The 72,089-nt window shown below is 35.1% G+C and overlaps 2 long non-coding RNA genes across 4 annotated transcripts; one reads left to right on the top strand and one right to left on the bottom strand.

Moving 5' to 3' along the window:
• Nucleotides 1-42,525: 42,525 nt before the first annotated feature.
• Nucleotides 42,526-65,197, bottom strand: LOC140501579 (uncharacterized). Of its 3 annotated transcripts, none has more exons than XR_011966248.1 (3): nucleotides 64,592-65,197; nucleotides 47,546-48,473; nucleotides 42,526-45,206 (listed from the first exon to the last, which is right to left on the bottom strand). It is a non-coding gene; the product is annotated as an uncharacterized lncRNA (long non-coding RNA). The 3 variants fall into 3 exon arrangements; XR_011966249.1 differs by lacking the exon at nucleotides 64,592-65,197 and having other exon boundaries at nucleotides 47,546-47,662; nucleotides 48,346-52,896; XR_011966250.1 differs by lacking the exon at nucleotides 64,592-65,197 and having other exon boundaries at nucleotides 42,526-43,966; nucleotides 45,128-45,206; nucleotides 47,546-52,895.
• Nucleotides 65,198-65,235: 38 nt separating this feature from the next.
• Nucleotides 65,236-68,074, top strand: LOC140501580 (uncharacterized). The gene is made up of 2 exons (XR_011966251.1): nucleotides 65,236-65,326; nucleotides 65,913-68,074. It is a non-coding gene; the product is annotated as an uncharacterized lncRNA (long non-coding RNA).
• Nucleotides 68,075-72,089: the final 4,015 nt, after the last annotated feature.

Here is a 72,089-nt window from a genome sequence, read left to right as displayed (position 1 = left end):
TGTTAGTTACTTTCTCTTGAACATATACATGTGCTAAGAAGCTAAGAACTGAGTCTTCCAATTCCTACAGAAGGTGTCTTATTTTTCAGATATCATTAATATTGGGCCATAGTTAATAGTGCGAAAGGTTATGTCTGTGAGCAAAGATGCCAAACTGTCCAAAACTACTCTGTGCTGTGGAAGAGAGAGAGAGAGAGAGAGAGAGAGAGAGAGAGAGAGAGAGAGAGAGAGAGAGAGAGAGAGAGAGAGAGAGAGAGAGAAAGAATGTGCTTGAAAGGTGACAAGTACCACAGATAACTTCCCTAGCTGTCTGATTTATTAGTGAGCTGCAGCACTGAAAAAGAAAGCTTAATTTTTGACACACTGTCACAACGTCATACAAGACAGTGTCATTTGGTGTGTTGTATCACCTTAAGCATGAGTTAACATGATGTGATGCATCAAATTACACAAGCTGTTACAGAGCATCAGGATGCAACTCCCAAAGATGCCATACGCCATGGTCCCCTTGCAGTTTGGACAGGTAGACTTCTCTGTCAAATTTATTCTGGATAGATTGGGCCCTATTTGCAGGAAGCAAGATTTATGTTCTATATGCGAAGTAGGATGAAAACACAAATAATAGCCTGCCGCATCCAGGCTATATAGCCTTTTAGACAAGCTAACCAAAGTTGGTTATGTGATAGGTAACTCTACAATAGCTAATAATTAGGATTGTGTAAGGAGAACTAAGAGGGTGCTGCACACACTCCTCAATCTCAAACTTTCCTAAACAGAAAATAGAGATTACTGAAATGCAATCTTTCTGCAAGAATTCTTTCACTAACTCCACAACCTGCCAATTAGCTTCTCATTTCTTATACCTTTCTTATCACTATCCCCTTGACCTATGTAATTGGGGAAAATCTACTTTTCTAAATAGACAGGCTCATAATTGATGTGAGGTCCATGTGATAGGCTATTGACCCTTGTTGACACTTGATGCTTGACAATATCTAACAATGGCAGAGGGAAGAGGGGAAAGATGTCTGGAGGCTTAAGGATAAGAAAAAAAAAAACTAGAGATTAAGTTCTCAACATATTTCAAATAAAAATATTTAGTTTATTATAATAAAAGTAGCTCATGTTTAAAAACATTTCCTCATAATGACTGAGGTAAGTGGTATAAGTATTAATATCTCTGTTTTATAGGTGAAGGAACAAGCGATCTGAGGGCCAAAGCAACTGGCCCACTATCACACAACTAGTAATTATTATGGTTGAAACTTTAGCCCTGATCTCCTGAACTGTATGTCATATTGTCATGTCCTACCCTTCTGCCCTTGGCTTCCTATCCTCGCCGTCCAATTCCTCATACATAAGAAAGGGCATTCCCTTAATCTTTTGGAGAGGAAGTTATCAATTAGACAACCTGAAGTGGCAGAATTTATTCTCTAGGTCACCTCAGTAAGCAAGTTGAAGTTAGATAATAAGGTTTACTATAAATGAGCCATTATTATGTTAGGTTTATTATTAATCTCAGTTCTATGTCTCTAGCATCTTTTTAAATCAGATCTCTAGATCTCTTCTACATTAGACACTCTTCCTAGGATAGATATGCTAGTGAAGAAAATCAAAGCAGGTTATGTCCTGTTTGCTGAAGGATTTCCTCAGGATCATTATCTATCCAGACCGTAATGATTTTCTTTATTTGACCTCTTTCTAAGTTCTCTGCCTTTTACAATATGAACTTAAAAGCAATACTTACATCTATTCATTAAATCTGAACAGCTAGAGATCCTATTTCTTTTCTTCCCATAGCTCTGTCCACCTCATGGTCTCTTTTATAGAAACTAAGCAATAAAAACAAATTTAAATAGACTATTGAATGGTTTTCCAGGGGTGGGGGAGGGCAGGAGAAAGGAAAGTAAGAAAATTTAATCATTAGTATCAAACGACATAGACCAAATGCCATGTTGTCATGGGCTGCCACTCCCTCTCTGCCCCAAAGGGAACGAGGACTGAGAAAAGATTTTTGGATTTGGTAAGAAGGAAGGCCACTGATAAACTTCAAAATTTCACTTCCAATTAGGAAAGTCTTTTTTTTATTTAATCTTAACAGATAATCTTAAGTAGAAAAGAGGCAGGATAGTGAACTAGAGTTTGTATTTGGAGTCGGGGAACTTTGCTTTGATATTTATTTTGTATATGACCTTGGACAACACCTTTAACCTCTCTGCAAACTCTGATATCAATCTTTCCTTGATCACTTTATCTGGAGGTTTGCTTCTCTTTAATATTTCTTAACCAATTTTTTTTTAGTATTTTTATAGTATTTTAAGACTAATAATATATTAGTATTATTTAGTATTTTTAGTAATTTTTTAGTAATTTTTTTGTTTTTTTAGTATTTTTTATACTTTTGTCTTCCCCCTATGACCTGTGATAACATTAGAGTTCTGAAGTGACACTTACATCATTTCTCCCCTACCATTAGAATGTAAATACTTCATCCTGATAAAGCGCCTTCCTGTTGCTCATTTATGTTTTCCTTTTTTCTATATTTCTTGATTCTTATGCTTGTATCTCCTAGTTTCTATCCAGTCTTTTCATCAAAAATATTTGGAAATGGTCCATTTCATTGAAGTTCCATTTGTCCTCTCTAGGACTCTCTCCAGTTTTGCTGGGAATTTTGCTTTTAGGTCTACATCTTCTGTCTCTTGGAATATCACACCCTAAGCTCAGGAATCTTTTATTATTTTAGCGGATAATTGAGTGTGGACCCTAAATGTGGTTCCTCAGTACTTGCATCTTTATGCATGCTTAAAATATTTTTTTCTTTGATCTGGCAGCTTTGGATATTGACTATAATATTCCTGACAGGTTTTATTCTGGGGTTTCTTTCAGAACGTAATCAGTGAGTTGTTTCTTATTGCCCTCTTGTTATGTTTTCTAGGCAATTTGCTTTTGTGATTTATTTTCAAGGGAGATGGACTGCATTGCTTCCTTGAATTCCATCTTCTTGGGTGATCCTATCTTTCAACATCATGCTTCCCGTAAACATGATGTTTCATATACGGTTGTATTACACACTATCTTTTGTGTAATTGGCTTCTCTCTCTTCAAATACCATAAAAAATCTTTCTGGATACTTTCTCTCCTATGGGTTATTGTGACACGAATATTTCCTTGTTTCTCTTCTAATTATCTGGTCTTCTCAGTCTCCTTTGTCAAGTTTTCACTCATGCTGTGTCCCCTTACTGTGGGTGAAAGATTCTATTTTAGGCTCATTTCTCTTCTTTTGCTACACACTTGCATTTGGTAACTTCTGAACTCCCATGAATCTAATCATTGTCTCTATACAAATACTTCTGAGTTATAATATATATATATATATATATATACATATATATATTCATATATATGCACTCACATTATCTATTTATTTGTCTATGTATGTATTTATTTATATATGTTCCTTTCATTCATTTATTTATTATGTTTTAATTTATACATCATATTCCAGACTCTGTCCTGAGTTCCCATGTCACATCAGTAAATAGATAATGGGAACTTCAGACTGGATCTCTCCCTCCTTCCCTCACCATCCATATCTCTCTCCAGATTTCTGATTTCTATGTCCATTCTATCATTCTCAAGAACCACATTTTTTTCCCAAATGTATTTGTTTCTTTTCAGTTTTTAACAATCACTTCCATAAGTTCCAAATTTACTCCCCCTCCCTCCTGAAGACAGCATGCAATGTTAAAAGGCTTCTACAATACATCCTTATTAAACACAATTTCACATTACTCATGTTGCATAGAAGAATTAAAATTAATGGGAGAAACCCTGAGAAAAACCTAAACAAAACAAAACATAACACAAGAGAAAATAGTCTGCCTCATTTTGCATTCCTATTCTATAGTTCTTTCCCTGAATGTGGATAGCATTCTGAATCATGAGTCCTTTGGAAATGTTTTAGGTCCTTGCATTACTGTGAAGAACTAAGTCTATCAAAAACAGTCTTTGTGCCCTATTTTTGTTGTTGTGTAAAATATATTCCTGGCTGTGCTCAATTCACTCAACATCAGTTTGTGTAAGTCTTTCCAGGTTTTTCTGAAGTTCACCTGTTCATCATTTCTATAGCACAATAGCATTCTGTTACATTCATGTACCACAGCTTGTTCAGCTATTCCCCAATTGATGGGTATCCCTTCTATTTCCAGTTCTTGGCCACCACAAAAAGAGCTGCTATAAATAGTTTTGTACATATGGGTCATTTCCCCATTTTTATGATCTCTTTGGGATATAGCACTAGAAGTGATATTGCTGGGTCAAATGGTATGCACATTTTTATAGCCCTTTGTGCATAGTTCCAAATTGTTCTCCAGAATGATTGGATCAGCTCACAGCTATGCCAATATTGAATTAGTGTTCCAACTCTCCCACATCTTCTCCAACATTTATCATTTTTCTGTTTTGTCATGTTAGCCAACCTGATTGGTGTGATGTGGTACATCAGAGTTGTTTTGATTTGTATCTCTCTTGTCAATAGTGATTTAGAGCATTTTTTTCATTTGACTATAGATAGCCTTAATTTCTTCCTCTGAAAACTGTGTTCATATCCTTTGACCTTTTATTAATTGGGGAATGACTTGTATTCCTTTAAATTTGGTTCAGTTCTCTATATATTTTAGAAATGAGTTCTTTATCATAGACACTAGCTGTAAAAATTATTTCCCAGTTTTTTGCTTCCCTCCTAATCTTGTTTACATTGGTTTTGTACAATAATTTTCCAATTTGATGTAATCAAAATTATCCATTTTGCATTTCATAATGTTCTCTATCTCTTGTTTGGTCATATATTCCTCCATTCTCCATAAATATGACAAATAAATGTTCCTTGCTCCCCTAGCTTGTTTATGGTACCAGTCTTTATACCTAGATTGTGCACCCATTTGGACTTTATTCTGGTGTACAGTGTCAGGCATTGGTCTAGGCCCAGTTTCTATCACACTATTTTCTGGTTTTCTCAGCAGTTTTTGTCCAACAGTGAGTGCTTATCCCAGAAACTGGGACCTTGGGTTTATCAAAAAGTAAACTGCTATAGTATTGACTATTCTGTCTTGCACTCCTAATCTATTCCACTGATCTACCCCTCTATTTCTTAGTCAGTATCAAGTGGTTTAGATGATTGCTGCTTTATAATACAATTTAAGATCTGATAAGGCTTGGCCACCTTCTTTAGCATTTCTTTTCATGAATTCCCTTGATATTCTGGACCATTTGTTCTTCCAGATGAATTTTGATATTATTTTTTCTAGTTTTATAAAATAACTTTTTTGGTAGTTTGCTTGGTACGGCACTGGATCAGTAAATTAATTTAGGTGGAATTATTATACTAGGTTGCAATAAGAGAAGTAACTTGATACTCTAGGATTCTCTTAGTATATCATCATATCATCTATAAAGAATGAAAACTTAGTTTTTTCTTTGCCTATTCTAATTCCTTCATTTTTTTCTTCTCTCCTTGCTAAAGCTAACATTTCTAGTACCATGTTGAATAACAGTGGTGATAATGGCCATCCTTGTTGCTCCCCTGATCTTATTGAAATGCATCTAGCTTATCTCCAATATAGATAATGGTTGCTGATGGTTTTAGGTAGATAATACTTATTATTTTAAGGAAGGCTCTATTTATTGCTATGCTCTTCAGTGTTTTCAATAGGAATGGGTGTTGTATTTTGTCAAAAGCTTTTTCTGCATCTATTGTTATAATCACATTGTTTATGTTAGTTTTGCTGTTGATATGATCAATTATGATGATAGTTTTCCTGATATTGAACTGGCTCTGCATTCCTGTTATAAATCCTACCTGATCAAAGTATATTATTCTTGTGATAAGTGTAATCTTTTTGCTAATATCTCATTTAAGATTTTTTGTATCTATATTCATTAGGGAAGTTAGTCTACAATTGTCTTTCTTTGTGAGAAGTAGAAACATTGGATATAGATAATTTTGTTAACTCTTTTGGCAAAGGAGTATCATAGGATCATGGATTTATACCAGTGTAGAAAGACTTTGAGATTCACCATTCTAATTCTCTCATTTTAAAAATGGGAAAAAATTTAGTCTCAGACAGATAAAGTTATTTGCCCAAGGCCACAAAGATACTAAAAAGAAGACCTAGAATTTGAACCTTCTGATTGCAAATCCAGTGCCTTATATACTCTATCATGCTGTTGAAAGAAATTGTTTAGTTCTGCATGTGATATAGAGTTGTCAGGGATAGTCTTTGTGCTTTAATTTGGGAACACCTGAGTATGTTTGCTAACAAATACACCAATTGCCTGGGATTCATATGACTATTAATGAGTTTTTAAGGAGCCAAAATGATTAAATTATCTCCAAAAGGAATGATAGTAGCCTGCCCTAAGACAGACACAATACTCAATCATAAATGATGTTACTGTGAAGAATATATGAGATTTAGAAGTAGATTCTTTCTGAGTTCCTGTTAAGACCTTAAAACAAGTTGAAAAGGTGAAACTCAAACATAGAAGTATAACACAAATTATATTTTACTAAGTTTAGAAATTTAATACAAAATGTAGTGCTATAGGAGTATTGAAGAGGGTTTTTAATAAAGGTAACTCACAAGGTCCATCAACTAGAGAACAGGGGGTAAGATCTCTATTGACAGGAAGATGAACCACAAAGATTAAATCATAGATCCCTAAAGTACTAAAGAAACCACCTGTTTTTTACTACTCATATCTATGGTTGTTGTGAAATATTATCAAATAAGTGATATGTGCTCACTCTGGTGCTTGCCTGTGTGACCCTTAGGCAAGTTGCTTCACTTCCTTGGGCCTCATTTCTTTATCTGTACAAGGAGAAGGTTCTATTACATGGGCTCAAGGACATTTGCTCTAGATCTAAGACTCTATTGAAGAAAAAAGCAGAAATGACAGGGTAGTACTTCCCTGTAGAAATCACCAGATAACCAAAATCTGTTTCTTCATCTGTAAAATGAGAAGATTGAACTAAATGACTGCTAAGATATCCTTCCATAGTTAGAGCTTTATATTTTTAACTGCTTACTTTTCACTGGGTATAGGGAGAGAGAGGACAAGTTCTATGGGGGAAGCAACATTTGTACTGACCCTTGAAGGAGAGGTCAGTTTCAGTAGTTGGAAGAGAGTAGCAAATGGCTTGTGATGGTGACAATGTTCTAGAACAGTGTGGGAAAAAGAAGAGAGGAAAGAAAACATAAGACATGTCCAAATAAATGGCGACTGATATTGTCTGCATGACATATGCATTATTTGAAGAAGAATAGTCTGAGATGTTATGTTATGCTAACCCTACTCCTTGGGAAATAATTTTACTCAGGAGCCAAAATTTCAAAGCAGACTTATGCTCTATCAAATATCTAATAAGGTATAGGAAACTAGTCATTCACTGTGGAGAGTTAAGTACTAAGCAGTAAACATTACTAGAGGGAATAGTTAGGTAACAGCAAGCCCAGTTCTCAATCTCTCTTGGACCTCATTTTATTTATAACTTACTGTTGAAGAGACAATATTGATTGGAATATATGATGGGAATAATCTATCATTTCATTCAGCCTCTTCCTTTTGGTGAACTTTTATTTTGTGCTTAGCATTCTAAACATTTCAGCATAAAATTAGTGGCAAAATTCTCCCTGGTAAACCTAGATGTTTATATCCATCCATCTATTTTTCTATTCATCTATCCCTCACTCCACCCCCTGTTTCTCTACATATAGATGCATAAATATACATATACACACATATATACATATATGTACATAAATATACATGTGCACACATGTATCTATACCTATACATATATATTTATTTATATATTTATATGTATATATACACACATGTTTATTAAGTGTCTACTATGTGCTAGACACTTTACTACAACTGGGGATATAAAGACAAACACACCCACAAAGAGGAATGAAATAGCTACCGCCCTAAAGGTGTTTATATTCTTCATATGACTCAAAGCTCAGAAATTAGTTTAGAAGAATATTGGGGTTAAAGCCTATACTATTCAGGCAAATAATCAAAGGGTCAAGTTCCACCGATAGTCCTTTGAGATTTTATCAATTATTTACATGCATACACACGTACATAAATGTATACATACTTGTCATTCATGTATATGTACTCATTGGATGGGCATACATGCACTGTATGTGTGTATTGTATGCATACATACACATCGGTTTCTTAGAACAATAATTTACAGTATCATTGTTGAAAAGAAAGTGACCTAGAAGTTGACAGACAACAGCCAGCAGAATCTAAGGTTGGATGTTAAATATGGACTTTGTGAACCTCAAAAGAAGAGAATTTTGAATGATGGAGGCAGATGGAGAGTCTGGAAGTAGAAACAGAGATTCAGAAATATCTAGCCCTCTCATCTTGACTAATGACTTGGGGGGAAAGATTGAAAGATAGCATGACTAGGTCATTTTATATTTTTATTGGCTAAGAATTGTCAGTGTTGTTGTTCAGTTGTTTTCAGTTATGTCTGATTTTACATGATGGGGGTATATTGAAGTGGAAGAGGAAGAATGTTCCTGGCATTGAGGACAACCAGAGACAATGTCCAGGTTAAGAGATGAATGTCTTACTTATGGAACAGCCAGGATGTCAGTGTAACTGAATCAGAATGCAAGTCAGAGAGTAGTGTGTAAGAAGATCAGAAAAGGAGGAGGACAGTAGGTGATGACTGGAGTTTATTCAGTAGAAGGTACATGATTGTACCTGAATTTTAGGAAAATCTTTTTAGTGGCTAAATGGAGGATGGATTGGAATGGGGAGAGATGAGTTAGGAAGACCTATCAGCAAGCTATTATAATAAACAAGGTGTGAGGTGATGATGGCTGCACTAGAGTGGTAACAATGTCAAAGAAGAGAAGGAAACGTACTTGAGAGATGTCACAGAAGTAAAATTAACAGGCCTTGGCAGTAGCTTGGATGGAGTGTGGACAGGAATGGTAGGAAATAATAAGGAATCCAGGTTGACCCATAGGTTGTGAACCTGAGGGCCTGGGAGGATGGTATTGCCCTGTACAGTAACAGGAAAGGTAGGATTGGAAGGGAGAACGTTTAAGAGGAAAGATAATGAGTTCCATTTTGAACATAATGGAGATTAAAATGGACATCCAATTCAGTACAGGGAATAAGGTTTTGAATGATGAATTCTGGATATTCAGAATCACTGGGATGAGCAGAGATATGATTAGGGGTAAGTCTCTTAATCATTGAGGAATGAGTTTAGGTCAATTTTCCCTTGTTATTAGAGGTTTGACATCTGAGTGGAGTCATCTTAAGGCCTTAGGTAGTTTAGTTAGATGGACTGGAGCTTGAATCTGAAAGGATGATGTTAACCTCCTCCTTTAAGGTAGACAACCAGACTAGCGACTTGATAAAATGGTTTTTCTTTCCTTCCAGAGGAAAGCTGGGGACCAATTAGGAAACTCAATCTAATAAATTTTTTTCTTCTTTTTTTCTCCTTATAAAGGTATTTCTCCTATTTCCTTTGAACTACAGAGAAAGGTAAGGGAAGATTTTTTGACATCAGAATTAAATGCCTCATCTATGAGTGAGGATGATTCAAAAATAGCTTCATCTGTAAGGTATAAGTTAATTTTCCTAAGGTGTCCCTCACACCATTTGTGTATCAGGTGAGGACTAGATCTAGGTTACACACAAGAGCCTTTGCCTAGGGAGTAGTCCCAAGTATACCTCTTTGCAAAACAGTCATAGTAGACCTTTCTCAGGAAAGGACCCTTGCCAGCCTGGGAAGAATCAGTAGAAATATGGGTAAAGCATACAGGAGAACTACTATAGGGATTGTAGGCATCTGATAGGTACAAGATGAATTATTTGATTTAAAGTATCAAAGTATCAACATTTGAATACTCTAAGTATTCAAAGACTCTAAGGTAAATAAACCTACGGAATAATATATTAGGAAAGTTTACAAAAGCTCAAATGATTTTGTTATGCTCACTTAAGAACTAAAATGCTATTTTCTGTGTTTGGTAGTACAATCCATACAAAAGAGGGGTATAATCAACAAAATTTGTGTCATGGGTGGATGACCAATGGTAATAAGAAGAAGTGATACCTTCTGCAAAAATGTACATGAACATATTGACTCAAGCAGCCAAAAGACTATGAAGTTGACAATCTGCTGTAACAACAAAATTAGTGTTGAACTACGAGGAATCGATAGTTTGAGCAAATGGAAAGGAGTCTACAAGATAGTTACTATTGCAAAAACTCAACATCAGCAACCTCTGAGTTTTTTTTTTACGTATGGGTCAGAGATACTAAGCAGGGGAGCTGCCTTGACAATGTAGGGCCTACTGTGGAAAGTCAGTGAAAAGCTGTAAAGAGGCATACCCATGAACAAAGGAATGGGATTTTATGATAGACTGACATGCAAACACCAGAATTTGGGAAACTTCTGACACCAACCCCCCTCCACTTCCCTCAATTCCATGCATTTTTCTCTCAATGTACTTTTGTCATACCATTCCTTATACCTCAAGTGTTCTCCTCTTTTTCTCTTTAAATCCCTATCAAACACAGAAAGCACAACTTAAAATCTGTTTTTTGAAGCTTTCTTTCAATTATGGCCTCCCTTATAACCCTCTCCCACAGACTTCACAAAAAACTTAGCTTTTCACCTTTTTTATCTACTTACATGTGTTATAATTATCTATGTGTTTCGTCCTGCTATTAGTCTATAATCTCCATGAGGCCAAGGACTAATCCACATTTTTTATTCGCTACTCAGTACCTCACATATTCGTCTAAACACTGTAACAATTTAAGATTTTCTCAGTGGTTGAATTAATATTTTTAAAATCTTTTATTATTGCAATGATATATTATTTGTAAGCATTTTCTTTACCTACTTTATAATAATTTATTTTTCCAGAAATTTGTAACTAAGAGTTTTAGTGTCAAATAAGGCCAGAAATTGTCTATCCTGACATACAGTCTCATAAATATGGAAATATATTAGGACCCTTTTCTCCTTCATTGTACACATCCATTTAGATGTCAGGTCCTCTGTGATTCCTATCATGTCCATACTTTTTTTTTTTTTATAATTACATAACAATTACTCAAAGTCACAGGATCATAGAGCTGGTAATCTGGTATAGAGCCTTCATTTCTTAGATGAGGAAGGTTCACCCAAGTTCTCTCAATCCCATTCTAGTTCTCTTTTCACTATTCCCCATTATCTTATTCTAGGCATTCACATATTTTTGTCTGGCTCTAGACTCTTGCCACAGGATCTAAGTGTTACCATCCTCCTAACCACCATGCATCCTTTCTCTAATCTATCCTTTATACTACTCTCCTGATCACCTTTCTAATTAAGTACCTATTACAATTTTCTGCAAACAAGAGATATAGAATCATAATTTTTAAAAATTTGAACCCATAACCAACTGCTACTAAGGCTTAATGTAGAACATCACCTCCTTTTATATGTGATACTATAAGAGCTAGCAGAGATTATGGTAATTGTATGTATGCTCATTAATGAAAAGGTATAAGTTTTATATAAAATCATATGGACAGAAAAGTTCCAGATCACTTTTTATGTATCTTAATGATTCCTTCCTGAGACAATGTATGAAGAATATAAACTTCATATCAACTTTACATGTGGGTAGGTGAACTAAAAAAAAAAAAAAAAACTTTAGAAGAGTTCATGAAGATACAAAAGAAATAAAGAATCTGAAGCTAAAATTTACTGTTATTTTAGTTATATATGACATGTTAAATAATTTTTAATACTTCTATCTTACGAGCTCTTTATTGTCTGTGAATTTTCCAGATCTCTTGTTCCTTTTCCTCTCTGCTACTGTGTTTTGATTGTTCATTAGCATCTCTTCAACTCAGGATGATGAAGAAAAAGAAAAATAGTACTTTAACCAGCAATTTGCTTTATGTTATTGCTCTAATAAAGGCTAGTGTGGGAGTAGATTGAAACTAATTAAAATGAAGTTTGTGGTTTATATTTATATATGCCATTCCTCATTAGTGCTGACTCTAGTCTTTCCTTTATTTACTGAAATTTGTATTATTAAGCATTTTCATTTGCAGCACAAGCCCATAATATAGGATAGAGTATTGGTGTACATTTCATGTCTGTATTATCAGCATCATAAACACTGAAAGCATTCCATTTTCATTGTTACATCTTCCTTTTAGATGTTTTCAATCTGCAGTTTTTTGGTGTACTGTCAAGTATAACAGATTTGGGTATATAAATATTTGGCCTGATTTTTTCGTCCAGAATTTCAGAGTAGTCTTTGGACATGCATTTTAATGATATTACCTTGAATAATTTTGAACTTTCTTGGGAAAAAAATCAGTTCTTAAATATTTTGCTTTGCAATCAAATTTTGTGAATGTAAGACTTATCAAACAGTGATGTTTATGAAAGCATACAATTATTCAAAATTTAATTAGTTCTTCATATTAAGAAGCATTTTGGGAGTATCTAACTTATACCTCCTTTTCTACACAAAGCCTTCTCTGATAAAGAGTGCTCTGCTCATTATTACACTGCTTTATTTACTTCTGTTGTTCAGTTTGTGCTTCGTCATTCTATATCTACTCAAATGCAACTCTGTAACTGTACTGTATCATTTGTTTCCACATTTGGATAACATATTCCTGGAATATAGTTATTCCTTTATAGAATCATAAAATATTAAGATTTAGATGAGATTTGAGGCTTCTCTATTTTACTTTTAGCGATAAGAAAATTTTGGTCTTCTGAGCGTAGACAGTTTGTTGCAGGTCTCTTGTTGGTCTCAAGTCTGTAGTCACAAAGCCAGGAACATAACTGTCCTAACTCTTAGTAGAGTGTTCTTTGTAGACCATGCGGTTATTTTTCTCATAAAAAGACAATTCTAATATTTTATGCATGGTAGGCACAAAATCACAGAATAATAGATTTGCCATAAGGTTCAATTCATAACCAAAAGAATCCCTTAGATGATATCTGACAAGTTGTCATTCATCTATTGAAGATTTCCAAAGAGAAGAAACCACTACCTCTTGAAGAAGCTCAATTAATTTTTAGACAAATGTAACTATTAGGAATAACATCAAGCTGAAGTTTGCTTCTTTGCAGATGCCATGCATTGCCACTGTTTCTGCTTTCTACAGACAAACCAAACAAATCTAGTCCTATTTCCCTATGACAACTCTTCAGGTTTTGACTTCAACTAGCTTGGCCTGTTTTGAGCCTTTTTTTCTACAGGACAAACCTCACTGGGTCCTCTAGTCTATCATTTTATAACATGCGACCAAGTATCTTCACTATTTTGATTGCCTTCTTCTGGATAATCTTTAGGTTATTAATGTCCTTTCTTAAATTATGGTGGTCAAAACTAAACTTAATACTCCAAATGTAGTCTGGGCAAAGAAGAATATGGAGACATTGTTTGTTATTTCTTTATTCCTTGAAATACGTATCTCTCAATGCAGGCCAGTTTTGACACCTCATCACTTTTCTGAGTCCTATGGAAATTATCATCTTTAAAAACTCCCGGGTCTTTGTTAGACAAATTGTCTAACCATGTCCCTAATCTTTCTCTTTGTGAAAATGTTTTGAAACCAAGTATAAGATTTTTGTATTTATTTCTATTAAATTCATTTTTTTCATTCATCCCTATGCTCTCTAATCTGTCAAATCGTTTTTGATCCTGGCTGTGCTATTCAATATTTAGCTGCCATTCTGCAAACTCAATAAAGTCAATTCTGCAAACTCAATAAACTCAATAAAAGCCTTTAAAGTTTTAAGAAACACAGGATCAGACAGATCTCTGAGGCACAGTACTACAGACCTAAGTTTATGCTGAAATATTATCGTCTATTTTTTGTCTTATTATTAAGTAATTAAGTAGTTATTAAGTAATTAAGTAATTATTAAGTAATTTAATTATGTTGTCACCAACTTGAAATCTAGGTAAAATATATATATACAGCATTCTTGATCCACTTGTTTAATAACCATTTTTAAAAAAGGAAATACTTTTAGCTTGGTATATCCTATTCTTTATGAAGCCATTATGGTTTTTGAGAATTGCTGCTTGCTTTTCTTGATAAACACTAACCACCTCTTTAATGATCTCTTTTATAATTTCCCCCGAAATGAAAGTCCTGGTTTACAAATACTTCTTCCTTTTAGTTTTTGTTTTTTTTTGAAATTAGACCTTTTGCTATTCTCCATTCTGATGGCACCTCTCTTCCCCAAATTTTCCAATATCACAACATACATAATATAATGTTACTTCAATCTTTCAGCAGTCATAGCCACCAATTATTTTAGGATGTTATGGTCCAAGTGACTGGAATTCATAAAGGGCTACTAGATGTTCTTTTACAATCTCCTTATTTATCATGAATATTGAATACCTGCTATCCATTTTGATTTTCTCATTTCCATATTAAAGATATTTTTTTCTTGGCTGAGAAAGCAGAGGTAAAGTATGGCTGTCAGTCATTGTTTAGTTAACCATTCTGTTACCATTATTGCATGTATTAGTATTTAAGAATTTTGAACTGGCTATTGAAAACTATTCAGAAAATAGTAATAACCTATCTCTAGTCTTCATTGCTAGACTTATTACACCTAATTATTCTTATCATACAATTCTGTCCACTCTATGTTCCCATAAAATTGACTGACTTGTTAATAGTCACATACAGTATGCCATTTTCTCAGGAAATCTCCATCTTCCCCCTGTGTCTGGGTGGCCCTCCCTCCTTACTTCAGCTTTTGAAAATCCTTAACTCCTTTCAAAGTTCATGTCAAATTCTATCACCTACACAAGGTCTTTCTGATGATCCTAGACACTAGTGCCCCCCCAAAATTACTTACTATTTCCATTTGTGCACATATACATATGTGTTTGCTTGTATATACATGTATATATACACATAAACATACACATGTGTGCATGTTTGTGTGTGTTTTGACATGTGTTTATGTTGTTTACCCCACACACACAAAGATTATACATCTCAGGAGGGTAGGGACATTTTAGTTTTTGTATCAACAGTATTTGACATATGTGTCCAATAAATGTTTTTGTAATAGATGTCTCACAATTGACTAGTATTTGGGGTTTTGTAGTTCAGAGCGTCAAGCATTCCTTTAAACCCTGCAATCAGTTAGAACTATTTTGATCTTTGATGCAGAATGCAAAATTGAGTCCCTCTTGGGAGCTTTTAAAAATAGGCAAATGATACCTGAGAGGATAGGGTGAAGCTAGGACTGTATTAACTGAACAGTGGGGACAGTGTCCTCATCTTGTCCTAGGTAATAATGAGCTGAACTAAAGAGAAATGGAGCACAGGGGACAAGAGGTGAAAAAGAATCAGTGAGTTAATAAACATTTATTAAGTACCCACTATGCCAGACACGAGAGATACAAAGAAATGGAAAAGACCATCCATGTTTTTTAAGGAACTGGCAGTTGAATGACGGAGACAGGATTTCAGTAACTATGAACAAAAAAGCTATATGCAGAATAAATTTAGAGGGAGGGCACTAGAATTAAGAGGGATCAGGAAAGCCTTCTTGTAGAAATTGGGATTTTAGATGGGACTTGAGGGAAGTCAAGAGGCAGAGGTGAAGAGGGAGAAAATTTCAATCACAGGGACAGCCAGTGAAAATTACCAAGGTCAGTCATTCAGTGAATCAATAAACATTTGCTAAGTAGCTACTATATGCCAGGCACCATGTTCAAAAGAAGGCAAAAGACAATTCATGCCAAGGGCAGCTAAGTGGCACAGTGAATGAATCATCAGCCCTGGAGTCAGAGGACCTGAGTTTGTATCTGACCTCAGATACTTGACACTGACTAGCTATGTGATCTTGGGCAAGTCGCTAACCCCCAATTGACTTGTCTTTCCTCCTACAAAAAAAAAAAAAAAAAAAGACAGTCCATGCCCTCAAGGAGATCACAATCTAAGGGGACTAAGAATGACCAAACAGATAACATAGAGATTCTTTCCCACACTACCATACAATCCCTCTTATTACAATTTCCCTCACAAAATTTTTTGCCAAAATATTCTGTCTGAACTCTTTGAGATTTTTCCTTTCACAATCAATTCTATGCCTAACTTTTCCTCCTTTAGGGTCACAATATCTAAGGCTCCAATTATTTGGAAGTCATGATTAAAGCTATGAGATTAGATGAAACCATCAAGAGGTAGAATGAAGTGAGAAGGCTCAAGATAGAGCTCTGTAGTATTGCTTACATTTTGGAGATGACAGATCACAAAAGCATGGGAAAATCAAGAGACAATGGTGGCAGCTCCATTGCCTAGGTAAAAGAGGTCATTCTTTGCCTCAATTTTTACCTAATCTTAATCCCTGAATGGACATTTCCTCAGTCAAGCTGAAATTTGGGAAAGCCCTTTGCTGAAAAAGGCCAAGGTCTCCCACTACATCTGGTGCCATCTCAAGTTATCCAGATATATGTGGACCCAAATGGCTATAGAAAAGAGAGTGAGTGTAGTGACTTTGCACAGCCCTGCCTCCCTTAAATCCAATTCACTTGCAAGTTATGATGTCATCTTCCTAATGTCATGACCCTATTTGAGAATGAAGGACAAACAGCAACACATACATAATAACAGTGGTGGTCAGAGATGCAATTGTAGAAAGACCAAAAAGACATGTAAAACAAAATCAGTACTTTGATTGTAAAGGAAAGAGAGAAGCAAATGATAGAATTATTATAGACTGATCAAGGTCCAACTGATTCTTGATTGTACATATCTGTAGTGGGCATAGTTTTGGGTTTTTTTTTTACTTCCTCTAGCAACGTAGCAGGGTAGAAGTTAGATGGATGGTAGCTACATGTGTTAAATATCAATTAAAGGTAGTGGTTGCAGCTGTTGTTGATTTTTTTAATATTGGGAAGCCCAGAACATATTATAAGTGGGAAAGGAATCTGTAGATGGAGAGACAGAGGATTCATGAGATCTAGTAGTTTCTGGAACAAGGACCTGATGGAGGAAGGAGAGGAAGGGCATTTGAGAACAGTTAGAAGCCTTTGTCAGCACTAGGAAACATATGAATATGAGTCTATATATGTATATATAATATGTAGCATATAATTATGTATAACTATATCTCTAATATAACTACAACATACAATATGTAGCATAATGATAAAATGTATCCTATATAGTATATAAGTAAATTTATATGATTTTTCATGTCTCAAACAATATTATATAACATATTTTATATGTTTATATAGTTATAATTGATTATCATATAATATAAAGTACATAACAGTTTCTAATATAGTTTATTATGGTTATATATGTATATATAGATAGTTGTAACTATCTATCTATCTATCTATATATTTCTGATAATAGAGGGTTGGAAGTAAAAATAGTGATGATGACAACTTTTGAGCACTGGAGGAGCAGAGCTGTGTTTGGTCAATTGTGCTCAGTCTCCTCAGTGAACAAAGGTTGGAATCCTCTATTTAAGAAGAGGGGTTCTGGAGCCCTGGGTGCCTTGCAAGAAATGAAAAAGTTTGGAATAGTCACTGAAAGGAATAAGACAAGTAGGTAAGAAAAGAAGTTTACCCCTAGAACTTCAGAATTCTTCAACTAATATGAAACTACTTCTCTCACTTTGTTTCCTGTTAATCAATAAAAGTGTATGTGAAACACTTTTTAACTATCACTGTAATTATATTTTACTGTAATTGTTAAAATTAATCATATTTGTCATCTCTTCAGAAGCAAAGTTAACATTTTAAGTAGGTTCACAGAATTTTTTGACTTTGTATGTACTGCTTTCTTTTTTTTTAACGCTTAATACTGTTTCTTGGGATTTCACTATATATTCTATTTCAAGGTTGACATTATATTTTGGACTTTTATAGTGAGATTTATAAATATTGCAGATAGCTGGTCAGCTCCCCTGCCTATTGGATCTAAGGACTTTTTCCAGGCTTGTTTTTCAAACTGTTCAGCTTGGTTTAAAATCACATGAGATTCTGCTGATGTTTTTCTATCTAAAGAGCATATATCAATTCTATAAATTAATTCCACATTTATGAATATGTTGATAGATCTCCAAGAGGTTGCTTAAAAAGCTACATTTGATATCCCTGTTTTAAATTCCTAAGCATTAAAGTTGTTTTATATTTGATAGATCTTTTGGCTGTCCCCTTTTTTGCCAAGATGTCAGTAGTTTTCAAAAACTAAATCTGAAAAATGTGTATCCCACATCATCTTTTAGCTTTCAAGGAACAGTGATATCCACATGTAATCTTCTTCTAGAGATATTGGTGGATAAAGGGAAGACTTATCTTTTGTTGACTTAACTCACTAGATTTGGGACTCTACCAGTACAGTGCAGGGATTCAAATTCCATGGACGACCATACTTCACTTACAAATATAGGTCACTTATCCTCTCAGGGAAGACTTGTTTGATATTACTCTGTTAGCAGCCATATTTCAAAAGTATTGATCAATCAGACAGTCCTAAAAATGTGTATGGTTCTAGGACATTAGGAATATCAAGGAAATAGGAAAGTTAATTAATACTGCTTGATAAAATGGTCCTATACATTCTGACAAAACAAAATAATCTTCTCTTTGAAAGCCGAATGAGAGAGAACTGCCTAAGTCTAAAATATTAAAACTTCTTTATATCATCCTTATATTTCTAAAGGCAGTCCTTGCTGTCGTTGGTCCTTATTTTTCTCCTTGCACATTTGTGTCGCTATAAGGTTATTTGAGAACACACATGAATATAGTATAAGACGGATTCTCTGCCCATTATTGGTGAAGAAAAATTACATACAACAAGAAAAAAAGAAACCTAAATAATAAAATAATAAAAAGTAATTACCTTATAAGTACTAAATGAATATTATAGATTGTTAAGTGCTACACAGTAATTTTGAATCAGAATATTTCTACAGTCCTTTAAGATTCGCAAAGCATTCTCTCAACAATCATTTGAAGTTGGGAATAATATTTATAACATATATTTATGGATAAGGAAACTGAGACCCTGAAAAATTAGGGGGCATAGTCACATAGTTTTGAAGGGTTGGAGCTGGGACTGGAAAATGGGAAATCAGTTTTTCCAACTCCAAATATGTTGTCCTTTTTGCTATCCCATAATCCATCTGATAAAGAGAGCAAGTTAGCTATAAGCTGTAATGGTAAGACCAGGTTTTCATGGAGAAGTTGTGAATTGAACTTGGTTGAACTTAAAAGAATGTTTAGAGAAAGGGGGGTGGAGCCAAGATGGCGGAGTGAAAGCAACGACTCACCTAAGCTCCTGGACAAATTCCTCTGGATACCTCTGAAAGGAGAATCTGACCAAACTTTGGAGGTGCGGAATCCAGTGGGAGACAGACTTTGACAGATTCGGAGCCCAGGTTAGATTGGAAGGTCCACGGGAAGGATCTGTTCCGCGGGGGTGAGCCCCCAGCGCACAGTGCAGTGTGGTCAGCGCAGCAGGGCGGAAGGGACCCGAGAAGCCCGAGAGTGGTGGGTGAACCCAGCGGAGCAGGAGACAAGCCCAACCGAGCCGGTGAGAACCAATGAGCGCCAGATATCAGCGCAGCAGCCCTTGAAACCTTCAGCCTGAAGACTAAACTTCGGTAAGTCACCTACTTGAACTTCCGGGAGCCAGGATGGTGGAGTGATCAGTAAATGCTCTCTCCTCCCTCCTGATGACCGTGAAAGAACCATGAAATATTTCCCCAGATAAATCCTGGATCAGCGGGAACAGCAGAAGGGGGCAAATAGTCTCATAACACCAGAGGCTAGAAAAATAGCAAAGGGGGATTCTTCCTACTGTGGCAGAGGCGATCTGGAAAGACAGATGACCCAGGGCAGAGAAAATTCGCCCTGAGACCCAGGCAAGCCTCAGAGCCGGGAGACGAGCCCCAGGAGGGGCGGGAACACGCATTAGCCTCTAGGCGTGCCCCAGCCCTTCAGGGGAAAAGGGAAGACAATAGGGAAGCTGGGATCACAATCCCCTGACCTTGCCGTTGCCTCAGGTCAGCTGAGGAGATCTCCTGAGACCAGACCACCCCTCCCACACACCTAACAAGCTAACCCCAGGGTTGATCTGGGAAACAAAAAACAAAAACCTGCTTTTAGCCTCAACACACATCAGCTCAACACAAAGATCTGTACCTTCTGACTGAAAGAACCAGAAGCTACAACACTCAGCCAACATCATGAATCGGAAAAAGCAGACGAAAAGTGAAAAAACCATAGAATCTTTCTATGGGGATAAGGACCAAAACACAAACACCAAAGAGGTCAGAGCTGAGACTGTACTTCCATCTGAAACCTCAAAAGGGACTATGAATTTCTCGCAAGCTCAACTAGATTACCTGGAACAGCTGAAGAAGGAAATAAAAGAAAAACTGGCCAATGATTTTAAAATTATAAAAAAAGAATTCACTGATGAGAACATCACTCTGAAAAAGAAAATTGAACAAATGGAAAAGGAAGTTCAAAAATTAACTGGAGACAATAATTCCCTAAAAGGAAGAGTTAATCAAAAGGAAAAGGAAACCCAAAACCTAATTGGGAAAATTGATCAAATGGAAAAGGAAACACAAAAACCTAACTGGGAAAATTGGTCGAATGGAAAAAGAAGTACAAAAATTAAATGGAGAAAATAGCTCCTTAAAGGAAAAAATTGGTCAGATGGAAAAGGAGATGCAAAAGTTAACTGAAGAAAACAATACGATGAAGATTAGAATTGGGCAAGTAGAAACTAATGACTCAATGAGGCAACAAGAATCAGTCAAACAAAATCTAAAGAATGAAAAGATAGAAGAAAATGTAAAATATTTAATTGGAAAAACAACTGACCTGGAAAATAGATCCAGGAGAGAAAATTTAAGAATTATTGGCCTGCCAGAAACCCATGATGAAGAAAAGAGTCTGGACAATATCTTCCAGGAAATCATCAAGGAAAACTGCCCAGAAGTACTAGACCCAGAGGGCAAAATAGTCATCGAAAGAATCCACCGTTCCCCTCCAGAAAGGGATCCCAAACTCAAAACCCCAAGAAATATCGTTGCCAAATTCCAGAGCTATCAAGTGAAGGAGAAAATACTACAAGCAGCCAGAAAGAAACAATTCAAATATCAAGGACATACAGTCAGGATCACACAGGACCTAGCAGCTTCTACATTAAAAGATCGAAAGAATTGGAACCCAATATTCCGTAAGGCAAAGGAGTTGGGAGTTCAACCAAGGATCAACTACCCAGCAAAGTTCAGCATAACATTTCAGGCAAGGAGAAAGTCATTCAACGAAATAAGGGATTTCCAGAGCTTCCTGACCAAAACACCAGAACTCAATAGACAATTTGATCTTCAAATGCAGGTCTCCAGAAAATCATAAAAAGGTAAACAGAGGGGAAAAAACAAAAACAAAAACTTGCTACTCAATTAGGGCAAACTGTTTACCTCCCTATAAGGGAAGATGATACCTGTTAATCTTGAGAACTGTGCAGCTATTATGATAAAAGGGATATATGTAGAGGGAACGGGTATAAAGTAAATGATGTCATGTCAAAAATATGTTTAAGTATGAGAAGGGATTGTAATAAGAGGTGTGAAAAGGGGGAAGCAGAAAATGGCAAATTATATCACAGGAAGAAGTACAAAACTATAGTAGAGGGAAGGAGGGGAGGGAGATGAGCATTGTTTGAGAGGTACTCTCATCTGATTTGTTTAAAGGAGGGAACAATAATCTTAAGTAGATAATCCTAACTAGCTCTATAGGTAGTAGGAGGGGAAGGGGGAAGAAAGGGGAGGGTGGCTAAAAGGGAGGAAAGAAGCAATAAGAGTAAAGGGGAGTAAAAGGGAGGGGGGCTAAAAGAAGGAGGGGAAGGCTGCAGGAGGAGGGGGAGAAAAGTGAATACTATTGAGGAGGGGTAGGGAGACGGGAGAGCTAAAAGCACAAATGGTGCGGAATAGGTTGGAGGGAAATACACAGATTGTAATCATAACTGTGAATGTGAATGGAATGAACTCTCCCATAAAACGGAGATGGATAACAGAATGGATTAAAAGCCATAATCCAACAATATGCTGCTTACAAGAAACACATTTGAAACGGGGGGATACACATAGGATAAAGGTCAAAGGATGGAGCAGAATATATTGTGCTTCAGCTCATGTAAGAAAGGCAGGAGTAGCAATTCTAATCTCAGACAAAGCAAAAGCAGAAATAGATCTAATCAAAAGGGATAAGGATGGAAACTATATCCTGCTAAAAGGCACCATAGACAATGAAGCAATATCATTACTAAACATGTATGCTCCAAGTGGTATAGCATCCAAATTCTTAGAGGAGAGGTTGGGGGAGTTGAAGGAATAAATTGATAGCAAAACTATACTAGTGGGGGACCTCAACCTCCCCCTCTCTGAACTCGATAAATCTAACCTCAAAATAAACAAGAAAGAGGTTAAGGAGGTAAATAAAACCCTGGATAAGGGAGATATGATAGATCTTTGGAGAAAATTAAATGGGAATAGAAAGGAATATACCTGTTTCTCAGCGGTACATGGAACATTTACAAAAATTGACCATTTACTAGGACATAAAAATCTCGCAATCCAGTGCAGAAAGGTAGAGATAATCAATGCATCCTTTTCAGATCATAATGCATTAAAAATTACATGTAGTAAAAGGCCATGGAAAGAGAAACCAAAAATCAATTGGAAACTAAATAATCTAATTCTAAAGAAGGGTTGGGTTAAAGAAGAAATCATAGAAACAATCAACAATTTCATTCAAGAGAATGACAATAGTGAGACAACATACCAAAACTTATGGGATACTGCAAAAGCAGTTATTAGGGGAAGTTTTATATCTTTGAATGCTTACATAAATAAAATAGAGAAAGAGGAGATCAATGACTTGGGCTTGCAGTTGAAAAAGCTAGAAAAAGAACAAATTGAAAATCCCCAAGTAAATACCAAATTAGAAATACTGAAAACCAAAGGAGAAATTAATAAAATTGAAATTAAGAAAACTATTGAATTAATAAATAAAACCAATAGTTGGTTTTATGAAAAAACTAATAAAATTGATAAACTTTTGGTCAATCTGATTAAAAAAAAAGAAAGAAGAAAACCAAATTACTAATATTAAAAATGAAAGGGGTGAACTCACCTCCAATGAGGAGGAAATTAAAACAATAATTAGAAACTACTTTGCCCAACTTTATGCCCACAAATTCGATAATCTAAACGAGATGGATGAACATTTTAAAAAATACAAATTGCCCAGATTAACAGAAGAGGAAGTTGAATACTTAAACAACCCCATCTCAGAAAAAGAAATTGAACAAGCCATCAATGAACTCCCTAGGAAAAAATCTCCAGGGCGAGATGGATTCACAAGTGAATTCTATCAAACATTTAAAGAACAGTTAATTCCAATACTATATAGACTATTTTTGAAAATTGGGGAAGAAGGAGTCCTCCCAAATTCTTTCTATGATACAAATATGGTTTTGATACCCAAACCAGGAAGAGACAAAACAGAGAAAGAAAATTATAGACCAATTTCCCTAAAGAATATAGATGCAAAAATTTTAAATAAGATTGTAGCAAAACGAATACAGCATCTTATCACGAGATTAATACATTATGATCAGGTAGGATTCATACCAGGATTACAGGGCTGGTTCAATATTAGGAAAACTATTAGCATTATAGATCACATCAACAACAAAGCTAACAAAAACCACATGATTATCTCAATAGATGCAGAAAAAGCTTTTGACAAAATACAACACCCATTCCTACTAAAAACACTGGAGAACGTAGGAATAAAGGGAACTTTCCATAAAATAATAATCAGTATCTATCTAAAACCTTCAGCAAGCATTATATGCAATGGGGATAAGCTAGATGCATTCCCAATAAGATCAGGGGTGAAACAAGGTTGTCCATTATCACCACTATTATTCAATATGGTACTAGAAATGTTAGCTGTAGCAATTAGACAAGATAAAGATATTCAAGGAATAAGAATAGCCAAAGAAGAAACTAAGTTATCACTCTTTTCAGATGATATGATGATTTACCTAGAGAATCCCAGAGATTCAAGTAAAAAATTACTTGAATTAATAAACAACTTTGGCAAAGTTGCAGGTTACAAAATAAACCCACACAAATCTTCTGCGTTCCTATATATTAGCAACAAAGTCCAACAGCAAGAGATAGAAAGAGAAATCCCATTTAAAGCTAGGGTAGACAGTACAAAATACTTAGGAGTCTACCTGCCAAAACAAACCCAGGGATTATATGAACACAATTACAAGACACTTTTTGCACAAATAAAGTCAGATTTAAGTAAGTGGAAAAACATTAGTTGCTCATGGGTAGGCCATGCTAATATAATAAAAATGACAATTCTACCCAAATTAATATACTTATTTAGTGCCATACCAATTAAACTATCAGACAATTATTTTCTAGAGCTGGATAAAATAATATCAAAATTCATTTGGAAAAACAAAAGGTCCAGAATATCAAAAGGACTAATGAAAAGAAATGCTTGGGAAGGTGGCCTAGCGCTACCAGAGCTCAAACTCTACTATAAAGCAGCAATTATCAAAACCACTTGGTATTGGCTAAGAAACAGAGAGGTAGACAAGTGGAATAGACTTGGCACTCAAGATGCAGTAGGCAAGGAATATAGCAACCTTCTGTTTGATAAACCCAAGGACCCCAGCTTCTGGGATAAGAACTCATTGTTTGACAAAAATTGCTGGGAAAACTGGATAACAGTGTGGCAGAAATTAGGCATAGACCCATACCTGACACCGTACACAAGAATAAAGTCCAAATGGGTACATGATTTAGGTATAAAGATTGATACCATGAATAAACTGGAGAAGCAAGGAATAGTGTATTTATCAGATCTATGGAGAAGGGAAGAATTCTTTACTAAAGGAGAGATAGAAAGCATTATGAAATGCAAAATGGATAACTTTGATTACATTAAACTGAGAAGTTTTTGCACAACCAAACCCAATGCAACCAAAATCCGGAGGGATGTAGTAAATTGGGAAAGAATTTTTACAGCTAAGCTCGGGGATAAAGGCCTCATTTCTAGAATATATAGAGAACTGACTCATTTGTATAATCATACAAGTCATTCCCCAACTGATAAATGGTCAAAGGATATGAACAGGCAATTTTCAGGGGAAGAAATTAAAGATATCTATAATTATATGAAAAAATGCTCTAAATCACTATTGATTAGAGAGATGCAAATCAAAACAACTCTGAGGTACCACATCACACCTATAAGATTGGCAAACATGACAGAACAAGAAAATGATAAATGGTGGAGAGGATGTGGGAGAGTTGGAACACTAATTCATTGATGGTGGAGCTGCAAGCGCATCCAACCATTCTGGAGAGCAATTTGGAACTATGCCCAAAGGGCTACAAAAATGTGCATACCCTTTGACCCAGCAATATCACTACTAGGACTATATCCCCAAGAGATCATAAAAATGGGAAAGGGTCCCACATGTACAAAAATATTTATAGCAGCACTCTATGTAGTTGCCAAAAACTGGAAGTCAAGGGGATGTCCATCAATTGGGGAATGGCTGAATAAATTATGGTATATGAATGTAATGGAATACTATTGTGCCATAAGAAATGATGAACAAGAAGACTTCAGAGAGGCCTGGAAGGACTTATATGACCTGATGCTGAGTGAAAGGAGCAGAACCAGGAGAACTTTGTGCACAGCAACGACCACAGTGCGTGAGAGTTTTTTCTGGTAGACTTGGAAGTTTGTAATAACGCAAAAACTTCTTATAAAAAAAAAAATCCCAAAGGTGGTTCTCAAGGCAAAATGCCTTCCACACTCAGAGAAAGAAATATGGAAGTCATTCACAAAATGTAGCAGATCATGTTTGTGTGTGTGTATGTGTTTGTGTATCATGTTTTGATTTGTTATATGATTTCTTTCATTTATTTTAGTCTGACTACATAGCATGACTATAGTGAAAATATACTCAATAGGAAAGTATATGTAGAACCTATACAGAATTGTATGCAGTCGTGGGGAGGGAGGAGGGTAGTGGGGGGTAGGTGTGGGGTGGATAAAATCTCAATTGTATGGCAGTGATTGTTAAACATTAAAAAATAATAATTAAAAAAAAGACTATTTAAGTGTAACTATATAAAAATGGGTATCAAGAGCATATTTCAGATGGATATTAGAGTCCTTCAAAAGATAGAAATTATGTAGGCTAACATGACAAAGGCCTTACCCATTTTTATACAATTTATCCCTTATTTTGAATTTGTAACATTTAAAGTTAGAGATATTCCCCCTTGTCTTAATGTACACACACACACACACACACACACACACACACACACACAAATATATATAATAGGTATATTTGAAACTAAGAATATATCTTCAATAATTGATACATGAACTTGATATCTGAAGAGATTTCCTAGTTTTTCTAGAATCATAGAATCTTTGAGTGGGGAAGAGGTCTTTATAGTCACCTAGTTGAATAATTTGCCAAATACAAGAATCTTCTACAATGTCTCTAACAGATTTCTTTAACAAGCATATATACTAAACACTTCTTTATGACATACTATGATTAGTTACAGAAGTAAGAAAAATCAGAAGGATATTATCTTTACTTCAAAAGAACCTATAATCTTATAAATAAAGAAGATTAGGTCTATACATAAAAGTAGAATGTGGTGACTTTAAGAGGTACAAACAATATTATTTAAGAGTTCAGAGGAGAGACAGACAAGTCTAGCTGGAGTATTTATTGAACAAAATTCAATAAATATTTATTCAACATCTAGTATTTGCAGAGCCATGGTCTCAGTGATATGCAGAGGTTTAGGACATTTGACCTCTTGCCTTTAAACTATCTACAATAAAAGGAAAATTAACACATTTTCAAGTAATGGTATTATACAAATAAGAGAACTTTCCTTAGAGTAGACATAGTCTGGACCCAGCTTTGAAAGACAGGTAGAATTTGCATAGACAGAAATTAGGAATGGGGGAGAGCTGAGCAGGCATAGAGAATAAAGGGAACAGAAGCTCAGAGGCAGCCAGGTATTCAATTTCATCCAGCCTCTGCCTGAATAATTTGATCATTTTTTTTTTTTTTTACTTTTCAAAGCAACACATTGGGGACAGCTCAAATTACACAGGAATTGTTTATACTGAAGCAAAATCTTCCTTCCTCTGTTCACTCATTAAAGCTAGTTCTGCTCTTTGGAGTCAAGGATAGTCCTTCAAGACTTGGAAGACAGTTATAATGTTTCCCCTAAAAACAATATTTAAAGAGAGAAATTATCTGTAGTAGCATACATGCAAGTGTATCAGTTAATCACCAAACAAGCAGTTATTAAATATCTGCTGTATTCTATACACTGTGCTAAGCATTAGGGATACAAAGAAAGATAATAACCCAGCAATTCCTGCTCTCAGTTGGCTTCCACTTTTAACCTGGAGGGAAAACATTTTCCAGAGCTAGTACCAGATTCAAAACCATTGATGTTATGTTATTGAATGGCAGTATTTATTGGTGAACTCAATCTGTTTCATTCATCTTATGACTGATCTGATACAACGGGATACTGAGTAAAGTACTGTGGTCCTAAAATATTTTCCCCTTAATATTTTTCTATCAGTATTCTAATAATGGCTAGTATACTTCTTTCTTGTTAAAAACAGTTTAAGTGAAAAATAAGATATTAAGGATTTTACTTGGACCCAATCACATCTATTAATTCTTCATATTCCTTATTAAATATTTTGTTTAGATTTTATAAGAATAAAACCCTGTGATTTTGTGAATATCCACAGGATATGAATTGCATAGGTCATTTTGCTCACAGGGATGCCACATAAGGTCTTGCATAAGGGTTGGCATTTTCATGTAAATGGCAAGTTTTATATCAATGTCAGATTAGCCAAGAGGTTGTTGGAACAATGAACCCTCCTGACTGGCTTACAAGACAGGATTTTGTGGAAAAGACAACATTTCTAAGTCATCTATAGCTCTGAGTCTTTTGATGTATTAGCTGATCTTTCCCCTGATGGCTAGTGAATAAGATATTGTCATTAGTAGCTGAAGTATGAAATGGTTGCTGATTTTATTCCAGTATCATTAGTGTTACTTATTATGTATATAGTGTACTGTATATGTATGTATGTATATACATATATGTATAATATATACACATATATTAAAATGTTAGTTGCCAAATGTTATAATTTAAAATTTGAAAATATGACAATAGGTCTTATGTAAAAATAATAATAATTACTTACATTTATACAACCTTGAGGTTTGTAAAGTATTTTACACATATCACATTTAAGATTTACTATAATTTTGTGAGCTAGATAATATTATATTATCTTCCCAGTTTTACTGATAAGGAAAATGAGAATAAGTAACTTTAAATGACTTGCCTATGGTTACACAGGTAGTTATCAAAAGCTTAGTTTCAAGGCCGGTTTTTCTTAATTACACATCAAAATTTTTTTTTCTGTCATTTTCTGCTACTTCTCTGTGGATGTTGAATGCTTTTGCCCTTCCAGAAGTGATTGATGAAATATCTTCCAGATTATCTAGGGAACTAGGCTACATACTTCTTGTGCCTAAACCTAACATCACCCCTTACACTTAATACAACATTGTACATGCAATAAGTGAGAAGTCAATGTTTGCTTAAATCAATTGAAATGAGAGATATCTTAGTATAGGGTTAAGGACCCTGTCTCTAGAGTTAGAATACCTGGTTTTAAGTTTTAACTTTGATGCTTATTTCCTGTGACCTTGGAAAAATCTTATAACCTTCATGAATCACAGTTTTCTGAAAATTTTTTACAGATATCCAAACTAGATGGCCTCAGTTTCCTTCCAGCCCTGGATCTATGATTTTATGAAATTACTAAAAATTGGTGGAGATATAATTGTTCAATCATGTCACTGTATAAAACTGACTTAATAATAATAAATATCACTCAAAACTAAGACCAAACAAATTCCATGAAAAACCTCCCAAATTCACTTTAAATAATATTCCTTTGGAAAATTTCAAAATTCCTTTAGACACTAGCTTTCCACAATTTATTTGTATTTGAACTAGAAAAGTAGGAGATTATGCTATACTTGGTGATTTCTTCAGTGGCATCAGTGGGGTTAAAATGAACACAAGTGTTAGAAGTAAAGCGAATTTGAACAGTAAAAATATTGGAAATGGTTGAAAGGCTGCTGTTGACTGATAATACAAAGTTGACAGTGAGTGTGAGATTGATGAGAAATGTATTTTTAAACCTGAAGTGCTAAGCATTTAAATAAGATTCAAAATTTAAATGAAATCTAGATATATAACTCAAATAAACACAGACAGAGGGTTTAGTTGAAATTTACATGAAAATGCTAGCATTGAGTTTGTAATCAGAATTATTGAGAAAAATATTTTAGTTATACTATCTTTGCTCAAGTGATTATTCCAGCAAATATTCTAAGTCAGTCTTTGAAAGCCATCCTGAATAAATTGTGTTCAGTTACATATTTGCCCTGAATACAAAAGTTGCTCCCATAAATCAACACAAACTGAATACTATAAATTCACAAAAAGAAAAGGAATAAAACCTATTAATATGAAACTCTATCCCCAATCCATCCTGTTGTTCATGATATTTGCAGCACCTTTCTGTAATGTGAAAAATGAAAAGCCTGAATTTGGTTGAATAGTGTACAAGACTCAAAGTGTTCAAATTTAGCCTCCTTATCAAAAATACATTAGTTTGTCAAAGTACTCTAGAAGTATAGCATAGGAAACTTGTAGACAAGAGTGGCAGTACCTTCCAAGAATGTATGTGCACATGTCTATAAAATTTAGAAAATTAACTTTGCTTCTGAATAGATAAGTATGAATAATTATAACTGTGCATACTTATACATGCATGTATATATGGAAAGAGAAAGAAAAATGGTAATTGCAAAACTGCAAGATTTGCATTTACTAGCATCTAAAGTAATTGAGTCATCATCACATGTAGCACCATCACAATATTCATAGCATCTAGGGTGGCCATGAATATGGGGGCATAATTCTGAATCTCAAAACACAACAGACTCTCCATATGGAAGACAGAACCAAAGCGTTTATTCAGATACCAAAAAGTCAAATCTATCATAGTAACAATGAAATCTATACACAATAACAATGCAGAGAACAGCACCAGCTCTAAGCCTTCCCTCAGTTAGGCTTCCCACAAACAAACTCACAAACAACTCTCTCACTCACACTAGCTGCTGCCCCAGATGCTGCTTTCTCTGTCTCTCCCAGATCTGACTGCTCTCTCCCGCTTCTCAGCTCTACTCTATCCTTCCTGCTCCACCACTTCCTGTTCCACTCATTCAGCAAGCTCCTCCTACCACAGACTCATGTAACTCAGGCTTCCATGTGACTCAAGCAGGTCACATGGGCCTATTAATGGATGGGAAGGATCTTCCAATCGTGCAAAAATATATTAAAATACAAGCAAATATGACATTTCCTTCCTTTTATTCCTTCCTTTCTTTAACAATCAATCAGTCCCTAAATTTATTAACTTACTACATAGTCGCCATCATGCTAAACTCTGGTTCTTAAAATAAAATAAAAAAAAAAGTTACATAATGCTTACTTATGTATGCCAACTACATGTAATTCAGTCTACTAATAAATGGGATAAAACTAATTCAGTTTCAGAAAGTATTATTTTTTATTCCAGATCACAAATCTAGGGATACTGTTTATAATAGTGTATCATATGGTAGGTATACAAAGTAAGGTTCTTTAGAAAAGGCAACCCCAAAGCATGAGCAGATCACCTCTTCAGCAAAAGGGTCATTTATGAGTTATCTGAAATTGGAAATTCACCTTGTAATGGTGGCACATTTTGAGGCCACATATGACACTTGCAAATGGAGTGGGAGAAGAAAGGGATAGACATTACCCTGACAATCTTGGAGTGGAGTCTTGAGACAAGAAAGAAGATTTGAAGATGTACCAAAGCCATTTCACCATTGGTTATGCAGTAATAGTCACTGGGCAATAATTTTCAATAGCAAAAATACTGCAATTCTGTTTTATTTGTAGAAATGTCACATTACAAGATTCTAGACATCTATTTTCTCATCTGTGCACACCAACAACTTCCACATGGCTTTCTTTGTAGATTAACTGCAACCAACTTCATATTAAATTATTCACTTAAGTTGTCTTTCGATTACTTCAGTGACTACATATCTTTTGGTCAATACCCCTACGTAGGGCAAAGGAATCATTGCAAGTGATTTGAAAATCCTCTACATGCATAGAAATGCTGAGTCAAGTGCTTACCTAATGTCTTCCATACATATGTATGGACATTTTCAGATATTCATTGTGATTAATAATTACAAATTCATCTACAAGGATTACTGAAACCACAATACTTTTTTGTAATTAAGCATGTTATCTATTCATAGATTCCAGTAATACAGTAAATAATACATTTGTGATATGAGATGTTTGAAAAAAAATTTCACTGAAGATTTTTCCTTATAGTCAGAAGTTCAGAAACACGAACCTTGTTCTTTACATCTTATTAATTTACATCTATATTAATTAATATATATATATGCATATATATGTATGTATGTTCAGATTGCCCTATCCTGTAACTTTTTTGTGAAGGAAAAATTAATTTGTACTCTTCAGAATTATGTCTGAAGTATAGTATCATTCAGAATCTTAACATGCTGTGGTCTTCAAGACCATCTATTAAGAGTTGGAGGGTGATGGAGGCAAAATGGCAGAGTAAAAGCAGGGACTTGCTTCAACTCTCCCCCAATCCCCACCAAATACCTATAAAAATGACTCTAAGCAAATTATGGAGCTGCAGAACACACAGAATGATGATACGAAGCAAATCTCCAGCCCAAGACAGCCTGGAAGGTTGGCAGGAAGTGTCTATCCCACTGGGCTGGGAGCCAGTGTGGGCTATGCTGGCACAGACAAGGCATCAGCAGACCTCAGGGGAACTGAATAAGTAGCAGCTGTGGCAGTTTCCAGATTTCTTGACGACAAAACACCAAGGACAACACGGAAGATCAGTGGAAAAAAAATGTCTGACCTGTGTGAGAAAGTAGCATGGTCTGGCCCCAGCCCCAGGGTGGCAGAGGGGGTAGAGGAGCCTGTGGCAACCTCAGAGCAGCAGCAGGGGTTGTTTCTGGAGCTCTAGGCCCACAGATTGTAGGGGGATGAAGTGACTGACAGTACATCATCCCCCATCTCTGGAAGCAGAGAATTTCTTTGACCAAGAGCTCAAAAGTCAAGTAATTCATTAGGGAAGTGAGCAAAAGCTCAGAAAAAAGAAATCAGACTATAGAGTCTTACTTTGATGACAAGGAAGATAAAAACATACAACCAAAAGAAGATGACAAAAGTCAAAGTTCCTATATCTAAAGCCTCCAAGAGAAATATGAATTGGTTTCAGGCCATGGAAGAATTCAAAAAGGATTTTCAAAATCAAGAACAGAAATGAGTGATGGAAGAAAATCATGATAAACAAGTAATTACTTGCTAATGGGGAACCAAAAAATGCTGAAGAAAATGACACCTTAAAAATAGATTAATCCAAATGGCAAAAGAGATCCAAAAAGCTAAAAAGAGGAAGAATTCCTTGAAGAGCAGAATTGATCAAATGGAAAAGGAGGGACAAAAGCTCACTGAAGAAAATAATTCCTTCAAAATTTGAATAGAGCAGATGGAAGCTAATGACTTTATGAAAAATTAAGACATTATAAAACAAAACCAAAAGAATGAAAAAATAGAAGACAATATGAAATATCTCTTTGGAAAAACAACTGACCTGGAAAATAAATCCAGCCAATATCATTTAAAAATTTTTCAACTACCTAAAGCCATGATCAAAAACAGAGCCTAGACATTATCTTTCAAGAAATTATCAAGGAAAACTGCCGAGAAATTCTAGAACCAGAGGATAAAATGGTTGTTGTCCTTCATTCTTGAAGAGGCCCAAAATGGCATCACCATGATAAAGCCAAGTTTCCATGTGTACAACTGTGGCTTATCAGATCAATATGAGCTCACAATACTCTCCCACAGATTGGGCGCAGATAGTCCATGTGAACATTTGGAGTGGATCTCTAAATTTACACATCCTACATTTACTTTGTGCTGTCTCAATTCTGCTTTGTTTATAGAACACAGCACCTTGTCTGATGTGGGCAAGCACACATTTTGCATTCAAACAACATGGCCAGTCCATCAGAGTTGTGCTCTCTGAAGCATAGTTTGAATGCTTGACAGTTTAGTTCAAGTAAGGACTTAAGTGTCATGTGCCTTATCCTGCCAGGTGATCTTCAGAATCTTCCTAAGACAGTTCAAATGGAAGTGATTTAGTTTTCTGGCAAAATGCTGGTCGATGCTGGTAAAACAGATGTTGAAAGATAGCCTCCTAAAAGAGATTTCAAACAGAAAACTCCTAGGTATATTGCAGCCAAATTCCAGAGTTTCCAGGTCAAGGAGAAAATATGGCAAGCAGCCAGAAAGAAACAAGTCCAGTATTGTGAAAACACAGTCAAGATAACACAAGATCTAGCAGCTTCCACATTAAGGTTTCAGAAGGCTTGAAATATGATATTCCAGAGATCAAAGGAACTAGGATTAAAACCAAGAATCATCTAACCCAGCAAAACTGAGTATGGGGAAAAAAAGGTCATTAAATGAAATGGAGGACTTTCAAGCATTCTTCATGAAAGACCAGATTCAAAATTAAAATACAAGAATTAAGAGAAGCATTAAAAGGTAAACAGAAAAGAGAAATCATAAGGAACTTACTAAAGTTGAACTGTTTATATTCTTACAGAAAAAGATAATATTTGTAACTCTTGAGAACTTTCTCAGTCTTAAGGTAGATAGAAGAAATAGATATATATATCTAGATATATATATATATATATATATATATATATATATATATATATATATATATATATATAGAGAGAGAGAGAGAGAGAGAGAGAGAGAGAGAGACAGACAGACAGACAGACAGACAGACGGCACAGGGTGAGTTGAATAAGAAGGAATGATATCTAAAAAATGAAATTAAGGAATGAGAGAGGAATATATTGAGAAAAGGATAAAGGGAGAAGTAGAATGGAATAATTCATCTCTCACAAAAAAGAGGCAAGTAAAGCTTTTACAATGGAAGGAAGATGGGGGAGGTGAGAAGGAAAGAGTGAACCTTACTCTCATCAAATTTGTCTTAAGGAGGGAATAACATGCACATTCAATTGGGTATGAAACTCTATATTACCCTACAGAAAAATAGGAGGAAAGGGGATAAAGGAGGAGCCAAGGAGCGATGATAGAAGGAAAGACAAATGCAAGGAAAGGGTAATTAGAAGTAAACACTTTTTAGTAGAGACAGGGTCCAAAAGAGAATAGAATAAATGGAGAGTACGATAGGATGGAGAGAAATGTTGTTAGTCTTTCACAATATAACTTATGGAAATGTTTTCCATGACTACACATGTATAACCTATATTGAATTGTTTGCCTTCTCAATGGGGGCAGGTGAGGATGGAGGAAGGGAGAGAAGTTAGAACTCAAAGTTTTAAAAACAAATGATAAATAGCTTCCCTTACCACCACCACCAACAACAACCTTTTTAAAAAGCCTCTAAGAAAAACAGATGAACACACACTCACGGAAAGACTGCCATTAGCAAAATTTCAACACTAACAGAGGAGTGCTGTTTGGTCTGCTCCATCCATCTACCTGTGTGTAAGCTCCCAAATATCTATCTTCTGACTGTTTGTGTGTTGCCTTCTGTCTCCTGTGTCCAAGACCAGATCCCGTGTCTGCTCCTCCTATGTGTTCCTCTCCTTGGTTCCACCCAGGCCCCTGTGATTGGCTCTGGCCCCTGTGTGTTTATCCTCTTGCTCTCATTTATCTCTCCTCATCCTCCAGGGGTTCTTGAATTCTGTGCCAGCTCCCTCCTTCAATGGGCACAAGACCCCTTTCCTATCTCCTTCTCTACCAACCTTCCCCACATCTGTGGCCAAATTCTTATTATGTAAAAATTACTTTGTGTAAAGATCCCTAATGGTCCATTCATATAAAGCAAAAATATTGTTTATCTAGATAGATAGATGACAGATAAATCCATTATTGATTTTAATTCATTTTTATGATAACTTTTAGGAAAATATAGTTTTCCTGATTATCTCTTTCAACTGTCTCTTTCTGCTTTTTTCCCTGCTATTGATTTGTCTGAGATCATTATTGATATCCCTGTCTTTATTTCTGTTGAAGCATAATAAATTATGCTCCAGTCCCTTATTTTTACCTCTGTATCTTTTGATTTCGAATGTCTTTCTTATAAATGACATATTGTAGGATTCTGCTTTCTAATCCATTCTGCTTCCCACTTCTATTTTATGGGTAAGTTCATTCCATTTACATTCATAGTTATCATTGTTAACTGTGTGTTTTTCTCCATTCTAATTTCTTATATTTATCATTCTTGTTTTTGTCCTGTTCCTCCTCAAAAGTCTTTTTTGTTTTTCATTCTGTCTCCTACCTCCTATCTTCTCTCTTATTGTCCCACCTTAGTATTTGATCCTTTCCCTCCTACTTCTCTATTGGATAACCTCCATTTTTGTACCCAACTAGTTATGTCAAAGTAAATTGTTCCCTCCTTGCACTTACTCACATGAGAGTGAAGTTCTAGTGTTGCCTACTTCCTCCTCTCCCCTCCATTATATAAATTCTTTTTGTATGCTTCTTGGGAAATAATTCCCCCTCCCCATTCTTTTCCTTTTCTCTTCTCCCAGTGTATCCCTCCTTCTCACCTTTTTCATTCCTGTTTTGAGATCATCTCAACATAAAAAACAAACAAACACACAAACAAAAACCTCACACTCATAGCTTCTGTTTAAATAAACTCCCCCTAACCACCCTCGTGATAATAGGCTTAGGGCTAACTTGTCATCTTCCCATATAAGAATGCAAACAGTTTAACCTTGTTAATTCCTTACATTTTCTGATTCACGTTTACCTTTCTGTGCTTCTATTGCATCTTGTGTTTGAATGTTAGATTTTCTATTCAGTTCCGGTACTTTCCTCAGGAATACTTGAATGTAACTTATTTCATTAAATGTCCGTTTTCCCCCTGTAGGATTATGACCAGTTATGCTGAGTAGGTTATTTCTCATTGTAATTCTAACTTCTCACCTTTTAAAACATCATATCTGAAATTCTCCATTCATTTTTGGTGGTAGCTGCCATATCTAGTGTGAACCTAACTGGATCCACCATATTTGAATATTTTCTTTTTGGTTTCTTCTTTTTCTGCCTCTGACCTCAGAGCTATAGACATTGTCTATAATATTCTTTGGTCTTATCATTTTGATATTTCTTTCAGGAAATGACCAGTGTATTCATTTAATTTCTACTTTGCCCTAAGGTTCTAAGTTATCTGGGCAATTTTCCTTTATTTTTTGGAAATATTATGGATCAGATCTTTTTTGGTTGTTTTTCATGGCTTTATATTAGTCCAATGATTCTTAAATTCTCTCTTCAATCTATTTTTTTTTGGTCCTTTGTTTTGATTATATTTCACATTTTCTCCGTATTGTTTTGTTAATAACTCCTCCCCCTTCATCCCTCTTCCTTTCTCCCAATGGCATGAAATCCATATGTATTTTCCACATACATTCTTGTTAAACACGTTTTCACGTTAGTCATATTGCACAGAAAAATTAAAACAAATGGGATAAACAACGAGAAAAAACAAACCAAAACAAAACAATATAAAAAAATAGTCTGCTTCATTCTGTGTTCCAACTCTGTAGTTCTTTCTCTGGATGCAAATGGCATTTTGCATCAAGAGCTCTTTGGAAATATTTTAGGTCTTTGCATTGCTGTGAAGGTTTAAATCTATAATAAACAAGCCTTGCACATTGTGGCTGTTACTATGTATATTCCCAAACTGAAAAAAAAGATCAAAACTGTTTTGCTTCTTGATGCCTGCTGGAGTCATTAGCTTTCACTTGGCCAATTCTAATTTACAAAAAGTTTTTTTTTTTTTTCTCAAGTAATGTTTTGTATTTCTTTTGCTATGTGACCAATTCTGTGTTTTGAGGAGTTATTCTCTTCAGAATTTTTGTGCCCCTCATACCAAGCTTTGTCTTTTTGTATTTTTTTTTACATATAGTTAATTTCTTTTCCCAATTTTCTTCCACCATTCTTATTTAATTTTTAAAAATTTTTGGTTTTTCTAGGAATTCTTATTGGGCTTATGCATATGCATTTCTCTTTTAAGCTTTGTTTGTTGGTGTTTTCAAGTCATTGTCTTCTGTATTTTTTATCTTTACCTTTTTGTAACTTGTAAGCTCCTTTTCTTAGTTCATTCACTTAGTTTTTTCAGGTTGCTTCATGACTTTGGACTTTATTAGTTAGGGGCTCTGCTCACTTCTTGCTGGTATGTCTGGTCTGATCCCTTACCTTCAGTTTTACTTTCTTCAGTTCTTCAGTTGCTTTTAGTTTTGGAACTTGTATTTTTTTTTTGGTGTTTCCAAAGTGGTATAATCTAGGAAGAGAGTTCTTCATTGCCTTCCTGATTTGTGCTTAGTCTTTACACAGATAAGGTTCTTACTCCCCATGACCAAGACCAAACATTCCTCTTAGCCCTGGAACTGTGACCCAGAAATGAGCAATGAGTACAAAGCTGCTTGAGTGGGATGAATTGTCTCTGCACTGGAACTATGACTCAAAACTGGAGAATCAGAAAAGAAGCTGCCAAATGTCTCTCTATTCTTCACTGATACTATGAGCAGTTCCCTAGAATATTTTTCTGCCCAGAATTTGTATCCTTGCCATTCCTGGGTACTAGGCTGCTCCCTGCCACTGCCGCCACCTTCACAGCCCAGTGTGGCTTCTGCTGGGCTGGGATCCCAACCAGCTCAGTGTTTGTATATCTCTCTATCTTCCTAAACTGCCCTGGGTTGGAAAAGTACCTCACCATAACTTTTCTTGGCTTTCGTACTCAGAATCTGGCTTGACATGTTTTTTAGGTCATTGTGGAAAAGGTTTTGGTGGAGCTACATCACAGTTACTAAATTCTCACTCTATTATCTTGACTCTGAATCAGATGCCATTTTTTTAAATAATATTTTATTGTTTTCCCAATTACATGTCAAGATACCTTTTAGCATTCATTTTTACAAGATTTTGAGTTCTAAATTTTTCTCTCTGCTTCCTCCCCCTCCCTTCTTCCTAAAATGGCAAGCAATTTACTATAGATTATGCATGTGCTATCAGTAAAACATATTTCCATATTACTCACAGTTGTGAAAGAAGAAATAGATCAAAAATAAAAAAAAAACAAAAAAGAAAAAAGTGAAAAAAGTATGCTTTGACCTGCATTGAGAGTCCATCAGTTCTTTATCTGGATGTGGATAGCATTTTCTTTCATGAGGTTTTTTGTTTGTTTGATTGTTTGTTTTTACTTATCTTGGATCATTGTGTTGCTAAAGTTGAGACATTCATAACTGGTCATCACACAGTGTTGCTGGTACTATGTACAGTGTTTTACTGGTTCTGCTCATTTTACTTTGCATAAGTTCTTACACAACTTTTGAGGTTTTTCTGAAATCTGCCTGTTCATCATTTTTTATTGAACAATAGTATTCCATTACATTCATAGACCATAGCTTGTTCTGTTATTTCCCAATGATGGGCATCCCCTCAATTTCTAATATTTTTCCGCCATGAAAAGAGCTGCTATAAATATTTTTGCACATGTAGATCTTTTTCTTTTCTTCACTTTTTTTAAAAGATCACTTTGGAATACAGACTTAGTAGTGGTATTGCTGGATTAAAGGATATGCACAGTTTCATAACCCTTTGGACATTGTTCCAAATTGCTCTCCAGAATTGTTGCATCACTTCACCTCTAACAACAATGTGCTAGTGTCCCAATTTCCTCACATAATCTTCACCATTTGTCATTTTCCATTTTTTATCATATTAACCAATATGATAGGTATGAGGTGGTACCTCAGAGTGGTTTTAATTTGCATTTCTCTAATCAATAGTGATTTAGAGTATTTTCTCGTATGATGACAGATAGTTTTAATTTCTTCATCTGAAAACTGCCTATTCACATACTTTGACCATTTATTAATTGGAGAATGACTTGAATTCTCATAAATTTGATTCAATTCTCTATACATAATTTAAAAAATAAGGCCTTTACCAGAGACACTGGCTATAAACATTGTTTCTCAGCTTTCTGCTTTCCTCCTAATTTTGCTTAAACATTTTGCATTTCATAACATTCTCTGTATCTTGTTTGGTCATATATTCTTCCCTTCTCCATTGATCTGACAGGTAAACTATTCCTTCATCTCCCAATGTACTTATGGTATCACCCTTTATGTCTAAATCACATACCCATTTTGACCTTATCTTGGTATTCAGTGTAAGATGTGTGTCTTTGCATAGTTTCTGCCATACTATTTTCCAGTTTTCTCAGCAGTTTTGTCAAATAGTGAGTTCTTATCTCAGAAGTCTTCGGATTAGTCAAACAATAGCTTACTGTAGCCATTGAGTACTGTCTTGTGTACCTAACCCATTCCACTGATCCACCACTCTATTTCTTAACCAGTAGCAAATAATTTTTATGATTGTTGCTTTATAATATAATTTTAGATCTGGCATGACTAGGCCATCTTCCTTTGCATTTCTTTTCATTATTCCCTTGATATTCTTGACCATTTTTTTTTTCCAGATCAATTTTACTACTTTTTTCTAGCTCTAAAAATGTTTCTTTTTTGGTACTAAAAAGTAAATTAGTTCAGATAGAATTGTCATTTTTATTGTATTAGCTGGGTCCATCCATGAGCAACTGCATTTTTCTAATTATTGAGGTCTGAATTTATTTTTGTGAAAAGTGTTCTGTAAATGTATTCATATAGTTCCTGGGTTTGTCTTGACAAGTAGACTCCCAAATATTTTATATTGTCTACGTTTATTATAAATGGAATTTTTCTTTCTAGCTCTAGCTCCTGGGCTTTGTTACTAATATATAAAAATGCTGATGATTTATGTGAGTTTATTTTACATCCTGAAACTTTGCTAAAGTTATTATTTCAATTTTTATTTTTAGTTGATTCTCTAAGATTCTCTTAGTATAGCATCATATCTACAAAGAGTGATAGCTTTGCCTCTTCTAACCCCTTTGATTTCTTTTTCTTTTCTTATTGCTAAAGCTGTCATTTCCAGTACAATACTGAATAACAATGATGATAATGGACATCCTTGTTTCACCCCGGATGTTTTTGGAATTGCTTCTAGTTTATCCCCATTACATATAATGCTTACTGATTGTTTTAGATAGATGTTACTTATCATTTTAAGCAAAACTCCATTTATTTCTATGCTCTTAGTGTTTTTAATAGGAATAGGTGTTGTATTTTGTCAAAAGCTTTTTAAAAAATCTATTGAAATAGTCATATGATTTCTCTTACCTTTGGAATTTATATGGTCAATTATGTTGATAGGTTTCCTAATACTGAACTAGCCCTGCATTCCTAGTATAAATCCTACCTGGTCATAGTTTACTATCCTTAATATGAGTTGCTATAATCTCTTGGTTAATATTTTATTTAAAATTTTTGCATCAATATTCATTAGGAAAATTGGGCGATAATTCTTTTTCTCTGTTTTGGCTTTTCCTAGTTTAGGTATTAGCACCATATTTGTATAATAAAAAGAATTTGGCAGCACTTCACTTCTTTTTCCAAATAGTTTATATAATTTTATAATTGTTCTTAAATGTTTGGTAGAATTCACTCATAAACCTATCTGGATCTGGTGATTTTTATGGAGGAGTTCATTGAGAGCTTGTTCAATTTATTTTTCTGAAATGGGGTTATTTCCTCTTCTGCTAATCTGTGCAATTTATATTTTTGTAAATGTTCATCTGTTTCACTTAGATTGTCAGATTTCTTGGTATAGAGTTGGGCAAAATGGCTCCTCATTATTGCTTTAATTTCCTCTTCATTGGTAGTGAATTCCCCCTTTTCATTTTTGATACTGGTAATTTGACTTTCTTTTTTATTTTTTTTAAACTAAATCAACCAAAAGTTTATCAATTTTGTTTTTATTTTCATAAAACCCCCTCTTAGTTTTATTAGGTCAATACTTTTTATTTCAATTTTATTAATCTCACCTTTGATTTTCAGAATTTCTAAATTGGTATTTAATTGGGGATTTTGAATTTGTTCATTTTCTAGCTTTTTTAGTTGCAAGTCCAATTCATTGATCTCTTTCTTTGTATATCTTATTCTTTTAAGAATTTAGGTATATATGATTTCTCCTTAGATCTGCTTTAGCTGCATTCCGTAAGTTTTGGTATATTTTCTCATTATTGTCACTCTCTTTGATGAAATTATTTTTTCATTGATTTGTTGTTTGACCCAGTCATTATTTATGATTATTTAGTTTCCAATGAATTTTTAGTTTACCTTTCCACAGTCCTATATTACAACACAATATCAAAATGATTCAATTCATATTTCATCCTTTCTTCATTGGGTTGTGAGGTTTTTAATGCCCTGATACATGGTCAATTGTTGTGTGTCATGTACCACTGAAGAAAAGCTATATTTCTTTCTGTCCACATTCAATTTTCTCCACAGTTCTGCCATATCTAACTTTTCTAAAATTCTCTTTGCTTCCTTAACATTTTTCTTGTTTATTTTGTGATAGATTTTATCTAGTTCTGAGAGGGGGAGGTTGAGGTCCCCCACTAGTATAGTTTTGCTATCTGTTTCTTCCTGTAACTCAACTTCTCCTCTAAGAATTTGGATGCTTCATTGTCTATGGTACCTTTTATCAAAATGTGGTTTCCTTCCTTATCATTTAATTTGATCGAGTTTTGTTTTTGCTTTGTTCAGATCAGGATTGCTACGTCTGCTTTATTTTTTTTACTTAATCTGAAGCATAATATATTCTGCTCCAGCCTTTTACCTTTACTCTCTGTGTATCTTTCTGTTTCAACTGTGTTTCTTATAAATAATATGTTGTAGGATTATGGTTTTTAATCCTGTCTCCTATATGTTTCCATTTTATAGGAGAGTTCATCCTATTCACATTCACAGTTATGATTACTGTGTCTTTCCATCCTATTTTTCCCCATTTATTCTTTTCTCTTCTTTCATCTTTTCCTTCCTTCTCAGTGTTTTGCTTCCAGAAAGCCATGCTGCTTCCCTCAATCTCCTCTTCTTTCTATCAACCCCCTCCCTTTTCTTTCCCTTTTCCTCTACTTCTTCCCTTGCTTCTGCCTTCCCTTCTATCTACTCCCACACATGCACACACACACACACACACACACAAACACACACATTTTATTTCCCCTTTCTCCTCCTACTTCCCTGTAGGGTAAGGTAGATTTCTATAACAAACTGAATGTGTATGTTATTCCCTGCTTGAGTCAAATCTAATGAGAATTGAGATTCAAAAATGTTCCCCTGACTCCTTTTTATTCCCTCTACTGTAATAGGTGTTTGCATCTCTTCTTTAGATATTATTTACCCCATTCTGCCTCCCCCTTTCCTCTTCTCCTAGTAAAATCCCTTTTTTTCCATCCCTTAATATTTTTTATCCTCACATCAAAGCCAACTTGTACCCACACCCTCTGTCTATGTATACCCCTTCTAAGTGCCTTAATAAATATACAACTCTCAAGAGTTACAAGTATCACCTTCCTATGTAGGGATGTAAACAGTTTAACTTTATTGAATAACATGTTTTCTTTTCCTTTCCTTTGAGGGTTCTCTTGAGTCTTGTATTTGAGGATTTGTTCATCTCTTGTTTTTTTGTTGAGTGTCCACCTTTTCACTTGAAAGATTAATCTCTGTTTGACTGGGTAGTTGATTCTTGGTTGCAATCCAACCTCCTTTGCCTTTTAGAGTATTGTATTCCAAATCCTTCAATCCTTTAATGTAGAAGCTGCTCAGTCCTGAGGAATCCTGTCATTCCAGAATATTTAAATTGTTTCTTTCTCACTGTTTGCCATATTTTTCTCCTTGACTTGATAATTCTGAAATTTGGCTACAATATTATTTGGAGTTTCCATTTTAATATCTCAAGAGATGATCAGTGGATTATTTCAATGACTATTTTGCCCTCTGTTTCTAGTATATCATGGCAGTTTCCCTCGATAATTTCTTGAAAGTGCTGTGCAGGCTTTGTTTTTTTTTTTTTTAATCATGGCTTTCAGGTAGTCCAGTAATTCTTAAATTATCTCTCTGGAATCTAATTTCCAGGTCAGTTGTTTTTCCAATGAGGTTTTTTTATATTTTCTTCAGTTTTTTCACTCTACATTTTGTTTGACTGATTCTCGATGTCTCTTAGTCTTACTAAGGTTCCACTTCCTCGATTCTAACTTTTTAGAAGTTGCTTTGCTCGATTATCTTTCACACTTCCTTTTCCATTTGGCCAATTGTACTTCTTAGGGAGTTGTTTTCTTTTTCCTGGCTGTTAACTCTTTTTTTCATAATTGTCTTGCATCACTCTCATTTTTTTCCCAGTTTTTCTTCTACCTCTCGTAGAAGATTTTAAAAGCTCCTTTTTGAACTCTTCCATGAGTTCTTTCTGGCTTGAGGCCAATATATGTTTTCTTTGGGGTTTTTCTCTATAGGTATTTTGACTTCCTCTTCTGAGTTTGTGTCTTTATCTCTCTGTCACCATGATATCTTTCTGTGGTCAGATCCATATTTCATTAATTTTTTTCTCATCTTTTTTTTTACCTTTTTCTTTTTTTTAAAAATTTGAGCTCTGCTACTGGGGTGGAAGTGGCACTGTCACAGACTTCTTGTACCAGGTGCTGTTGGCCCTGGTTGTTTCCCTGGTGTGGCATTGGTGTTGCTCTAAGGCCCTCATATCTCGTGCTGCACTTTGGGAGTGGAGTGGGGTTGGCTAGTTCTACTCCAGATCATAAGGGTCTGAAAGCTTATCTGGTGCTGAACTGTGGTCCTGGTGCTGGTGTCTGGTGTGTGCTGAGGCTGGTGGGGTATTTCTGCATTTCCCCAGAGCTACACTAAAGCACATGGAGAAGTGGCCACTGGAAGCTGCCTGTTTGGTCAGGGCTATGCTTAGGTACCCATAGGGTTGGCTTTATCTGTTTTCCTAGGCTATACTAAAGCACATTTAGGTCTAGCCACTGAAGGTTGTCTGTTTGCCCAAAACTAAACTGAAGCATGTGGAAGTTCTTGGAACTTGGGTTTGCTCATTTCCCTAGCTATGCTGAGGCATGTGGGGTATCCTCTTGTTGGTGTTTGCCTACTCCAGTGTAGTGGTGCTCAGGATCTCTCTCTGGTTTGTTGAAGTGGGGCTTCCTGCTGACTTACTGGAACACTTCCTGTCCTATACTGCATTCTCCTTTTACCTGAGACAGACTTTTCTTGCCAGTCTTCCATGTTCCATGTTTCTTGACCTCAAAGATTGTTTCCTCTCATCTTTTTGATGGATTTGTTTTGGGGCCTATTTTATGGTTGTTTAGAGGTGGATATGGGACAGTTCCAGCTATTTAGTGCTTCCTCCACCATCTTGGCTCCCTGAAATTGTTCCTATCAGGTGCTATTATTAACCTCCACTTATGGGGATTCATTGTTATTGAGAGAGTAACGCAGCAAAAAGTAGCATATAAGAGGAAAGAATGAAAAATTAGAAGTTTCCTCTTCCTTTTTCCTCGTGAATCTTCAGACACAGTGAATTTTGTACTATAATCTCACTAGTGCTTCTGAACCAAAGGATTCAGAGCATCCCACCTTCTCTTTTCCCCCTACTGTATATTATATACAAAAGTTTACTAAATTTAGTATCAAAAGGCCTGGGGCATAATCCACTTTTGCTACTTACCTTTATCAAATATGGTAACATCTATTAGTCAGTTTCTTCATCAGGATATTGAAGAACATGGCTTCTTTTTCTTTAAATGCTGTAATAGAATTTCATAGGCTTACGAGTAGTTCAAGGAGGAAACACACTCTACCAAGCAAGGTAAGCATGGATTCTGCCACTGTGATAGGATCATACATAGGGAACTGGAGAAGATCTCAGAGGCAGTGAAGTATCACAGTGGATAGTGCACTGGGCCTAGAATCAAAAAGACCTTAATTCAAATCTGACCTCAGATGCTTGTTACATGTGTGACCTTGAGCAAGTCACTTAATCTCTATTTGCATCAGTTTGCTCATCTGTAAAATGAGAATAATAGCACCGAACACCCAGGGTTGTTGTGAGGCTCACATGATATATTTGAAAAGCATTCATCATAATAGGTACATATAGTAACTAGGACTACTGCTGCATGGGAGGTACTATATAAATGCTGCTAAATTACTACTATGCTATTGCTACTACTACTATCATTATTATTATCATTACTACTACTAACATTATTATTGTGATTATTTTATAGCTGAGAAAACAGGAAAGTTGCACAGGTAGCACTATTTTTGTTATCCTGGGCAAGACATTTCAAATAACAGTTCATCCCAGATCCCTCTAATTTCAAAATAAACTTTCTTCTGTGTTTATTTTTTTAATCCTATGATCACATAGAAAATTTTAAGTGATTCCAACATATTCATATAGGTTACCAGGATGCCTCCTATACTGCAGTCCAGTGTTCCTTCCACTGTACTACAACCACCTACGTTGGAGGACATCACTCACTGGAATTTCAATGAGGCTTTGTACTGCTGGAACATTGAGGTCTTTAATTAAGCAGAATCCATTTCTTAAACTGTCATTGGGATAAATCACTGAGATTAAATACCTTTGTTCTTAAGATGAAAAGAACCACTGTAATTGTCTTGTCTATAAACTCCTGAAGTACCATGTCCCTAAACCTTTTCCTCCGAGATTGCAGAATGATCTAACAAGTCAAATTTGTGAGAAAAGATTTGGAGGAGGGAATAGAATGCACATAATAATAAGATGTGATTCTTTTATTAAACCATTACACACTTACATTATCTTTTGAAATTCAGGGCCTATTATAAAAGTATTAGTAGAAGTGGACAAAAGGATTTTAAAAATTTCTTTTCTCCCCACTAAGTCTGAAGTTTCTACTTTTAATTTCTTACTTTTATGTTAAAGCTTAATGTAAGTAAGTCTAAATAATTCAATTTATAGCTTTGTTTAGTCTTGAAAATATGTAGCTTTTCTCCTTGAAAAGTTATACAAAATATTATCTATTAAAAAGTAAATACAAACTGGCTTGAAAATTGATTAAGAAAAGAGATTTCCTCAAAGTGAATTTGTTGTTCAGTTTTTTCAGTCATGTCTGACTCTTTGTGAACCCATTTGGGGTTTTCTTGCAAAGATACTGGAGTGGTTTTCCATTTCTTTCTCCAGTTGAGAAAGTGATGAGGAAAGATGAGGAAAGTGAGGCGAACAGAATTAAGTGATTTGCCCAGTGTCCCATAGTTAGTGTCTGAGGATATATTTGAACTCAGGTCTTCCTGATTCTAGACCTGGTATTCTATCTACTGCATCATCACCTAGCTGTCCTCTATGTGAATACATTTCTTTGTAGTCTGGTGAGCAAATGTTTTCCATTTAAATTGTGGTATAATTCCTTTGAAATGGATGTACACTCTAAACAGTTGAGCTCAAAGTCTAGGTATTTTGGATTTTAGCCTCTCTGCAAACACTACTCTCTTCACCCCACTTTTACCAATGTTTAAGGAGCTATTGTCCAATTTCAGAGTTTTGCAAGATAACAAGCTTGTGATAAACTATTTCATGACAATATTTTAATAGTTGATAATAGATCAATGAGTTCTCTATAAGGAATATGTAGAGAATAAGGGAATTTATGAAGATTACTGAATTTTAACTTATCATCAGACAGCACAGGAATTGATTTCTATTTGTAGTTTTAGTTAGAGTAGGTAAGTGGCATTTTAGGAGATAAAAAGTCTTGCATTGACATACCATACCATACCAATGCATTAAGAATTTAAATTACTTAGATGGGGAAAGATTTTGTTGATTGACATTCAAGTTTTGAAATTGCCACCTAAGAGAGTATTTCTATTTACTTTATCTAGCAATAAGCTCTGACTTAGCTTTCATTTTTTTTCAAACAAGCACATTTCCATCTCTTTTTATTTTATTTTGAAATACCAATCATATTTCATCTCTACAGTTTGCCTTTTGGCTTCCTGTCTGATTACTTGAACACGTAAGTACTAGACTTGACAACATGTGGCTAAGGGTCTTAACCTGACATTTATTAGCTGGGAGACCATGTGCACATCATCTCACCTCTCTGAACCTCTGTTTCCTTTTCTGTGAAATGGTGTGGATAGTCATACAACAATATCCAAAGATCCAGCTAGTGCTTAGGTAACATATAAAATACTGTGCAGACTTCAAAGCACCCTGAAATGACAGAATCTGTATTAAGACTATATTTATTTCCCTAGTGAGCCATATTACAGATTTACATTATCAATATTTAAGAGTTCTTTAAAGAAGAGTACTGAGAGTCTCATGCCATGCCTTTTAAATTCTATAGGGTTTAATAACTAGTTTGGGCTATATAGTTTTGGAAAAACTCAAATGTTCAAATCTGCTTTGCTTTGTATCATTTAATATTAAGTACATTTTCTTTGGGAGAAACTGAAATGTTTGTGATAAAACTCTTCAAGCTCCTAAAATAATTACTGTTACTTTGTCTATTGTGATGAATCATCTGTCCAAACAAATCCCAAGTTTCTGTTGTGAGAAATGTATGAAGGAACTCTTCCTGTTGGTCTGTTTCATACCAAATCTCTGAAGGTATCACCCATTTATCTTACAATGATCTATTATTTTTCTAACAGCATCTTACTACAAATGTTAAGGACATGATATCATCAGCTCACATGGTTAAACTGAGTGGATCAAGAAAATCCTTGAGGGAATACTTTAGATTTTACCAGGTTATTGGACTAAAACACTGAAGTAGTTCAAAGGTAAATGTTGTGAGGTAGTGTGTCCATTTACATATGTATATCATATATTAGCATTTGTGATTTCATAAACATAATGACAAGACAGTTATGAGACATCAAAACTTTTACCATCATGGGTCTCCATAACTCAGCTCCCTGTCAATCTTTTGGCCTGTTTTTCTTCAATTCAGTATATCTGTATTCCATATGCAAATTCTCTAGTGAGTGATTTTCCTGTTTTGTAAGCTAGAGTGAACCTGTAACATGTGGGATTGAGTTAGAAATGACAAGCAGACAAGCACAAGGCACATTATCTTGACAAACTCACCCTCCGAAAATTACTCTGGGCCTGAATTATTAAAATAACAAGGAATATTTCACTCAGCTGTGCAGAAATGTCCTAATTGTCCACTTTAGCCAAATCCTTTCAGTCTCCACGATTGGTCAATTTGCAGTGGTGGCTTGCAAATTCCTGAACTCCCATTAGAGAAAAGCACAACAGCAGCCCAGTATACCCTCATTTATTTTAATAACCTGCCAAGCATACATGAAAATGTTAAAGTTGGAAGGCTATAACATGACAGGAACCTGACTTGTCAGAGTCACATTATAATCTAGTTAAACTACTTTCTTTCTGCCTTTCATGTCTTTTCAGGTAAGTGGGGAACTAATTGTCAAATTACTAATTTTGTTGGCATTAATATCAATACCAAGACAAGAGAAGCATGAGCTGTTAAGTCAGAAGTTTTTCTTCCAACGGCTCCTTGGCTAATATGTGTGTGTGTGTGTGTGTGCGTGCGTGTGTGTATGTGTGTGTGTGTGTGTGTGTGTGTGTGTGTGTGTGTGTGTGTGTGTGTATTCTGTAAAGAAGCAGAATTAAATCCATATAACCTTTTAGAAGTGTCATTTGCAAACAGTGCTATATGATAGATACTTTGTCTTTATTGTATCATCCTGCTAGATCAAGCACAAACTATCTTTTGGTTAGACCTCAGGGATTAAATTTCATCTAATTTTTTGTAATTAAATTAAATTTAATTACAGTAAGTTAATATTGAGGATCTACCATGAATTGGGAGTGGCATACATGAAATTTTCTTGGGGTACCCTTAATGCTTTGGGAGCTAATAATTCGTATAACACAGACAATACATACTTGATAATATATGGACATGATAGCAAAACATGCAAACATGAAAGAAAACTTTTCAAGTGTTTTAGTGTTTTGTCTTTTGATGGTTTTCATTTTGTATTCTGCATGTATAGATGCAGAGATCTGGCGAATGAGAGAGTGAAATTACTGGTAGAGAATAATTATAGGGTGGAGAAAAAGGTTTATGTTCTATTCAATAGCTTTAGCCTCTTTCAACATTTTGCCTCTTAGAATGAGAATAGAATGAATACTTTTCAATTGCTCTAGGGCAGCATTTTTTCATTTCTTTTAAATGCATTACCTCTTAAAAGAGGGCAAAAAGGGGATATGATATGATTGACATTCAGATTCATATTCTAATCAGTTTTCACTGCATCAAATAAAAGATTTTTAATAATGTAAATTTCATCCCAATGCCCAAAATGACTGAATTGTTATAAATATTATACATACGAACATACATATGTATGTATATGCATACATTCATGGAATAGAACGACTGAAAAGGTTTTGTTAGTCATGATATATACATTATCACTAGAAAAGTTATCCACCTGCTTTTATGAGATCTTAGACTCTGGGCCTTAGAGGCTTTGTACAGATCACATAAAGCAAATATCTGATTAATTATTCTTGTACAAAGAGAAGTGCCATTATTAGGTAACGAAGTGATGATATTCTAATTGGAATAAAACGTAGGAAGACAGGGATTTGTACTTTAAAAAGAAGAGCTTGATGCGCTAATCTACATTCAGAAGTTTTTTATCAAAGCTTTATGAAACTTATACAATTTTAGTACGGTATAGTATACTTTAGTGTATAGTAAAGAATAGATACAATAAAAGGAAATCAAGGTTCTGTTAGATTATTAGCTTATTGAGAGCATGTTTCATTTATCTTTGTATCTTCCCAGTCACTAGAAGTTGTTGTGCCTAATAGATCAAATATTTCTTGGCATTTTTTGTTAAAAGGGTACTGAAAGAGAGAAAAGTGTTCTCCAAACCAGGATTCAACAGGGTAAATATAAGATGGCCACAAAGACAACTTACCCATAGTGTAGTTCTGAAATAATGAATTGAGCCTTAGAACAAAAGATTCAAACAAAAAGGGAGAAACACACTGAGTAAGGTCAATGAAGCACCACAGAAGCAGGTGGGGTGGAATAGGAAAGGCTATGACTAACAGTTTGTCATTCCAAGATTCTGGTCAAGAAAGAATCCCTTGCTTTTTGAGGCTTCTGCAATAGTGTACATTTGCTTCTATCCATCTGAGTCATTAAAAATATGGGTCTTAAGTCAGATTTAAAAGAGGTTTATTGGCTTTAGTTCAGTCGTTTTAAAATATACTCTCCCTTGATGATCTCCCAGTGAAACCAGTCCACATATTAACCATGTTTACAAGTGATTGGTGTATGATTAATTTCACAACCACAGTCCCCACCTCTCTAATTAAAACAGGAAAGTTCATCGACTCAACTGTTCTCTAGGACTAAGAATATCCATTATAATTACACAGTTTAGTTGGGATTTTAGTTTACTTTTCATTTATTTTCTTATAGTCAGTATTATAGAGTTTTTTTGTTGTTGTTGTGGGAAATTTTTCTTCTTACTTCATTCTGCATCAGTTTAAATGTTTCTTCTCATATTTCTCTGAATTCCTCATATTCACCATTTCCTACAATACTACAATATTGTTTAAAGTCATATAGCATTTTTTTTCAGTCATCCTCCAACTGAAGACACATTCGTTTCTAGTTCTTTGCCACCAAAATGGTGCTAGAACCTTTCTTCCTGTCTTTGACTTTCTTAGAGTGTATGTTGAGTATGTTGATTCTCTCAAAGGGTATGTGCTTTTTATTTTTTTTCCTACAATTTCAAATTATTTTCCAGAATAGTTAGACTAATTTACTATTTTACAATATTATAGTCTGTCTGTCCTCTTGTCATACCACTAACCCCTCGTCATTGACTTTTTCAATCTTTTGACATATTTGAGATTTACTGGGAATGAGGTAAAACCTTAGAATTGTTTGAACTTGAATTTCTTTTGTTAGGAATTTGAAGAATTTTCTTATGTTTGTTAGTGATTTCCATTGCCTTCGTGAATTATTTGTCTATATCTTATACCACTGACTGTTGGGTCTTAAATGTCTGTGTTAATTCCCTATTTTACTTGAATTTCAGGCTTATATCAGAAATATTTTGTGGAAAGATTTTTCCTCTTTCTCAATTTCCCTTTTTATCCTAGTTCCACTGCTTTTTAATTTCATAATTTAAAAATGTAAAAAATTTAACTATTTTACCATTTTTTCATTTCATTTATTCCTTGTTTGTTTAAAAAACTATTACCTTACTCTTGTAAAACTATCCCCTTGTGAAAGATACCTCCCTTTTATTTTCCTACAATTTCTTTCTTTGACCTTATGTATATTGTTCTCATCCATTTGAAATTTATATGGTATAATGTAGAAAATGCTGGTCTGAACCAATTTTTTTTGTTTCTTCTTCCTTCTTGCCTTCCTTCCTCTTTTCTTCCTTCCTTCCTTCCTTCCTTCCTTCCTTCCTTCCTTCCTTCCTTCCTTCCTTCCTTCCTTCCTTCCTTCCTTTATTCCTTTCTGCCAAAATGTTTTCTAGTTTTTCTAGAAGCTCCTGTTCCATAGGAAACATTTCTCATATAATTTATGTTCTTGCTTTTACCAAACATTGGGTTATTGATGTAAATTGCTCTTACTTATCTATTCTATTAGAGTGATCTACTTTTCTATTAAAAAACAAATTATCACTATTTTTGTTTACTATATTAAAATATAGTTTGATATCTAGGAATATTATCAATCTTTTCTCCCTCCCTATTGGTTCTTTTTCTCCTACAGATGAATTTTTATAGAATTGCTTTTAGCACTACAAATAAAATGCCATTGATATAAAATTGAATTTATACATTAATTCGATATGGCATATTTATTATGTTGATGTAATCCAACTATGAACAAAGGTCTCCAAATTATTTGTTCTCTTTTTTCTTTAAAAAACATTGAGGGATTTTATTTGTATGTTATAATATCTTCATAGATTGATTCCTAGTTCTTTTTTGTATTTTTTGGTTTTTAAATCAACAGAATTTAGCTAAAATTTCCCCCATTAAAAAAACATATAGAAAGTTGAAGTACGTTTGGATTTATTTTGTTTGTATCCTACTACTTTTTGGCATTCTTGATTATCTAAATTAATTTCTTTCTGATTCTGTGGGGTTTTCTAAGTGACCATCATGTTGTCTGAATAAAGGAATAATTGTATTTCCTCTTTGCTGGTGTACATTCCTCATTTCCATTATCTTGCTTTTATTGCTAACATTCCAGAGAAATGTTAAGATAGTAGATGTTACACCTGCTATGACTATTCAGAAACAACAATAGATATTTTAGAAAGAAGGGAATCTACCAAAAATCCATAAAAAGAAAATGTATAAATATTGAAATAACAATTATTCTGACACAACGAAAAAAATCTGTTATGTATTAAATGAAGTATAAAATTCAAAAGAAAAGTATATTGAACCAACTGTATTATTAGAAACAAACAGAAAAATCTTAGAAATAATAAAATGAGTAAAAGCAAAATGAAATAATAATAGAAATAAATCAAACTTGGTGGAAGAAACCAAAATAAATAGAAAAGAAATAATCTTCAGGCAAAAGAGTTAAAATTGAATGGTATGGGTATATCCATAGAAAATATAAATAAAAATTGACAGATTATGAAAAAAGTAGAATTATTTTGCTAGAGCCCAGAAACAACAGCAGAAATAAAAAATTAAGATAAAAATAAGACATCTGAAAGATAATACAAAGAGGAATGTAAGATTCACAAACTTCCTCAAAACTGAAGAGAATAATCTTGTAAATGTATTTCAGCAAATATAAGAAATTCTCAGAAATACTAAAATCCATCCATTAGAAATCACAGAAAGTAACAGAGATCTACAAAATAGTAACAAAAAATGTTGTATAAATATTTCATATGAAATTGAAAATGTGTCTTTCTTTAAAAAGAGGCTAGAATATGAAATATGAAAGATGAGAATTACCCGTTACAATCCCATAGTTAGCAAGAAACAGAGACAGAAAAAGGAAGAATCTTCATCATAGGAATGAAGAATACAAAAAGTGTGGATTATATGAGTTGAACCAAGATGAAAAACATGGATTCTGAAAAGTAGAGAAGATATTTCAAAGAATAAATATTATAGTATTTTCTTATGATTTTAAATTTATTTGAAGTCTCTTTTTATTAATGGTCACTACATTAAGAATTTTAGGCTGATTTAAAAATGTAGTAGCTCTTTATCCTGCATGAGGGCATTAGTGAGTGGAGGTTTGAAAAGAAGAGGATTCTAAATGATCAGAGATCAGTGCTTTAAGTGTAACATTTTATTAAACAACTAATAGTTTAAAAAAATTAATGTTCTCATTCTGTATTTAACAAACATCAATTAACATGAGAACTTCTGAACTGAAAGAATACAAAAAGAAGATGCCTTATTACAAATTGTTTTTTTCATGTATATATGTTAAGCATGTTAATTTTAAATCTATCTTGCCTAACTGTGCCTTCTTTAATCCTCCATTTGCTTTTAAGTTAATTATGTTTAAAAGTTTCAGTGACTCTATATTATATCTCATTTTCCTTATCCCAATGTCCCGCAAACTATATGTGTGTATATGTAAAATAATGGTAAAATGTGTGTGTATATACACACACACAACATATATAAAAGGGTATATATACACTCACAAACATATATAACAGAATATACATTGATTTTTGTGTATGTATATGTACATATATATATATATATACACACAACAGTGTATATATATCCATATTTCTATATGTAGACATATATCCATACATAGGTATGCACACATACATATATACATACATACATACATACATACATACATATATTATCCAAGTATCCATAGGCATATACACACATTGTTGTGAAAAGCATAGCAAACATGCACACACCCATATATTAGCCATAACACTCTAATATGCTAATTCTCATTTAGAATCTCTTGACTATCATCTCTTTAACAGAAGGTGAGCAACAGGCTTCATCATTGGTCTTCTGGAATCCTGATTACACCTTGCATTGAGTACAGTTTTTAAGTTATTCTCCTGATTCTGTTCAATTAGGTCTCCTTATGGTAATCAGAACTCCTGCCATTTCTAATAGCACAATAATATTCTATGACAGTCAAATATAATTTGCTCAAGCATCCCCAATTCATTGGACAATTTTCCAATTGTTATAACAAAAAGTGCTACTAGGATTATTATTAATTTTTTTTGTACATTAGTCTTTTCCTTTTGTCTTCAATCTTGTTGGAATATGTCAAGTAGTAATATTTCTGGGTCAAAATGTAGGAACAATTTAGTGAGGTTTTGGCTATAGTTCCACATTACTACCCAGAATAGCTGGAACATTTAATAGTTCTACCATAGGTGCATGTTATCTATGTGTGTATGTCATCTGACATTCCGTTCAACAAATGTCATTTTCTTTTTTTGTCAACGTTGCCAATATGATGGGCATGAGGAGGAATTTTTTTTTCTCTTATTGTTAGTGATTTAGAACATTTTATCCTATGGTTGCATATAGCTTTCATTTAATTTCCTTTAAAATCACCTGTTCGTATCCTTTGAATATTAATTGAGGAATACCCTTTTTTTTCTTGAATTAGTTAGTTTTCTGTACTATATCTTGTATTTCAGATTTGGAATATTTTATATCTTATTTTCTTTATACTAAGTATTACGTTTTGGTATGTGATCCATCAGTTCCTTAAGATTTGATGATTCAGTCACTAAATTTTATTCCTTTCTGCAAAGGCTTGAGAGAATTGAAAATTGGTATCCCACTTTACTCCATAATTTATTGATTATTGAGAATTGTATCTAATCACTGGAATTAGTACTTAGGAATTAGTTTCATTTTAAAAGCCATTTTGACTTCTTAACATAAAAATTCTATAAAACAGTTTGATTTCTTCATTAGAGATTAATCTCCCCATTTCTCTGGACATTCTGGACTCAGTCTATGAACCAAGAAATTTCATGACACTTTGAAGAATGAAGTTAAAGTTTAACATACATATTTACTAACTGATTGATAGAATATTATTTCTTTGGTCTAGTTTATTAAATAGTTATGCTCAAAGCCTTTGGGAAACTAAATAGTGAGCAGTTATTCCTGCCTGGGTTACAGTCAAAAAGTTTCAGGGTAAGGGAAGATGTGCCCTTTATCTGCCCTCTTAAGGTACACTGGTCAGATTAAGTTAGAAATATAAAAGAAATTGATCTGGCTCTTTGGGTGATTTCATGAAATAAAGGAACAGGGAGCTGCGAGTCCAGCCATGAGTTTTTTTGAACATGAGCTAACTAATGACAGAGGATCCTTGGGAAAAATGAGATTTAAATGTTGCCATTAGTAATTATAAATCAAGAAGTTATTTGATTGAAGTTTAAAATATAATGTGGGGGTGGAACTAAGATGGCAGAGTAGAAGGACAGACCTGTAGAAGCTCTCCCCCACAGTCCATAAAATAACTGTAAAAAATGACTCTAAACAAATTCTAGAGCAGCAGAAGACACAAAACAACAGAGTGAAAGAGATTTCCAGCCCAAGACAGCCTGGAAGTCCAACAAGAAAGGTGTATTGCACTGGGTGCGCAGCAGAGCACAGCCCAGCCTTGGCAGCGTGGCAGCTAAACAGGACTGGAACAGGCTTCAGGATGGAATCCCAGATAACAGCTGCACTTCCCAGATATCCCAACCCACAAACACCAAAGACAGTTTCAAAGACCATTAAGAAAGTTCTTTCACCTGGGTGAGAAGGGAACATGACCTGGCCTTGCCAGCCGCAGTGTCCATTTTTGGAACCCACAGACTAAAGACCCTGGGGAAATCAAGTGGCTGATATGGATCTCAGCCCTGAGTGGTGGCCCTGGGGTGAGGAGGAGCACTGGCCAAGTGGAACTGGTGGAAGCTCCGGAGAGGAAATTCTACTCACAGATCCTGGGTAGAAAAGTTGGTGGTTGCTGCCAGACCATAGAGGAGTAAACTCCTGTCCTTTGATTGTTCTACCTTGGAGGAACTAGAACTTACAGGTCCCCAGAGTATACCCTCCTCTTGACAAAGGACTCAAAAGTCAAGTAACTGACAGGGAAAATGCCCAAAAAAGGGAAAAAATAAGACTATAGAAGGCTACTTTCTTGGTGAAAAGGTATTTTCTTCCACTTTTTTGGATGAGGAAGAATAATGCATACCAGCAGAGGAAGACAAGACTTCTGCATCCAAAACCTCCAAAAAATGTGCAATGGTCTGAGGCCATGGAAGAGCTCAAGAAGGATTTTGAAAATCAAGTAAGAGAGATGGAAGAAAAATTGGGAAGAGAAATGAGAGTGATGCAAGATAATCATGAAAAGCTAGTCAACAGTTTGCTAAAGGAGACCCAAAAAATGCTGAGGAAAATAACACCTTTAAAAATAGACTAACTCAAATGGCAAAAGGGGTCCAAAAAGCCAATGAAGACAAGAATGCTTTTAAAAGCAGAATTAGCCAAAGGTAAAGGGAAGTTCAAAAACTCACTGAAGAAAATAGTTCTTAAAAAATTAGAATGGAGCAGATGGCAGCTAATGGCTTTATGAGAAACCAAGAAATTACAAAACAAAACCAAAAGGGTAGTTGGAGGGATTACTTACACACACACACACACACACACACACACACACACACGTATGTGTATGTGTGTGTGTGTGTGTGTGTGTGTGTGTGTATAGACACATATAGACAGAGGGCCCAGGGTAAATTGAATAGGAAGGGATGATATCTAAAAAAATAAAATTAAGGGGTGAGAAAGAAATTGATTGGGAGGAGAAAGGGAGAAATGGAAGAGGGTAAATTGTCTCATAAAAGAAGCAAGAAAAAGCTTTCTCAAAGGAGGGAAAAGCAGGGAGGTAAGAGGGGAAAAGTGAGGCTTACTCTCATCACATTTGGCTTAAGGAAGGAATAACAAGCATACTCAATTTGGTATGAATATCTATCTTACACTACAGGAAAGTAGGGAGAAGGGGTTAAGTGGGGTGTGGAGGATGATAAAAGGGAGGGCAAATGGGGGAAGAAAGTGATTAGAAGTAAACATTTTTGGGGAAGGATCAAGATCAAAAGAGAGAATAGCATAAATGAGGGGGAGGATAGGATGGAGGGAAATACAGTTAGTCTTATACAGCATGACTCTTAAGGAAGTCTTTTGCAAAGCTACACATATATAGCCTATATTGAATTGTTTGCCTTCTCAGTGGGGATGGGTGGAGAGGGAAGAAGGGAGAACAGTTGGAACTCAAAGTGTGAGGAACAAATGTTGAGAATTGCTTTTGCATGCAACTGGGAAATAAGAAGTACAGGTAATAGGATATAGAAATCTATCTTGCTCTACAAGAAAAGAGAGAAGACGGGGATAAAGGAAGGAAGGAGTGTGATAGAAGGGAGGGCAGATTGGGGGAAGGGGTAATCAAAATGCATGGTGTTTTGGGGTGGGGGAAAGGAAGAAATGGGGAGAAAATTTGGAACTCAATATTTTGTGGAAATGAATGTTGAAAACTAAAATAAATAAACATAAAAAATAAAATATTATCTGACTTCCTTTACAGTGAGATGAAATATTTGCACCTAAGTCTAAATTGTTGGGAGAAACACATAATTGTGAGGTGTTCATCACAATGCCTAGCTTCTGCAAAGGATAAACATGGTAATATTTGGATCTTATGGGAATAAAATCAGACAAAATTCTCTGGCAAGTCAGAAAAAATGCATTGAAAATTAACAAATTTGCTGAAACATTTGAAAAATTCCAACTGTGACTGAAATATTAAAATACTACAGGAGGCATAACTCTGAAGCTCTTTAAATATACTTCATAAAACAAGAAGCCTGACATGTATTAAGCATTATTTAAACTATTATTAAATGTGATTAAATATTTAATGGGTTATACTTTGCTTTAAATTAGAAAATAACAATAGTGAAGTTCTTGGGATAAAAAAACAGCCGAATCCTCTTAAGAGATCCTTGTCTGTGAGGTTTCTTGGGACTTTCATAGTCTGGGTCTTAAGATCTTACTAACCCTCTTGACAACGTATTGTGAAACTCTATAGTGCTGCAGTTTGAGAAACGTGGACCTCTCCCAGCCAAAGTGGAAAAATTTACAAGTTAACTTAAAATAGTGAGTTTCATTTAACATCATTTGGAAAATTATGAAATTTTATCTGTTAATAATTAGTATGTAGTACAGTTACATTTTTGATACTAATTAAGACATGAGAAAAATAACAATAATGTAGCCATAAGCTGTAATTAGTTAAATCTTACTCTTTGAGGAAAAGTTTTTTGGGACTTTAAAATACAGACATTCTAAGTTTTGATTTCAGATATAGGAATCTGACCTCTCATAAGGCTACTAGTCCATCATTCAAGGGAAGCATCATGTAGTTCTGCAGCCTTAGGACCATTTATATGTAGAAGTCTGTCTCTGAGAAAGTTGAGGGAATGATCTTGCAAATGTAGAGGCAAAAGTCTTTTGACTTATTTTCCCCATCTTGGTAAACAAAACATTTTCCCACTGATGGGTATCTGAGCCTAGTGGTAATATCCTATGGCACATTATGAACCTTTCTATGTGATTGCCTATTGATTATGACTCTTACCTGATATCAAATAGGACCAAGGAACAGTACTGATATTGCTCTGCCTCTCCATTTTTCCTCATATATCAAATTCCTTTTAGAAGGGCAAGTGTATAACAATGCCTCATATTTTTCACAGAAATAAATGTATGAAATAAACTCTATTGGTGATTTTTGATTGAATAATATATACTAGTATAATATTACTATAGTGAGGAATCATTTTAAGTTGCCATTAGAATTATAAATAATAGAGACCAAGAGTACTTACTATTGATTGGGTATTTACTTTATAGGTTATCAATACTACAACATCTTTTCGTTACACTAATATGATCATAATATCCTCACAAGTGGGGAATGAATTAGAATCAGATTTAGATAAAGATAGAAATGAATGAAGATGAATATAATTTCTTTTTGAATTTTGGTGGGCCTCAAGCAGCCCACTGGCCATATATTGTGCAGGCCTGATCTAGGGATAGCAAAAGAGTTGGGCAGGAGGACAGATGTGGAGATCAGGAGATCCAGGAAATTGCAACAGCCAGATCTCCTGATATTGACTTGTCCACCAAGGAGCAACATCTGTTTGGACTGAAGTACAGATCCACCAGTTTGCTCCAGGTCCCTCATGTTATTTTTATTGATTAGTGATGCAGATATACTATGAAGTATCTCTAGCAATTTTCCTTTTACTTGTTTCTCCCAATTTTGTGTTTATAGTGTCGGGTCCGATGCTCAGCAGAGGCCTCCATTTCATCAAAGTCATGCACGTAAATCATTCTATAACAGGCTTTTGCTTTCTGCAGAGCTGGTCAGCTCACAGGCAAAGCTGTCACTCCTCTCTTTACTTTTCTCTCTTTTCCTAGTAGGGAAACTCCTCCCTTTGGCTACTCCTGCATTTGGGGCATAACTTTTGACTCAGACACTTCCTTGGCCTCTGTGGAGAATTTTCCTTCAAACGTGAATAGAAGTAATAAATTGTCAGTGCATGATTCAGGAATCCAGTTAGCTTTCCCTACACAATTGGTAACCCTTGTTTTATACCTAGTATGGAGGAACTCCACTGAAAATATTCTTTCTCACTCCATGTGGTATATTGTAATATACCCTCAATAGCTCAGATCTTATCCTTCCTAGAATTTTGCCCAGTCATCTCAATCTGTGCTGCAGTCAAGCTTATTTCACCAGTCATAGTTCTCAACAGTATAGAGATTAAAGGGAATGGAAATTTAAAAAAATAAAATTCCAAAGATGAGTGACTACTACTGAAAGTTATTTTCTTTCAGAGGAATTATGTATGGAAAGGACAAAATTGGAGAAATCCTTGTACTATGATGTAGAAGGACTGACCCTACTGCTCTGATTCATTGTTAGTCTCTAGATTTAGTCACCTACTGTCAAGACACCCAGTAGGCTCCTGGTCCTACTATCCTATTTCACAAAATCAAAAGATGATTAAGTTCATCTCAGTGCGATATCTGAAATCCAATTCACCCACATGACAGGACATCTTTGGTCCTCTTCAAACACAAAGCACAAAGAACAAGGCAAAAAATAAAAATTAACCCCAGAACCTCTGCCCCATTGTCTCTCATTTTCATTGTCTTGCCACTGACCTATGCTATCATTCAATAGCTTCTTTGTCCCTAGGATAGGTATATTCTGTCATCTTCCTTCTGAGCTAGAAATACTTAATTTTTATTTATTAAATGCTTACTGTGCACCAGGCACTGCACTAAGCATTGAGATTCAAAGAAAGACCGAAAAAAAAATCCTGTTTGAAAGGAACTTAGTCTAATAAAGGAGACAACATGAAAACAACTGTGTACAAACAAGATGTATGTAGGATAATTAGAGGTAGTCTTGAAGGGAAGTCATTAAGATTAAGAAGGACTGAGAAAAGTTTCTTGAAGGAGATGGAACATCTGACAATATTTGAAGTCCTCAGAGCTGGCAGGCAGAGATGAGGAATAGAGCCTTACAGGCATGGAGGATAGCCAGTGAAAATTCTCAGTATTCAGCAAATTAAGTGTATTGTTCAAGGAGCAACAAGAAGCGCAGTGTCACTGGCTATCAGAATGCATGGAAGGGGTGAGGTATAACAAGACTGAAAAAGTAGGGAGTGGCCAGGTTATGAAAAACTGTGAAAGCCTAACAGAAGATTTCATATTTGATTTTGGGGGTAACATAAAGCCCCTTAAGCATATTGAATAAGGGAGTAATAAGTTCATTCCTTTGTTTTTGGAAGCTCATTGTGATATCTGAGTTGAAGATGTATTGGAGTGAGGAGAGAGTTGAGATAGGGAGACCAACCAGCATTCTTTTCAAAGAGTTATTAATTTCTCTATATTCTCTGATCCAGCAATACCACTGCTAAGTCTATTTCCAAAGATGATTAGGTAAAAAGGAAAAGAACCTATTTATTATAAAATATTTTTCACAGTTGTCTTTGTGATTGGAAAGAACTGGAAATCTTAGGGATGCTCATCAGTTGGGGAATGACTAAACACATTCGTACATCATTCATATATCAATATGTCTGTGACAGAATTCTAGTGTGGCATAAGAAATTATGAGCTTAGAAAAACATGGATAGACTTGCATGAAATGAGGAAAAGCAAAATGAGTTGAACCAAAAGAATGTTGTATACAGTAATAGCAATATTGTTTTAAGAACAACTTTGAATGAATAAGTCATTTTGACTGATAATACCCAAATTAACTACAAAGGAAATATGAGGGAAGATGCTATCTACATCCACAGAAAGAACTGATAAATAGAAGTATGTATATAATCATTTTTACATATATATTCATATCTGCATCTAATGATAGACATCTTTAGTGTGGGGAAGAGAGGGGAAAATAGGGAAAAAAGAAAAATAAAGAAATTTATATAACTTTATTAAATATTTAAAGCAATAGCAAGTTGTGCATTATAGATTGCAGTTTCATGTGTAATCATATGTTTCTACTAAGTTATAGAAATGATTGTTTATTTCATAAATTAAAGATAAAATAAATGAAATTTTAAAAAATACTGAGGAAATGAGGATGACACCTAACTTGTAAATCTAAATGACTGGGAGGTTCATGGTATCCTTAACTCTCTTAATGAAATTAATGAAAAATGAAAAAAAAAGGGTTTAGGGGAAAGGATAATGAATTCAGTTGGATTCTCTATCCCTTGTCCATTCTGTGTCCCAGCCTATTTCTGGCAATACTTATTTCTCTAGCCAACCCATAGTTAACACTAATATGTCAGATTTCCAAAGTCAAGATGGATAAAATTACCCAAATATATGAGACATAGGTTCAACTTGTTCTCCTCTTAAGCACAGTGAAGTTTTGCTTATTTTTTTTTTTTACTTTTCTTGTTCTTTTTTTCTTAGGGGAGTAGGATGGGGAGTGGGGCTTCTTCTATGGGCTATGGGTCTATGATCAATTTATTCTTGGCTCCTTATGAAGACAAAAGTGATCTGGGGAAGTCTCTAGGTCACTGATGGGGGAGTATAGGAAATCCAAAATTCTCCACATCTTTGGAAGCTACAAATGTCCTCCCCAGGCAAAAGGGGGTGTGGGAGAGGGAACAGATAGAAGAGACGTTGGCATAAAACTTTGCCTATTATCTCCTTTCCTCAACCCAAGTTTTTCTGTGTCATTTTAACCAGTGTGCTGTTTCAAATTTCTAGAGTAGCTTCTTAAATGTGACCAAGTTTCCTCAGCCTGTCCATATAATCTTCTTCTCCAACTTCACTCCAGCTCCAAATACTTAATCTAAAGTAGTACTGGTGGTTCTCATGTTCAGCAAAGGCTAACAATTTCATCAATTTTTAATCAATTTATCTGTGGTATTTACTTCTTTTGTCAATCTGATGACATCTATGGACCCCTTATCAGAGTAATGTTTTTGAATAATTTAAGCATATGCTAAATTTCAATAAGTAGCTAATGCAAAGAAAAAAAATAATTTCTCTTGCTCCTCTCTACCACCCCCCCCCCCAAAAAAAAATCTACCTAATCCCAGGTTTATGACACTTGGTCTGTTTATGGTTAATTGAGACTTATCCTCACCTTGTTAAAGTATCTGGTCATGTTATTACTTATTTTAAGTTTGGTGGAATGGCTTGATTATTTATATCATTCAGTCGTGCTTATACTACATAGAATATAAGACTGTAGGCTATAACAAAATGTCTTACTTTGGACATAATGATCAAGAAACAGGACTCTAGTTGAACTATTATGTCTGAGTGCGTTTTGCTTTAACAGCTCTGTGCTAAGTGCCATGAGGCATACAAACTGGTTTAAGACATAGTGCCTTCCTTGCATGCAGTAAGAACTTAGCAAGTATATATTAATCTGATTTGACATGTTCATGCCTGCGAATTATATGTATCTCATTATCTTTATTTTCGTATAACAAATTTCTTCAGAATCCTTCTGGTACCATAGATGGATAGCTCTGCACAAATAGTGGAGGCAAAATTGGTGTTGAATAAATGGTTGTAGGGCTAAAGAATGAGATGATAAGAAGGAGAAGTTACATGGCAGACAAGGAATTTGCCTTGAGTTCCTCAGAGCATGGACAAAGCAAACTATATTTTGCAAATTTGGTCAATTACAGTTTTTCTCTTTTGGAGCGAGGAAAGTCAAGGGAAAGGGGAGAGAGTGATAATTTCAGATATTGATGTGTGTGTGTGTGTTTTCATGGCATGTGAAATGAGATGGTCACTTCCAACCCTCTTTCTCACAATCTCTAAAAACACAATTATTCTAAGGACTAGATCCTCGCAGGTCTGGGAAAATGTAAAAAGACCATTTACTCAACTGGGGAAATGAGATAGTATTTTTTGAAGAAAAATAAAGAGTTTAGTTTTGGAGATATTTAGTGTGTATAAAATATCCAAGTTCCATTGGTAATTGTCAATAATAGACAAGAATTTAGTTAAGAGAATAAAGAGATGGCTGAGTACATTTATGATTAATCAGCGCAAGCTGTAGCAGCAATCCAAGTGCTGGACGAGGTTCAATATTTGGATTGTCCCTGGAAATATCTCATTTTGTTCACTTCATTTTTCTTTTAGGAAAATCTTCTGTTTGACTTTTAAAGAACTTCCTAAGCTAGCTCCAATATGTCTTTGCAGGTTTAGCACGTATTATTCTCTTTCACAAGCTCTGTAGTCCCACCAAACAAGCCTTTTTGATGTTCTTTTCATTTAGGGGTGTATTGATAAATGTTTAACAACCAGCTCTCCCCTTAAAAATTCAACACACTTAAGTTTAATATTTATTATTTTATATTAAATATTAACTACATAATATTAATAATCATTAAGTTTATTAAGCTGCTCTCCATCACTTTCTTGTCTGCATAACCAATAAAACAATAAATTAATCCCTGATTTGTAGAATTTAACATTTTCTGAGGTATGAATGTTCACACTGAAAATTTAACAATTGGCTCTCACCAATTTAAACTGGCTTCAGTTCACCCTTGTTTGTATCTAATATTCTGTCTTCAGTTTTTGTGCCTTTGCATGAGATAAACCTGGGCTGAGATTGTATTCCTTCTTACAATCCCTAGGTTTCTTTAAAACTGATCTCAACAACTACTTTGGCATGAGATTTTTCTTATCCTCCTCTCCCCAGGTATAAATATTTTCCTTCCTCTAAATTAACTTGTATTTATTCTAAATACACTTCATTTAGTTAAACATTTTTCTTCCATCCTCTCAAGAAATGGAAGTTTCTTCAGGGCATGGATTGTTTCTTTTTCATTTGTTTTCTGTTGATTTTTGTATCGCCAGTGTCTAGCACAATTCTTGGAACATAGTATAGGTTTAATAAATGCTTTTTTACTAATTGATTAATAGTCTTCTCCACAGAAGAGGTGATTACAAAGAGAGACAGTAATCTCAGTCAAAACTTAAGAAGCTTGCTTTAGCTCCTCAGGCCTCTTAGTCAGTAGCTGTGAAGTTTTATTCTCTTCAACTAGGATATACCGAGATGACCCAGGTGGAGATGTGGATTGACCTCTGACCTGTTCATAGAACTTTTCTGTTAACAGCTTCTCTTCTTCTGAACTCTCCTCTGAACTGAACTCAACTGTCCTCTCTCCTTTGAGTCTCTCATTTCCACTGTCACTCAATTTTTGGTCAGAAAGAATTGTTGGCTTTTAAGATTTTTTATATCTTTTGACTGAGGTAAATCACCCTAAAGCTCTGTTTTCTCAAACAAAAAAAGATCCTGGAAAACACTGTGGCAAGTAAACTACTTGAAACTCCCTCCACCACTTGCTCTATTTTATTTAAACAATCAATAGCTACAGGGGCTTGTGTGTGGAGCGGGGTGGGGATGGAGCTTAAGAATTTGGAAAGGTGAATTTGGAAAGGTTGTGAACCTTTCACTTTAGCCAGTACCTTATATCACAACATAATCCTCTCTGACCTTTCGACAAATAGGTACAATTTTCCTTTCTAAGAGACAACTCCCTACGACCCTCTATGCTATATTCAAAATGCAGCCCTCTGTGGCTTCTTCTATGAAGGGAAATTAATGTTGTATTGACAACTCCTTTTTCCCAACGAATCTCTAGAGTTCACTTTCAACACAGGGATGGCTACAGCCCTTCAGCTTTATGGTACTACTCTAAGGAATTAGATTCCTCCTAGAAGAAAAATGAGCCAGAGAATGTTTCCCAAAGACCCCCTTCCCTATGAACCTGCACTGCCTAAATAACCCAGGATAATCGAGGAGCTCAAAGTCCAATTTTATTTTTTTTTACTCCAGCAGATCATGGTGTTGCTCTTGTAGTGCTGGTGCCACTTCCCAAGAACCTGGTGCTTCCAAGGAACTCCCTTTCTCTCTCTAGAAGGTGGGACCCTAAAACTTAATAGGAATTCACAATGTCTAGCAAATCTACTATTTTCCTATCTAGTAGGCTAGGATTCAGCCACTCCTACCACTTAGTCATACCACTGAATGGCTCACTGCCTCAAAGACAGAGGTTGACACAGATGCCAGAATCTCAAGAAATCCCATATGGAAGGCAAATGAAACTGAGCCTCTTAATGATGTTGTAAATGGGCACCCCTTAAGTCCTACATGGGTAGATACCCTTTAAATATCAATCAGAAGGTCACTATCCTGCAAACTCATCAAGTTGATCAAGAAATTCCACTGATCAACATCCCACATGGTCATAGAGCTCCTAAGTGAAGGGATTGGGTAGATGAGTTATCTGAGGAGAGAGTGTTTAGAGAGCTATCCTAAAGATTAGGACTTATTTTAAAGTCTTAGTTTTAGAGCAATTTTACAGTTATGAGTGGGGAGGAAAAGATGAGCCAGCAAAATAGACAAAAGCAGTGATGGGAGAGGTAGGAGGAAAACTAAGAGAAATATGCTCATAGAAGTAAAGAGAATTTTAAAAACGTGTTTTTTAATCAGTATTAGGTGATGCAGAGGTTATCTATTCAAACTGATTATATCTCTCTTCTAAAAAGTCCCCATAAATGATTATTCTCCTTGTACTGGAAGACCTCTAGACAGGGACACTCATTACCTCCTGAGTTCTTTCCACTTTTGGACAGCTCTATAATGTGCCAATTGGGTCAATTTTAAAACCTGGTATTTTACAGTTTTCCAGAAGCTCAGCAATCACATCTGCAGGTACTGGTGAAGTTCCTTGCAGCAGCACGCTCAAATGTTGCCACTTTGTTTCTATTTTGCCTATCTTTTGCAGATGAAACCGAAACCCAAAAGTCTTGGATCATCCAGTGCAATCCTCAGTGCTGTTGAATAGGAACTCTCTGGGGTTTTGCCTGGTTGGCAGGGCACATTAATTCCTGTGGCACATCTCTAATGTTGCTAATAAGAATAGGTATGAATTTCACTTCAGAGGCTCTTTGCCACTACTCCTGCTCACCTGCAGTCTCCCCAAAAATTTGCCCCAGGGTTAGCTAGCTCCCTGTTATTTTCTAATCTTCGAAGAGTACCTGAAATTAACTCTTAAGTTCAGTAAATCTTGATGATTACTCCTTCACAGATTTTCACACTTGGTTCAGCCCTGAATAAACACCCATTTCTCTTTCTCAAATCTTGAAGAATCTTTCACAAGCATATTGTTGGGGTTAGTCATATTTACCCAAGGCTAGCCAAGTCCCCCAAATACCAGGAAAGATTTAGAAGATTGGTATGAAAGGGTTGGTTTGAGAGAGAGTGAATATTTCTCTAATATTTAAGGGAAAGTTCAAAGGCTAGATGTGGATATGGGATATTGAGGATAGATGAGAATGAGGGGGGAAATAGATTTTTATTGAGGATAGATGAGAATGAGGGGGGAAATGGATTTTCCTGATATATTGGAAGCCCTGATACTGCAGTTGTGAGGCATCATATTGTGATTTCATTTTAATGGCAGTGTATGTAGGGATATGATCTTAGTCACTGTGGTTTGAAGAGAGGAGAATGACCTCTTGCTCCTGGAGTGGAAGGCCAGAGGGGAGGTGGAAGGGCTTTTAGGTTGTTCTTTTAAGGAACACATCTACTGCATGCTGCAGTAATGGAAAATTATCAATAATTTGAAGAAAATCTGATGCTAAATGGTGTATGCACTCATCCTAACATGCATATATTAACTCTCCAGGCTTCTTAGGTGATGGGTAAAATATTGCTTTCTGCAGACTTTTGACATGAATTCTCTCTCAGTGACTACAGAAACAGGGTCTATTATGTCTTCTCCAAAGTCATGATTTTCATGTGGATAAATGTTTTTTTTCTCTGTTTATAGGTTCTGTTCAATAAAACTTTTCATGATTTCATTTATTAGCTACTCACCAAATAGAAGACTCTGCTCTACAAGAAGAAAAAGGGGAAAAATCATTCCCACATTCAGAAAACCTATGTCCATTGAGGAACTTAGTAAATATATGAATTAATTGAAGAAAGTTCAATATTTTCTAGAGTACTGAAGTCTTCTTTCTTAGCTAACATTGTAGAAACCAAAGTTAATTGAATATTAAGTCATATTTATTTCCTCTTACTTTACTAGATCCTATGGCAATTTCCTTTTAAAATGTCAATTTCCTCCTAAACTTCTTACACAAGCTATTTCCTCCTAAGAAGTCTTTTATTCCACTGTGTCCTCCTATACATTACCAGCACCAGTCATATATTCTTTTGAGGTACCAACATTCTAGTTTATAGCACTTATGTAAAGGTTGATGATTGCCTTTTACCTCTGAGAACTGCATGCTATTGTATTCCTCTTCACATGGAAATAACTTAGTGGGTTATTACTTAATGGTCTACTTCCATTTTTATTAGTAATACTCTTTAAGTGTTCATGTTCTATGGCAAGATATGCCACTATGAAATATGGCTGGTTTTGGTCTCTGATAGATCATTTTGGTCCCCAAAAGCAATGTCTCTAAGGCCCATGTAGTTGTACATTCTACATTGACATAAGGCATCAAGTTCTTTAGTGGAATGGGCAAGGGTATGATGATCCTTCTTGATTTTTTTATTCTGTCTTCTGGAATGCTTTTCCTGATCCAGTTTTCTCATTCTCTACTTTGAACTTTCTGGGGTTTTGAGACAAGTTGCTACTATCTGTCTTGTGTGTTTTAGGACTGTCATTTGAGATCTTTGGGCCATTCTCTTGGCATCAGTAATTATGCATACATATTTTCATGAATTTTGAGATAATGTTCCTGTCACAGTCATAACTAGGGCAGTGTGACCAGCGCTTTTCCCCTGGGTAACAACATATAAAAGATGGAAGTGAGGTAAGGGTGTCACATTCCCTCCCCATGTTACAAGGACCTACTTTCCTAACAATTCCAGTACTCTCAATAGTCTACTGGCCTATGCCTTTGTGTAACTGCACCTGCTCCTTCACCTGGATATGGGTTGCCTTCCCCAAGATCTTGATATGATGATGATTGCTTTCTTCCAGGGCCTATATATAGCATCCCTATTCTCCTTACTGCCTGCTATATCCTGTCTACCCACATTCCATGAGATTAAAAGGTTCAGTTATACCACAAAAATACAGGCTAGACTCGTAGTGGGGTAGATGACCCTCTCTTGCTGCACAAGGTGCGTCTGATGAAGATTGATTAAATTATCCCCAGGCATAAAAATTCCTAGTTACTTCTCTAATTCCTTTGTACCAAGTTATAAATTCTGAGGTCTACCTTAGATGACCTCCTAAATTATGAATTAAAGGACTTAAAATGAAATAATGGACCTGTTTGTATACTGTTTTATCTAGGATTTCATTTTTATTCTGACTGAATTGGCCATTATGCCAATTTTACCCTCACCAGGTTCATTTCAGGCAAAAGGTACATAAAAGAACCCACCAAGAAAAAATATTTTCAATTCCACGTGCTTTTTTGTCCACTGCAATCTGTATTCATTCCTATAAATGAACACCCTCTGGAATTCTTTTAATCCCTACTCTGCAGAACAGAGAAAAAGTGATGGTGGTATAGGTTCCTTTACCACAGAACTCAAGGAAGTTTACACCTCATGAAATCTGGTCAAAGTAGACCTTTAGTTCATAGCTTTGGAGTCTGTAGTCCCTTACAACAGAGTCTTTTTGGCAATTACGAGTGCTGATAGGTTTACCAAAGAAGAGTGGAAGAGTTAACTGCTTAGTACCAGAATTCTGGGTAGTCTGCTAAACAGAACCTGGAGAAAGACTCTCAAGTTGTGCTTCAGAAAATGTGCAACTTCTGGCAATTAGACAGAGACCAGCACCAGTACTGGGCTCCTGGCCTATTTCTTCATATTCTGCTAGGTGGTATACCTTCTTATGCTAAGGTGTTGTTTTCCTTAAGGTTTTAGTTAGTTGGGAAGACACAAAGGTTTCTCAGGAGCTGATAAGGAGGGTTGACATCAAAAAAAGAGGTCTACTATTTAAGATTAAGATGGTATATGAATAGGGATGGGGGTCAAATACAAATACAGTCGAGGCAGGCTATCATGTTTATACTGTCTTTCCTATGTCTTGCATAATAGGAGTCTATTTTAACCTTCTTTCTCCCATTTGCTTGCAAAATAAAGCAAAAACTTTGGCATCAGGTACTGCATCTGCTTTTAGAACTAATGTGTATAGAAGCCACTTAGGTTTTTCATAACAGTAAGGAACATTTTAATTTCACTTTTAGATTTCCTAAAACACAAATGATGACCCTTAATTTGGGGAAATTATCAGTTCACTGCACTTACTATTGTGGTGCAATTAATAGCACATATCTAGCATTTTTTCCTCAGTCTTTACAAGGAATGAGAATTATGAGAATTCTGCTTGAAGTGGTGTAGCACATTTTCTCACTTCAGTCACTGGTCAATTTTCTGAAGGTTTGCCTTTTCCAGGGGGTATTCTCTATATCCAGGGTTGCTTAAGCCAACTGTCAAATTTTAGTGGACAGACATTTTCCAAATGTGCTGAGATATAACCTGTCTTTAAAAAAAAATAGTCTCCAAATAGTTGTAATAATATTTTATTCTTTGAAGGCATTGTAGAGGAAATGAAAACAACATCCTGTTCATGAATGGGAGAAAGTTGCTAATAATTATTTTTTTATTTTTGCAAATAGATGATTGCTTTCTTTTAGGATGAAAATAAATACATCTCCCAGCAACTAACTAAAGCTGCACCAAAGTACTTATTGGATTTAAAATTAAAAAGAAAAAAAAATAGCCCTGGATATGGCCAAAGAAACAATCTCATCCCACTCTAGCTTGGGTAAATAAGTACTACTTTAATTCAGCTACAGTTTTGCCTTTAGGTTACTCTGTTCTGTTAACACCTATCTGTCAGCACTAATACCATGTAAATGAACCACTCGGAGCTTTTTGACTTGCATCTTTCCTAATCCTTCTCCATTCTTCTAATCATGCTACATACAGAAGCCAATATCTATTTTCATCGGGCAAGATAGTATCTCTTAAGGAATTAAAGAGGTTTTCCACTTAGTTCCATGGTAGGCAAGGACTGGGCTGTGATCTCAGGCTTTAGGGATTTCTCATTATGCACTGGTGCTTGCTGGATTGAAGCATTGAGTTCTGGCTACTGGATTTTTAATCCTCTTGTGACCTGCCTTCGAAGCTCCAGTTATTTAAGATCTTTGATTTCTCAGGTCTTGGCTTTTTGATTGAGTGAACTTCTGAAGACTGTACAGGACTGTGATTTCAAGTTAGTAGTTTTAAAGTAACTACTGGAAAAAATAGATAGCAAAAACCCTATGATTAACTTACACTGTCTCTCCTTTTAATTGGCTTTCTAAGGCTATCAGCTTTTAATTCTATATATGCCAAAGCAAAAAAGAGAAGGAAACCCCCCCCCCAAAAATAATAATAATCATTTTACTTATTTTTAGGAACATCCATTAATGGTTCAAACCCTTAGAGAAAAACCTGAGAAAACAGCCAGAAAGGACCTGCTGACATTGTTTGACCAAGTTAGGGCAACAGAGGTTTGCCTTTGATGATGAAAAGTTAGGGTATTCAAATTGTTAAGCTACTAAAATATGTTATGGCCAGCTCAGCATCCTCACCTAAGAAAATAAATTACTTTCTTGGGTATTTAGGGAAAGATGGGCCTGAACCTCTGGGAAGAGGCATGAATTAGTTAATAGAAACCAAAAAAAAAAAAAAATCTGAAGCAGATAGGGCTGTAAGATTTATTTCTTCAGCTTCTGTGACAGCTCTCTGTGTCCATAACTGCTAGAAGGGTTTTACTCTGCTAAATCATCACATTTGTAGCTTTGTTGTTTATCATAATTCTTGATATGTTGCTCACTGAGGAAGAAGTACAGGGAAAAGTGGGCCTCTTCACAGAGTCACACAAAGTGTTTGTGTAATGGTAGCTGAAGGGACAGTGAGAACAGATATTTTGAAATTGGCATTTTCTGAGAGACATTCATATTTATATGCGGTCTTCATGATTTTTACCCT

The sequence above is a fragment of the Notamacropus eugenii genome, chromosome 4 (genome assembly GCF_028372415.1).
Source record: "Notamacropus eugenii isolate mMacEug1 chromosome 4, mMacEug1.pri_v2, whole genome shotgun sequence".
Taxonomy (NCBI): domain Eukaryota; kingdom Metazoa; phylum Chordata; class Mammalia; order Diprotodontia; family Macropodidae; genus Notamacropus; species Notamacropus eugenii.
Note: the sequence above shows the minus strand (reverse complement) of the source record. Positions and strands in the feature narration are given on the sequence as shown.